Here is a 72089-nt window from a genome sequence, read left to right on the forward strand (position 1 = left end):
AGACACTCAGAAGTGAAAAGAGAGAAACCATTGAGAAAAACACAGGAGCAAAGTGGAACAATAGAGGCTTGACCATAGACACCATATCTGATCTCCTTCTAGATTTTGCTGTAAGGATCATATCACATAAGTTTTATCAATCCAGCAGGTTGAATAGTGTACCCTGCATAGCAGTGGATGTGGCATATAAGCTTGTAAAGAAAGACCACACCTATGACCTTGCAGAGTTCATGTTGCAGCAGATAAATGAAATCTTGGAGCAATAAGAAAGTCCAAGGGAGTACAATGCAAATTTGGGTCAGTGTTGGTATGCATGTTCTTTTATGTGATGAAGGAATTCCCTTCATTTGGCAAAATCAATTGGGATCAGAATAAAACAATTGTTGATCAAATTGATGATTACATTACACAGATGGGAGACAGTTTTGATGACCAAATGACTATATATTTTGATGATTTTAAAAGCTCAATGAAAAGGAGAATGAGGATACTAGTTTCACTGGTAGAAAAACATGAGAATGACATATGCTTTCTAGTTGATATTGATTATACTTACATCCAAGCAGTCCTTCCAAGAGTAAGTGATGCAGGAGCATCCAGAGGTATAAGGGCAATCCTGTGTCAACCAAAAAAATGTACTTAGACTTAGTTCCTATTTCATGTGTTTTCATTTTTGGATACCCATTTGGGTCAAATAAAGGTTCCAACTCTCACAGTTCCACTATTAGTGTTCTAGGATAGAGTATTTGAACACCTTGGGATATGTGTAAATACCGAAAAAATAGGAGTATATAATTGAGCCATCATTTTGATGAACTAGAAGGTGTAAATTGGTCAGAAAATTGTAATTGTAATTTAGAGCATTCCAGAAAAAGAATCAGGTCGAAAGGCCCCACAATTTGAAAGTTATTGCAATTTTTCGATTTTTGGAGACCTCTTAAGAATGCTTCAAAGTCAAGTTAGGGGCATTAAATGACCTCGAACAGGGCCAAAAAATGGGGGATGATCAAAGTTGGTCCATAGAGCTATAGAGTGCTTCGAGAGCTTTTCGAAAATGTAAACGGTTCGTCAATCGGAGCTACGGTTCAAAAGTTATGCCTCCCGAAATTTCGGTTACCGTTTCTAGATTCTTCTAATTTTGTGTCGACTTTTAATGCGACTTCTAGAGCCTTCTATTTGGTCGGTGGATGCCAACTAGCACTTTCTAGAATGTATTCCTAATCCTTAACCCTTCGAGGTCTATTTAAAAACATTTATGGCATTGTAAAGGGCAGTTCATAGTGGAGTTTGGGAGGAGGTACTAAAAGGAGAAATTATCTCCAGACTTATACTGTTGTAAGCCCTTAGGGCATGTTTTGAAGTCTATTTTCTCTATACTGAATGTAATAGCATATTTACACAGTTAATACAATTTTTCCTTTCCTGTTGTGTCCATTCTGTGCTTGGGTCGTGTCCCCATCAGTAAGATGGCTTAGACCATTGGGATATGAGCTTGATGTAGATAAAGCTTCAACAGCAATTACAGCACTACTTGCAGAAGATATTGATAAAACTGCAAAGGCATTTGGAACCTATGATGTTGTCAAATCAAGGGTGGTAATAGACCTTAAGACAGCCACAGCAGTGAAGAAGATAAAGAAGAAATTTGGTGTTGAAGAAACAAGTGCAGCAGGAGAAGCAAAGGAGATTAGTGATGATGAAGAGGAAGGTAATAATGAGAAAGATGAAGATGAGCTAGAACAAGGGCCACTTGAATTGACTCAAGGCCAAGGTGAAGACAAAGATGAGAGTGTCAAGGAAGTAGAAGCCAAGGAAGCACTCATCAAAGGCAAGGTCATCAAAAGGAAGGCAAAGACGCCTCCTGCTCATCCTAAATCAAAGAAAGTTGTCATGCCAACACCCAAGAAGCCAACAACCAAGGCTACAACAAGGGCCTCCACACAAAAAGCCAAAGAGGAAGTTGTCACAAAGAAGAAAGCAACCATGAAGGCACAAGAAGAGCCAAAGAAAAGAAAAAGATATGTGGCTCAACCTAATACTGATGAGGAAGATCAATCTGAAAAGGTAAGTCATTCTCCTAAGTCTTTAGTTGATACATTATGAGAAAAGATTAGGAATGGAGACTTAAGTGACATGAAAAAGGTTGATTTCAATAAATTCACTAAAGAGGAACAAAATATGATAGAAGAATCAGTCTATGCAATGATAGCATAGTTCAAATATACACCTCTTGAACTAGATCGACAATTGCCAAAAGAATTGTCTAAAATTGTAGAAGACAGATGGCATTTTTGTTTGAAAATGGAGAAGGAGATGAGAGAATCAACCCTAGCAAGCATGCTGCCTAATTTAACAAGGGAACAGATAACTAAAGCAGTCAAAAGGCATAACACTAGGTTTACACCTAAGTATAGGGCATTCTCCATTCTCCAAAACAAAATTGAAGAAGTTGTACAAAGAACCACAAGATCATGGAAGAATTTATATAAAAAAATTGAAGATGTCCTTGAAGAGGAATACAAAGAAGAAGCTATTGTTAAGCCAGAAGAGAGAAGAAAGAGGAGAGAAGAGAAGACAGAAGTAGAGAAAAAGGTTGAAGAGGAGGAAGGAAAAGATGAAGACAGGGGTACTAATGGGTAGCAAGACCAAAGTGTGCAAGACACACAACTACCACCTCCTAGCCCTCCTCACTCTTCCATCACACCTGCAGAAATCATAAAGATTAAGGATGTTACTAACACCACAAGTCAAAACATCAATCCACTAATTGCAGACGATCTCACTAAGATCCTTGACCAAACAACTCTTCAAGCACAATTGTGTGCAAATTCTATCTTGGTCAGTGTAGATGAGCTCCAAAAGTCAGTAGATAAAATCAAGGAAGGTGAGGTGCCACCACAAGAACCACCTCAGAACATTCAAATTACTGGACTTTCATTTCTACCACCTCCATCACCACCAAGAATAGCCATGCAAGCTCATCAGGAACCGAGTAAAACAACAGGGGAAGTCACAGGTACATCAGTACAGATAACAAGTACACCCCCAACAACAGTGGCACAAGAAGAGGATAGGGAAGAAACACAAGATAAGGAGTTTGCAATACAAACTTTGGTTGAATTGCCAAAAACAGGAACTCCTACCAAACCCGTTCAGAAGCCAAGTACTGACATGTTGACCTTACAAGTTAGGACACCAGGCTCAAGTTCTACTAGGTAGCCAAGACCATTCATTATGGTATTCCTGAGCTTGATGAAGAAATTCAAATACCCTATTATGATTCAAGCACTCTAACTGAAGAAAAGATGAATGAAATACAGAGTGCATTGGACAAGAGGAGGCAAGAGGCATTAAGGAAAGAGTTCAAATACAAGCAGGCAATGAATGAGATCAAAGATATATTCATGGATGCCTTTAGCCTACAACCTCCAGATGCAAGCAAGCCAATCCTTGAGCAACTATCTGATATAGTTGACCGAGTTAATAATGAAGACCATGATACAACTGCAAAGCTAATGGAATGGTCAGAAAAGAAGTTTCTAGGCAAGGTCAACCAAAAGATAACCAATAACATAATTTTAGGATAGGTTGACCTAGCCAAGAAATTGGATAAGGTAAAGATTGTACTAGGGAACATCTTTTCCCTTTACAGCAAATTGTGTGATTTTTCTAGGTTCACACAAGAAATAAATCCTAAAATTCTAAACCTTGAGAGCAAACTAAAGCTCTCCAGTATGCAACTACCCTCAAATCTTGCACACAGTGAGAAGCATTTTACTCAAACACTTCACACTCAGAGGGAATTAGCTGCATTATCAGTAGGAGAGGCCACTATTAAAGAAAAACTACTGCAAATTCAAGCCTCAATTACTCCTCATTTGGAAGTCTTACACAAGGAGCAAATGTATGCTAAAACAGTCTTCAAGAAGGATCCAAATATTTCTACACATGAAGGACTTGTTGATCTAGCAGCAGAGCTTGCACTCCAACACAAGTCATTGGATATTGCATTGAATAACTAGGATGCAGCTCTCAAAATACTCCTTGAGGTAAACAAGACATTTTTGGCCACGCATGGCATTACTATTTAGAACCCTTTGACATCAGTGTCAAAAAGGGGGAGATAATGAAGGAGACAATATTCTAAGGGGGAGATATATTAAAGGAGGAGAAATGCATATAGCAAGAAGATAAGGAGATAACAGGTTTAGAAGTTAAGAATAGGTCAAAAACAAGTCAAAGAACAAAGTATATCAGGCACATTGGCACAATTTCCATGACATGACAAGGCATAAACAACCTAGGAGGAGTCATAAGGTATATTGATTGTTTACAATATTTTTTTTTTAATTCTGTATGTAAGTTAAGCAAGTGAAGAATGTACACATAAGGATTAGATCATGAATGATCAATTAAGTGTTTTTGACACTCATGTCAAAGGGGGAGATTGTTGATCAAATAAGTAAGTTTGACAAATGAGTGTCAACACACTTAACCAAATTTTCACCATATGTGTCGAGTCACAGATAGTGCCGAATAACACAGGAAGTTAATAGGTGCCGAGTAACACAGGAATTCTATAGGTGCCGAGTGACACAGTAAACACAGTGGATGCCGAGCAATCCAAAATAGATGGTGTCGAGCATCAGTTTTACTTCGCGTGCCAAGCAATGCAAGATCAGCATGAAAGTTTGTGCAATCGCAAACCATGATGTGAAACAGTTATGCATGACTCATGTCAGGATAAAAGGATAAGATCAAATCCTCCCAACCACCTATGCAATCCTCATGCAGCCAATCAGAAAATTAAAGATTGCATGCAACCAATGGGTGAATTTCAAGAGTTTGAGCGGAAACACTTGAATCAAGGATGCATAACGAACCACTAATCCTTATAAGGGAGTCTTGACGCCATTGAACAAAAAAAAAAAGTGAGAAAAGAAGAAGAAAAAGCAGAGCCTATTATTGAAGTCGTTGCAGAACATTTGGTGTCAAAGATTTATGGAAAGCACGGCATTTACACATCTAGTTGATTAAAACAGAACAAGGAACACAATTAGCAAATCAGATCTAGCAGAGATCAGTTATAGAAGAGCAGATCAAAAACCTGAGATCAGCATTAGAGATCGCATTAAATCAGGTGTATTATTCTAATACTCTCTCACAATTGTATTAGGAATTTGGAAATCCTATTGAATAAGGTGGGTTTAACAACCTTATGTAAATCCTTCAACAGGGTGACACTTCATGTAAAGTGTTTGAAAATCCTTTCAACAGGTCACATATGACAGTGTGTAAAGCCATTAACAGGGCAGACCTTTAACAAGGCAAACCATCAGAAGTGGTTGAAATCAATTGCTGCAATAATTTTGTGGGCATCATTCCCACTCCAGTTTTACCTTCTTATTCCTAGAGAGTTTCTAGGTCACCAAAATCTCAAGTGTTATGTGGTGATGCATGTTTGCTTCTCATGATTGTTTAATGTTTATATGCATGCATGTTAATTTCAATTATATGTTATTAAAGATTTAAAACAAGTGAAAAGGTCAGTACTTCTGATTCGCCCCCCCCCCCCCCCCCGGCACCTCTCAGAAGCACTCTTCCCATTAAGACATTCCAACAAGAACTTCGAAGTTTATCTACAACAAGTTTAAGAAGGTGTAATTTAAGTTTGATTCAGTTAAAGAATTTGCAGAAACTTCACAAATATTATCACAATGTCTCTTTCAACTGAAGACAACCATTATAATCATAACAAACATATTTCTGTTTCATAAAATTAGAAATGAAGATTTCTATTGCATCTACAATCTTCAACAACCAGCACCTCCAGAATACTTGGCTACAATCTTCAACAACCAGCACCTCCAGAATACTTGGCTGGAATAAACGTTTATTGCCTGCTGCAACCTGAACCATTTATATTTGGTTCATGATAGACCATTGTTAATCTCCTCTCTGACTCATTCTAAATGAGCCCCATTTTGTATAGTGCCAGATGTATTTTTCCTGTTTGAACCGGTTTTCGTGTTTGGTACCAGATGTTTATGTGTAACCCAGTTTAGTTTTGTTTTGCAGCAGATATGTTTTTATATCATTTTTGGAATGATAAAGCAAGCAAATGTATTAAAGTGAAATAAAATAGAAAACCAGCAAGGAACAGGATCCAACTAACCCATTGGAGATGAAGATCTCGTGCCCTGCTATTGACCTGGTGAAGTGTTGATATGGGTCCCACGATACTCTTTTCCAGTGTTTGAAGACATTAAACCCTTTAAATGTTTGCTTGGGGAATGTCATAGCTGTCACCAATGTATTTCTACAACCCTAATTCGCCATGGCCACTGCTGTCAAGTGTTTAATTAAGTATGTTCTTATAAAAACACATTTCCTTGAATCACTGTGACACAGAAGGGATTGCCCTAATTTACAGGGGGAATTCCTAACTACAACCTACAGTACCCACCAATAGTTCTTTCTAAAATCAGAAAGAAAAGTATAGATTGAGAAGTTGGCAGCAAGATGCAAAAAAATTTCAAACAATTATTTTTATGAAATTTGAAAATATAGCGATCAAATATTCACATTTATAATATCATGTGTGTTTTGATGTGTCCCTCGGCTAAAAAAGTTCAGTTTTCAATGGATAACACTGAAAAGTATAGTCCATTCATTGACATTTAATGCCAATTTATCATGCCAGCTGAAAAGAACAGTACCCTAAGATATATTCAAAATGCACTGATAATAACAATCAATTACTCACATCTACAATCTGGTACTAATGCCAATCTTTTCCTCAATTTTCAATTTCAATATTTTAGTCACTGTTGTTCAAGGTTCAATGTTTGATGTCAAATATTACAGGCTCTGACTTTTTTAGACTGCTTAATATTGTTTAACTATAAAAATGAAAAGTTTGTTAAAAAAATTTCAAGACTTTTGGCAACTTAAATCATCTATGATTTACCGTCTCAACACCATTTTGAAATGCAGGTGAAAATTTGATGACCCAGAAAATGTAGCAAGTGCCTCTACAACATACTAAATCCTTTTTATCAAAATAATTGTAAATTTGTTAAATACAATAAATAATGATTTCAAATTTTACATAACTATTTTGGTAAAAAGTTCTTCCAGATTGTGGATAGACATTGCCAGAAATGCGTACCCACATCCCAAAGAACCAGAAACATAGCAAGTCAATCTCGGAAATAAAGAAGGCCCTGCAAGGCTGGATCTATATGCAAGAATCTCATTACAATGCATGAGATTTGTGTAAGACATTTTCTTAAAAAATCTACGTGATAGTCAGGCTTCCAGATAGCAATCATGTTAAAGACAATAAAGCAGGCAATATTGTGACTATCCCTACATTTCTCTACCCGAGAATCTGGAAAAAATCTCATTTTGAGCAAAAACTAGCAGCCCATTGATTTCAATGTCAATGTAGCAGGTTGAATCGCTTATTTGACAATACACCAGTAAGAAACCATAACAAATTACAAACCAGTTGAAAAATCCTTTTTTGAAACAATGCAGAAAATCATGAATCTGAGATTGACTGCAATAATACACTTCACAAGGAAAATGATTCTTAATTTTCAAGATTCAAGGAAGGCACAATCCACTCTGATTTACACGCTCAAAAATCAAAGCGATGATTTTGGAAGGTCAATATGTATAAACACCCAAATGTCAACACATAACAACAGATCTAAATAAGTCAACATGAAGAGCAATTAGCATTAGTCATAGGAACCATACTGCAAGATTGAAAGATGGCACATTCTACACTGATTTGAATGCTCAAAAACCAAACTAGTGAGTTTGGAAGGTCAACATGTATACAAACCCACATACCAACACATACTTATAGAACTAACTCTACATTAAGAGAAATCTGCATTTATCATACAAACCGCAATAAAGCATTTTTGAATCTTAAGATATTCGATCCTGCAATTCAATTTTACTTACTTTGAAACAGAGTTAATGGATCTCAAAGAGAGATTCTTATCTATTATATTTGTCAATGCTTGCATGTTGAGTGCACACAAATACCTACACAACTTTCAAGGCACACTGTAGAAAATCCAGTACAAGAACAAGGTTATAAAATTGGATGTGAAGACTAGAACCCATTTCAAACAACATTTTAAGAATATCTAGCGCTGCACTAAGCATAGCCACATAGCCAAGTAGCACCTATATTTGCACTGGCATGACTTACATCAATATTAATAAATGGAGAAGTCAATTACATTTTCTAGTCATTGGGAAAATTCTGGATATTGCTATTCAAACAACTTTGCTCCATTTAAAGCTTACAGATAGTGTCAATGGCATGTATTTTATTGCAAAGTAAGGCTAAGCCTTGTTTTGAGTTTAGTTGCTGTCAGTGCTCATCGCAAGAGAAGCAGCTGCCTAAGTGCCACTCCTCCGATTGTTATACCAATATGTAACAAAATGTAAAATCCATCTTTTGACATTGGCATGTCCACTAAACATTGAATAAGCCATAAGAGAAAACATCATGCAACTCATTGGCCTCTGAGACAGGGAGACTGGCTAGCCTAAAACTTCAATTACTTTTTCCTTTTTCCTTCAAGGACAGCTTCTCTATTTTTAAGGCTCTCCTGTTAAGCCCACACTCTTTTATTGAGAATGTTAGTTTCTATGATCATATTTTTCCGTATGGAACATTTAACGTGATCACAATAGTGTGATAACAGTCAAAATTTCAGAGTTCCGGCACAAATCATCGAACAAGTGCTGGGGATAGAAATGCCTTCCGTGAAAAATAAATCATCCGTCCAGCCACAAGACAGGATACCAAAGAATCATGAATTGCAAACTTTAGAATACATTAGAAACCTTCGAAAATCTCAAAGAATCTATTCAATATCTTTATTTTGAGGGGACCTGAACAGCATATATGGACAGCGACATTACCTTACAAATGGCAACTGTACAGTTTATTTTCTGAAGCATGTGCCACATATCACTTTATACCTTAGGTTTGACATCTTGTTACCTTTGGACCAAACAATCTTCCACTCCTTTACCCAAAAAGTTTGACAAGATCAGCACCACAGGCATTTCAAGATGTCTTTCATGAGAAAGGCAATTTCCATTCAAGTCAAATCCTTTGTAAGAAAATACGATGTACAGATTTGAACATCTTTTTACAGATCCACTTGCAAGTCTAAAGATGGACATTTTGCAGCCCAGAGAGATTCGATTTTTTCCACCTTGTGATGGGAAAGTTGATATGAGCAAAACCACGCTGAATTTCTGATAGTCAATGTGAGCACATTGGTGATGTTCAGTCCCAGGTATGGCCTGCATAAAATCATTAAAAGATAAGAAATTTTCAACTGTAAGCCTTCATTTTAGAGCTGATCATCATTGCATAAAAGGCCATTATATGTTAAGGAAAATCCTGCAAGTACTTATATATTAAGGTTGAAATTATTGGAGTTTGACCTTGAATCGATAAATTTATCCAGCAAAAATTCAAAAATATTTTAGCTATATTTATCCTATCCATTCACAATGCTTCCAAGTCCAGTTAGTTAATAATACTGTTATGATAGGGAATCTACTGCAACAATATATTAAATATCTTGAAATTCTAAATCTGGCATTCAATGGTTCCGAAGCAACCACATAACATGATCACCTAACAGTAGAATGCATCTGGGCAGGAGAAGATAGGGATTGAAATTGAGTTGTGGTACTTGAAAACAGAAAAATATATATATGCATATAGGCTGATACTACCCAGGGGCCAGTACACCCATTCTGGAGATGTACTCATACTAAACCAGACTGACTAAAGGTTCAAGATCAGGTTGCTCCTGGGTACACCGAGAGTATCGAGGACTGTGGGTTTGATCTGCATATATTTGACTTCTGGAAGCATACTGACTGAACCAGTCCAGGTACAGTTCCCGCTCGGGTCTATAATGGGTATTGACAAGGATTCATCCTTGGTACATCTCTTGCATAAAACCTACATTCCCCGGGGTCGTTCCCCGGGGTCGCATACCCGGCCTAAAAACAGGAGTTTCAGAAACAAGGATGTCCTGGGGACGGGGGGACAGGTATGGGACATCCCCCAGCCGTCCCCAAAAAAGGCAATTTATCAGGGAGCATCCCCAAAACTTGGGGACGGCTCGGAAAAAAAGGGGGATGGCGGAACTAGGGTTTCCGGGATGGCAAATTTTTTTGGCGATTTGGGGGACAGGGGGTGGCAAACGGGGACGGCTATATATATATATATAGGGTAATTTTATAGCTAAACCCTGGGAAAATCCTTCAAAGAAACTTATAAAAACAAATACACATGCATACAGACACAAATATATATATATATATATCAGAATGTTGGAGCTGTGCAATACTATGTTACACAGCACACCAATTTCTGGAGATGTACTCAAACTGAACCGGTATGGGGACATGACTCAGGTCAGGTCACTCCTGGGTACACCCAGGGTACCCAAGACATTGGATTTATTCCAATGTTTTTACTTCTGAAAGCTGAGTTACCGAACTCTCACCCCCCCACCCCAGATGCAGATGGTGATGTGCCTGGAAGCGGAAACCACCTGGAGGCACCCATGAAGCGCATCCACAGCCCTATGATGGGCTCCTTGGGCGCCTCTAGAGGCATCCCCAAGCATCCAAGCACATTTGGGGGGCCAGAAAAAAGCAAAACGCCAAATCTGACATTCAACCCTGAAAAAAAAAATAGCATGTACTACTTACCTTTTTTAAATACTTTTTTCCCGCGAAACCCTAAAATGGCCCTAATAGAGGCCATTCATTATTTTTTCATCTCATTGTGTTTGTGCTTTGCTCTCCTCATTTGGTCTTCATTTTGGCATTTTGAAGTGCATGATTATTTTCGATAAGGATTGTCCGGTGCCATATAACCTAAGCAAAAGAGATTTATGTGTCTAAGGTAAATAATTGATCCCATTCTTAAGCCCTTAAATGAATTCTTTTTGAGATTTTGATGAATTTGTTCAAGTATGGGAATAAATTTTTCAAGTTTTCTTCATTTTCTTAGAAATAAAGAAACAAGTTTAGCTATCTATTTTAATATTTTGGTATCTTGTTTTTGCACTTGTATGCTTGACGTTTATAGTTTTTTTTCTCATTTAAATTTATTTAATTTCTCATAATAGAAAGAAATCAGATTATATTGTGGAAGAATGATCGCCCCTAGTAGTGAAAGCTCAATGGGAGGGCAAAGAGCCAATAAATTCAAATTTGAGATAGGATCTCCTTTATGGAAACATACCACAAGAATATCATATAGGTTGCAAGAGGTTGGTAATATATTTGAAAGTGTAATGTATGTGATACTAAACCATTCAATAGCTCATATTCTTGAGTTAAATTTCATTTTATGGGCCCTTCTGGTAAAGTAAGGGGAATGTGCAAAGGCCAAGATAAGACTGGGATATCTAATGCAAAAATAGAAGCATGTGCACAAAAACAAAGTAAATCGGTTAGAAGATCAAAACAAACTTCTTATGGTGGTATATCCGCAAAGAAAAAAAACACAATTAACCACTAAGCCAGTTGTGTCCTCCAAACTCCATTCTTTCAAGTAAATGTACCAAAATTGGAAGAGGAAGAAGTAGAAATTACCACCTGCAAAAGAGGTACATCAAACACGGCATTTAAAATGGACACAAGAGAGCTTGTTGGTGAAGTCATTACACATTACCTCTATGTCAATGGTCTTCCTTTCAATTTGGTGGGATCACCATATTGGAAGAAGATGGTGGCGATCATCAATAAAGCACCAGCTGATTACACTAGTCCTAGGTATGAAAAGGTACATACCACCCTATTGCAAATAGAGAGGACTTCTATAGAGAGCTCTTCAACCAATTAGAAATTGTTGGAAATATTTAGGTGTTTCTATTGTTTCCAATGGATGGAAAGATACAAGAACCTGTTCATTGATTAATGTGATTCTAGTGTCCCCTAAAGGGACAATATTTTTTGGGCAATTAATTGTAAAGGGGAAGTGAAAGATGCACAGTTCATCTCCAGAGTTCTCATTGAGGCCATAGAGATAGCCGGCAGTCAGAACGAGGTACAGGCAATCATGAGCAATGAAAGAAATTGTAGGGGTGCAAGTGCTTTGGTTGAGGGCTGATATCACCATTTTTTTGGACACTGTGTACTGTACACTCCCTAAACTTGGCTATACAACATGTTAGTACTCAAATAGATTGGGTGAAACAAATATACCAAGAGGGGTAGAGATCCGGATGTTTGTGATGAACCACCAAATGTTACAATCAATATTCAGATCTTTCTTCAAATTGGAGGAGTTGATAAAATAAGATAAGATAAGATAATGATATTAATGTCCAATAAGAGACCAACAAAGGGTCCAACGGGCTCGAAGATTACAAGAAGGATGAAAAATAACCTAGCAGGAGCACCAAAGAATGTTCAGGAAAGAGCAAACAAGAAAGCAAAGAAAGAAAACAACAACCGACGAGAGGACTAGATATCCTTTCTTGGTAAAAAAATCCAGCACCGAAGGGTACGGCCCAGGATGACCAAGGGTCTAGGCCTGTCACTGAGTAACACTGGAGATAGGGTGTCACTATCTAGTGAATCCACCACGAGGTCTAACTAATCTAGTGTGCCCAAAGATAGGTGTAGCAAGTGGCCGCTTCATGCCCCTAGAAGGGGACATGGGCAGGAAAAACACAGTGATGAGCTGATCCAAGGCCTAGCTCTGAGAAACATGACTTGTAAGGTGGGATCATGGAGTTGCAAAGTCTCCCAAAGGTAAAGCACTAAACATTGTTGGTCGGAATAACTAAAAAAGGCCGAAAGGGATTTGCAATCTCTAAAGAAACAGTGGAACCTACCTTTGATCTCATAGTATATGGGCCATCTAAAGATGTAGTGGATCTTAGTCATTGTCTTGGATAAAGAGAAAAGGCGGAAAATCCGGTCATCTCTGGCCAAATGGTGATCCATCTAGCACCAAAGCTAGTGGGAACCAACTCTGAAAGACCCCAAAGAGATGTGGAGGGCGTGACTCCAGTGCCAGCTCAAGCAAAAGGGATGCATAATAAAAATGTCACGGGTCTCCAGAAAGTGCTCAGAGTAGAAGGCCATCCATGGGAGCAAGCCCCCAAGAGTGTTACTCCAAGTCGTAGTCATGTATTGTCTATATATGTTAAGTCTAACGTGTCCATTCAGCTCCTACTACAAGGGAAGCAGATGGTGAATTTGATTAGTGAATCTTGAATCTTGATTAATGAGCATTGACTCATGAACTATATTTTGATTTTGTAGTTATAATGATTTCTTGATTTGCATCAAATCGTGAACATAGACGTATATGACATGGCATATTAGTTATTTCAACTTGAATATTCATAAAATATCAATTGGCATTTAATATATATCTTGAACAATGATGAAGTATTATACTATCAAATGATTTCATTTTGTATAATCCTTGCATTTCTTTGCATATATCTTTGTTTGTGTCAACACATCCAAACCCCCACAAAAAATATTCATGCATCCGTACACCCGATTCTCACACTTGCATCTACATCTACACCTAGACCGGCACCCTAGTCTTGAAGCATATTGACTGAACCAATCCAAGTACAGTTACAATTACCCCATCAAGTCCTTTATGGGCATTGCCCAAGATTCGTCATGGGTACATCTTTGTTGTAAAAACCATAGTACCACAGGGACTCGCCCCCTCTCTTTTTGCCCCACATCCGGAGACTTGGACGCAACAGGGACTTGGGGACTCTGTTCCCCCATCCCCAGCAATGCCACCAAATTCTGCCACCTCCACCGAGGATGGGGGGCATCTCAATTTTGACTATTTGCTGATTTGACTATTTATGTTCGATGATCCAATTCAATGCAATGTTCAAGTATTTACTCTTTTACATCTTTATATCTTATATTGCAATACATCTTTTCATAACTAGCATTTTCAATACCATATGTATAGTATGCACAACCCCCTCCCAGTCCCCCGCCATCATTCCCTCGTCGTCCCCCAATCATCCCCAAATTAAGGCCCCTCTGTCCCCCGTCCCCAAAACTTGTCCACCTGTCCCACTGTACCCCCATCCCCTAGGGCAATGTAATTATGGTAAAAACCCAAAAGCCCCAAGGAGAACCCTAGGCATACTCAAGGAAAATCCTTCAAAACAAATGTTATTAAAAACATAAATCCAACCAAAAAGAAAAGTTATTTATAATTGTAGTTAAACTCTGGCAATTATCTTTTCATAGATGATTTTTTTTTGTTCTTAGTTGCAATTAAGCTCTGTAAGTTTTTCTTCTCATAGATGTCCACAAGAGTTTTTTGTCTATGCACAAACTTGTTTTGAACATATGAATTGTGACCAATATCTATGTCACATCATACACTGAATTTGTAGCTTAGGCAAGCTGTTTAAATCAATCTTTCCCAGTTTACACATTTGCCTCCAATAACTACTACTAATTCAATCGCCGTGACACTTTGTATAATCTATTAGAGCACATAGGATTTGACATAATACTCAAATGGCAACCATACTTAGGCCTCTACGCAAAAGCATAATGAAGGGTGCTCCCCTTAATACCACAAACAGACAACAAAAACATAGAAACAACAACAATTTGCGAGAACGAAATATGGACTTCTTATTATCTCCACAAGTGTGGAATTATAGAGTTCATAAATACACTATGCAAACCCAAACAGAAGCCTTCCTTTTAGTAATCTGCAAGACATAGTTGCAAGCTACCACCCTAGAATTGCCCTAAACAACCTACGGGCCTTCCTTATATAGGCATTTTCCACCGCCCGCGAGGGTTCTAGACACTTAGCCCTAACTCTTGAGGCCGACCAACCTCAAATTATATTATTTTATCAAACTTTATTTAATAGAATCGGCTCAAAAAAATTTACAAATTACATTTACGGATGGCTCAACTTCTGGAGACAACTTACAAATAGTTGACCTAATTGATTATAATAACCTTTTTCAGAAATGGCAGCTCCTGTTCTACAACGGTTGATCGCGCACGTGTCCATTAGCCGAGGTTTGACCTCGTTTCAAAGCCATTTAGGTCTTCATCACTGCGCTTGAAGTTTTTGTACCAAAAATTCATATCGAAAATCTGCAATAACTTCACTAATACATATGATATGGAAATGAAACTCATCAGGCAGGCTGATAAATAGATGAAACTCCACATACAAAATTAGAACATTCTAAGCTCACATGACCAACTTACTAAAAATGGCAAGCTTCCACAAACAACTTTGCAATGTAATAGCCTTTATTGAAAACACAAAAATAGAAATAGAAATATTTTTGGCTGATGCAAAATTGCCCTTAGACCTAGGATGCTTCTGCATCAAAATACAAGAGAAAACGGAACAAATATGACTCTCATATGGTTCCTATGTGATTATATATTTTTTCCCTGATACATTTTTATTGGCAGTCAACATATCTATTTGTAACTCTTGCATCCTTTGTAATCTCTAAATAGAGCTGTCTTTGTTCCTCAAAAGTTCATATTTTGACACTGATGGCTTATTGTAAACTCTGATGGCTGTATTTCTCTAACAGTAATTCCCTTCATATATTATTTTATGTTTATATCACTATACTTTGTTTCTTATTTTATAAAATATATACTAAATTTATTGTTAGTTTATTTATATTTATATTATTTTTATGTATTTTATATATTGTACGGCCCAACACAGCCATACTAAACCTAAATCCAAACCAGAAATATATGTGTTACATATAGCCCAGTACAAGCTATTGCCATGTTGTAACCCTCTCCCTCATTTCAATCAATTGATATAACTTCAATGCCAAGACATAATAAGCCCCTCATTTTATCTCCTTTTCTGGTACCATTTTAACAATCAATTTGAATTTTTCCTGCACCAAAAATTTTCATGCACAAAATAGATAATACATACCTATTACTCTTTTTCTCTTCGTCTTCAGCTTTTAGTGCTTGTTAACAAGTTATTAGCATTTGAGGAAAATTTCAATTAAACATGCATGCCATATGCAAGAAAAATCTGTGAGAAGATTCCTGTTTATTTAAGAACACTTCCGAGAGACAGAGACACAGCTAAGTGTCATCATCTGAAGTAGGTATGAAGAGTTAGTATATGTCTCTGCAGATGATGATACATATCCAATTAAAGAGATGTATAAGGGGGTTAATCAATGAGTTTCTGTATTTCATAGGACCGCCCGCCTATAAAACTTTCCATGTAAAACAATCTAATTTTGCAATCTTGCAAATGCGTCACACTTCAGCTACTACATAGCGATACATTAAACTTGCTCAAAAATAGAAGTAGCAAAATGGATAGCTTTCGATTATTTAAGGTGATTTACCAATTTGGCTGAGTCTGGATCTGAACCACTCTGCAAGTCCTTCACTGAATAGATCCATCATTTACCAGTTTCACCAATGTCCAGGCTATAACAAAAGACGGATCTAGATGAACATAATTGCTTTGCTTTGTAATAAACTGTTCTTGATGTGATTTCAAACTTGATTTTAAGGTGTGTGGAAAAATTCCTCTTCAGGATCTTGGTAATTGTATTTGTTGACCTCCAGATGTGCGGTTAAAAAAACTACAAGTCTACTGAAGCGCCAGTTAGATTTTTCAGCCGGGATATGTTCCTTTTTAGAAAGCTCGGATGTCTCTTTTCTTGCTCGATATGTTCATTGTTCACAAATCTCAAGCTACCAGCTAGAGTTTAGTGAACACCTTTTTGAGATGGGTACTGATGGGAATAAAACTGCGAGTATAGGTAAGCAAGTGTTTAACTTTTCAATCTGCTGAACACTCACATATTTTAAGAACATAGAGGAAAGATAAGTAACTGGTAACTGCTATTCTCCATCTCCATTTAAAAAAACAAGCATGTTCTTATGGAGTCATGCTGTCACTCCCATGTGTCCAATTTAAATTTGTATCATTGAGAAATATTTTCCACCATTAGGTTTTAGCCTTAGGGAAAAGGTGTAATGGCCTTCTCAGAATATTTTGTAAACAAGTATTGTACTCCTTATGTTTTGGGAAGTGATCAGAACTAAGGGCATAAATGTTGTCAATGGTGGGAACCAAGATTGTTGCTATGATCGACTAACATCAGATTCAGCTTTGATCAAGTTTCGAGTATAAAGCATGTCTATGTATATTACAGGAAACAGCGAAGAGGTACATTGTTTTCATCAATGAGCTTAACAGAGTAAATATTATGGGCCACAATTTTGGATATAGATAATATAAGATCTGAATATGACATAAATGTGTTCGCCTAAGTTAAGATATTGGTGGCACATGTTTTGGATGAAGCATACACTAACTGGTTAATATCACAAAATACAGAGCACCTGGCAATAATCAGGTAAATTGGCCTAAGGAATTAAATTGCCTTGTCAATTCAATTACTTGGCAATGTAGGGACAACATCCTAGATGTTAACCCTCAATTAGAAAATTTTAATATTCAGCTTTGATTAATGTGCCACACATTTTGTGGAAAACAGTTTTGAAGGCCAACTAGGAATATAAGTTGGAAAGGTATATAAAAAGGGATTAGCTTTTGTATGTGAGGTATGGATATGATATGTGAACTTTATGTACACTGCTATAATGATGTTATGATGTTGTATTGATGATCGGATCCAAGTTTTTGAAGTATGATCAAAATCAGATGCAAGCTATTCAAAGGACTAATCAGAGATTCTGATACTAGCACAGCCATTTTAGTATTTTATATATTACCTATCATATTGATTGTAAATCATTACTGAGCAGTGAGTTCCTATTGTAACACAACTTCTAACAGGGTTGAGACCTCTAAAAAGGACAAATTTACTAAATGTATGTAATGACTACTAATAGGGTCAAAACACCTAAGAGAGAATTTTCAAATTAGTACACAGTTATGGGTACCATCCCCCTAGGGTTTTCCCTTGGCCAAGGTTTCCTCGAAAACCAATCATGGTGTTATGAGTATTGTTATCTGTAAATGCATGCGGTTAAGTTTTAAAATATATGGTTTGTTAAAGATATAAATTTTTCGAACATTGCAACCTAACACATTTATGACAGAAGCGATAGTAAAGAATTTAATATACAAATTCAATTTATTCCTCACCATTTGAGCAACTAGAGTATACATAGTTCTTGGAGAAGGAGATAGAGTAGTTAAGAAATGATTTCAAGGTGATTTTGACAAACCCTACATCATTGTCGAAAGGTATTGACGCAAACTACGAGCTCTAATTTGAAGAAATTGCCAATTGATTTTGAGCTTAGGAAACATGGCGAAACCACATACCTATGAAGTGAAAGAAAGACCTGGGGATCAATTTCAGAAACACCCATTTAAGTCCATGGAAGATGATCCTGAGGGTGCATTCTCGCAAACCCCTGACAGAGTATTGTATGTGGAAGACATTAGGACATACATTCATTGTAAGTTTGAATCATAGCAACAGAGAAATTGCAGAAGAAACAGAGAAATCCATAATAAAAGTCTTAAATGAAATTGATTACAAAGAAACAGCTATATCTAGACCAGTTGGACTGACAGTCAGAAAGCAAACAATGAATCCTTCTGATGAATCAGAGGATGTAAACCAATTCTCTAGTACACTTCAACAACCAGATTTCTTTATATCTGGAGTACCTATAACTCTTTCAGTTTCGCAGGAAGGGAAGAAACAAGAAAAGAAAAACTTTATGGATACTTTTGTATCTAACGATGAAATTAGAGACATCATGTTGGAATCTATTAATGAGGCACCAGTAATTGGCATTGAAGAAGAGCAAGAACAGGAAAAGGAGAGGAAAGAGAAGGAAGATGTAATAACTGAAGCAGAGGTAAGGCACATGATAAATGAAGGTAAACCTTCATTCATCTTAATTGATAATGTTGATCAAGATTACATTCCATTTGTCACAACACCATCAAACCAGAATACAGTTTATCCTAGTATCAAGGATATTATCGTGGCTAGTGGAGAAATGGATAACATCATAGATAAGTTTAACTGAGACCTCAACTTCATCAAGTATGCAGACATTGTTGGCAAGTGAATTGAGCGGAGCAATTTCCAGTATAGACAAGGATAATAATCTGAGTCATATGATGAAGATGCCTTAAGATGATTTCATTAACAGCTTTTGCTAAAGTCAAGAAGCAGAGAAAAAGTCAGAAAAACATGCAAGGATTCTAGACAGAGCATTGAACAGACTGCAGACAGCATTACCCATGCAGAAAACATTCCAAGGTAATTATGTACGAAATTTGGACAAAGTACTTAATGATTTTGATACTCACTTTACTTCACTATATGAATTTTCTCAGGCAAAAGCAGATCAGGAATACATAGCAGAGAAATTTCTTAAGGTATGTGCTAATATAGCAAATGATGTGAAGTTAATTGATGAGTGCATCAAAGATGTTAAAGAATGTGTTGAGGAACAAAAGAAATTGCATGTTACTTGTGTAAAGTCAATTAAATTTGTAATAGATGTAGATAAAGCAAGGGAATAAGAAGCCAAGCTGGAGAAGACCGCAGAGAATTTTGAGAAGTCAAATCAGAATGTTACAGAATTGGATAGGACTGTGAGCAAGTAATTTGATGTAATCAGTATACTGCAAAGGGAGCGAGACACAATGATACAACAATTTTCATTACTGTGAAGTTTGCTTGCAACTAAACTCAAGGTTATGCAGAAGGAATTGGAGCTATTGGAAGCGTCCAAGAAATCTTATGAGACATTCAGACCCACTAACCTTCATGCATTAGAAGATTGTGCTATTTGTGGACAGATACAGGTCGCAGAAAATTTAAAGCAGGTAGTGGACACAGATTTTGCAGCCTTTAAGGGTAATTTTGCAGATATATTTAGATTTGTATAAGATTTTGGTCACACAATTTTACTATGTACATAATCTTTCTGTGCATTTCGCCTTTGCCATTGATGTCAAAGTGGGAGTATTATGGTAGGCAGTGAAAAATGGAAGTATGGTATTGAGTAAACAGTAAGAACAGTCATGAACGCATATAGCATGTATAGATCAAGCTTCTGTGATAAGGTTTTTGTTTTAGCATTTGACTTTTGGTAATTTTTCACTAGGTGTTGCCATTAATGAAAAAGGGGGAGATTGTTGGCAAGTGATCACAACTAAGGGCATAAATGTTGTCATTGATGGCAACCAAGATAGGTGGTATAATCGCCTGACATCATATTTACTTTGACAAAGTTTTGAGTATAAAACATGCCAAGTATATTACAAGAAGTAGAGAACAAGTACATTGTTCTTATCAGCGGGCTTAGAAAGGTGAATAATACTGGCCACAATTTTGGATATAAATAATATAAGGTCTGAATATGACGTAAGTGGGAAATTGTTGGCAAGTGATCACAACTAAGGGCATAAATGTTGTCATTGATGGCAACCAAGATAGGTGGTATGATCACCTGACATCATATTTACTTTGACAATGTTTTGAGCATAAAACATGCCAAGAATATTACAAGCAGTAGAGAACAAGTACATTGTTTTTATCAGCAAGCTTAGAAAGGTAAATAATACTGGCTATAATTCTGGATATAAATAATATAAGGTCTGGATATGACGTAAGTGTGTTCGCCTAAGTTTAGATATTGGTTGGCACATGTTTTGGTTGAAGAATACACTGACTGGCTAATATCACAAAATACAAAGCAAGTGGTAGTAATCGGGCAAATTGACCTTAGGAATTGAATTGCCTTGTCAGTTCAATTACTTGGCAATGCAGGGACGACATCTTAGATGTTAACCCTCAATTAGCAAATTCTAATATTCAATTTTGGTTGATGTGCCACAAGTTTTGTGGAGAACAGCTTTGAAGGCAGAGTGGGAATATAAGTTGGAAAGGTAGATTTTGTCTGCGAAGTATAGATATGATATGCAAACTTTATGTAGACTGTGTTGGGAATTAACAGGTGGGAAATATTGCATGCATAAACATATGAAAATAACATGTAAAGTAAATGCATCCACATAAAAACCAGTGTAACAAGGGGACGTGTCCCCCCCCTCCCCCAAAAACTAGGCCGTTTCGGAGACGGGGACGTCCTGGGGACAGGGGGACAGCGTCTCGACGTTTCGGGTGGCGCCACTTAGAGCGCCACCGCTGCTGGAGACGGCGAGACGTCTCTGAGACGGCTAGAGGTCTCCAAGACGGGGGAGACGTCTCTGAGACGGCTAGAGGTCTCCGAGTGTGGGGGTGCAGGGGGACGCCAAGGAGTCTCCTTCATTGAGGGGGGACACTAAGAAGTCTCCATTGTGGGGGGACACCAAGGAGTCTCCATTGATTTGACATTTTGATTTGGACTCTTGGAGACTTGTAGTTTTTTTTTGCATTATATACTTATTTTGATATGATTCATGGCACATGATACTTATTGTAATCATCTTTATGTCATGACTCATATGATCATTGATTACTATTAGATAGTAGAATCTAGATACTCATACTATTGATTTGAAGGCTGATATATAGAGTTTAGACTAATATTTATTATTTGTTGATGTTCAATGTTTAATGTTCATTGTTTGTTTGTCATTTGATCATGAATCATGATATTCCAGTTGATATGGTATATGCTATACCATATGTATAGTATATACACCCCTACTCCTTCCGCCACCCCCCCATCCCCCGCCACGTCCCCCTGCTATCCCCAAATCAAGGCCCCTCTATCCCCTCGTCTCGAAAACTTGTCCCCCCGTCCCCCCGTCCCCCGTCTCCTAGGGCAGTGTAACTATGATAAAAACTTGACACCAGATATGGTTACCCAGAAACCCTCCAATGAGAAGGCAAAACTGCGGTGGGGATGACACCCACAACTCTTTACTACTGCAGCAATAAAGTTCACCTGTTAAGGTTACATATTTTTGACCATTCTCATGATCTGCCCTGTGAAAGGCTTGCCCTATTAAAAGCTTACAAGGATTGTTAGATCCCACCCTATTAAAGGATTTTAACACTCTATCAGAAGTGTACCTAGAAGGATTTACATAACATTCACTTGGAATGTCACCCTATTAAAGGCTTTATACAATGGCTGTTAAACCAACCTATCTCCATAGGATTTCATTCTGCTAATACAATTGTTAGAAAGTATAATAGAATGTTTGACCTGATCACTTGCAATCTGCTAATGCTGATTTCAGATCCTTGTTCTGTCTAGTCTGATCCTCACTGATCTAGTATGAAACTACTATGACCTTGCTCTGTTCTGCTAACTAATTCTACAATGCTGTCCTTCTTCTAAGTCAATTCACCCCTTTCACTTCCTTCAAATTTCGCTAGCATTATCTCCTTGCATGCATTCTCTTTTCACACATTCTATCTCATACATACTGAATTGTGGGGCTTCGACCTCCTTACAAAGGATTTCGTGACTTAGGGTTAGGTATGAATCTACGATTGAGATTCATCCATCTTCCCTGCTCAAATCTTTCCAATTTTCTAACTGGTTGCATGTTGATTACATAGGGAATCAAAATAGATTCGTTCTTATCTTTTAATCCTTCGAGATTTATCCATATGTCGGCTCAAAAACGGTTTACATCTTAGTTTGTGAAGGCACAAACTCTTATGTTGATTCTGTATTACTTGGCACTTACTAATTGTTGATGCTCGGCACATACTAGATTTTGTCTTGCTCAGCACTTGAACTTTGCTCAGCATCTATTAGTCACTCGGCATCTGAAACTTGCTCGGCACTGTCTATTTGCTCGACATTTGAATGACTCAGCACTTGTTGAATTTTTGGCTTGGCACATATTGTAACTCGGCATCTATATTATACTCGGCATCAACTTAGAAAATTTCTTAAGTGTGTTGACACTCAATTGCAAAACCAATCTAAGATCAACAAACTGCTAATATGTAATTGTATTGATAATCAAATGCAAGCTATTCAGAGGACTAATTGCTAGGATTAACCACGGACAAATTTACCAATTACATGCAAACATAACCAATATCATAAAATAATATATCACGCGGAACAGAACACAAGACACAGATTTAACATGGTTCACCCAATCCCAGGGCTACGTCCACCAAATAGTGAGTCCAATATTCTTATTATCCAATGATTGCAACCTAATTGCAATCGGCAATCCCTTAAAGCTCAATACTGCCACAAAAAGCTGCAATCTCATCATACGTTATGAAATCCCTAACCCTAAGCCATTTTATACAAAAAAAATTGTCGCTAACAAATTAGGGCTAGAATAAGTCGTCCAATAGAAAAAATAGACCCCCATAGTGAAATCTAAGGGGAAACCACGCCAAATAAAGTGGGAAAAATTAACCTCCTAGTTTGATTAGGCTCCACATCACAACACTAATTAAATATTGTGATATCAATACAGTCATTTTAGTAATGTATCTATTACATATTGCATTGATTGTAAATCATTATTGAGCAATGAGCTCCCACCATAAAACAACTCCTCATAGGGTTGAGACCTCTAACAAGGACTAATGTACTAGATGTATCTAATGACTCCTACTAGAGTCAAAACTCTAATACAGAGTTTTCAGATTATTACAAAGTTGTGGGTACTATCCCCACCGGGGTTTCTCCTTGGCCAGTGCTTCCTCAAAAACCAATCATGTTATGAGTTTCTCATGGTTATGTGCTTCAATTTTCAATATTGTTATTTGTGGATGCATATGGTTAAGTTTTGAAATATATAGCTGAGGTAAAAGTTTTGTAATAATTATTCACCACCACCCCCCCCCCCCCCCCCTCAATATTGCCTATTTCTAACAGTGTGACAAGTGAAACATAGGAATACGTTGTCTATTGATCTATTGAATCAATGGCAAAGGTTGCCCTGAGATGAATCTCAACCAATCTAGTGGTGCCCTTCTCTGATCCCCTTTGTAATCACAAAAACTTCGTTGATGAGGATCTCAGTTAATGAAGAGATAATGACAACGCCAACTAGAAATACTCGATCATCAACTTGAGATCTCTAACATCAGACATACAATAGTGTGTGTACTTTAGGATCTCTTGTCTTGGTGTTTCAAAACTACCAGGTTGCAAAATAACCAATACCAGGATACAAGAGGCAAAACTCAGCTTGAGGATTAGCTAATTCCCATATTCAACTAAATTCAGCTCAGATCTGGACCAACTTCAACAAAGCACAAGGACTCTCTACACTTAAGAATCTGCAAGGCCAAGGCAGGTGCACCTTAGGGATTGAAATCACTAATTATTTGATATTCTTTCTTTAAAATTCATTCACTCACACTCTTCTTTTTAGATCTATCCCCTATAGTAAAAAAGGTCAACAATCTTCTAGATTTGTAATAAACTCCTTGATTACAATAGCCAACTATAACTCAAAGGAAAACTATTACAAATAAGTACTGGCCTGCAATTTGATTCTTCATTACATTAAGTAAATATTGATTTTGATTTAAATGTGCTTTCTGTAACCAAATTATTGCAACAATTTGCATCACAACTTATGACCAATGCCTTATCCATTGCTATGCAGAGTCACACTAGTAAATAATTGATCTATTTAATTGACTTGGAATTAAATTCATCAGTTGTTAACCCTACACTCCATTCTTATGATATCCCTCTCATATGCCTAGAAACCCTATCAATTTATCCAAGCATTTACTTAATTCCTTGAATTAAAAGTAACAATAAATTGACATACAACCTATCCCAGTTGCATTAAATTGTATGAACTTTGCTCATTCAATCGCAAAATAACAAGCATATGAAAATGGAGCCAGAATTTAGAGACACGGATATTCAAAACTTCCTTTTTGTATTAATATTCTTTGAAAATAATACATCATTGATGTAAACTCAAAAATAACTCAAGATATGATAAAAACTGTCATTCAAGATTCATTTGGATTCAGTATGCAAATTTGAAGCAACATATCATTAACACAAGAATTGGACCGACTGCAAATAGCATAAACACTAAAAATTATACAGACTTCGGACCCTTACTCCACATCTTGGAAATCCTTTTATAGGAAGGATTGCAAAAAGCTTCAAATGGGAGGACAGATGTCAAAATTCTATTGGAAAGAAAATACAAAGATATTTCTATACTGTTACATTACAAACATTCTTTGTACTTTGATCAAAATTAGGATCCAGTTGCAAAATTGGCAGGTGGCACTTTCTGTAGGCATCTTCAACGTATTTATGTTTGTCTTTAGCTATCTATTGCTTTCCTTGCCTTTTATTTGCTTTGTCTCTTCTGCCACCTCGTTTGTAGCACTTCAACTACTTCTTGCTAGGAGAGCCTTGATTTCTCCAACTGCTTCCCAAACGTATATCTCCCTTTTGTGGGTCATTCAGTCCCTTTAACTTCATCTAAGTCCTTTGTTGTCTTATTCCACCTGGCATCTATTATAGCCCTTGATTCTAATGAAACTTTATTCAAGTCTATTTCACCTTGAATAATCAATCAATCAAACTATTAAAAGGGACGTCACTATCATCTTCAAAAACTGATGTTGTGCCAGCTTGAATTAATATTGTACTGAAAGAATCTAACCATTCCTACCAGTCTTTCAGTTTATTGTCAGTATCCAAAATTGTTGGAATGCAGGGCTCAATCCCTTGTGATAAGATTTTCATTTTACCTTGTATAATCTGCAACTTGCCAATAAAGAAACCTATTAGTTATTTCACGATCTTCAGGCCTTCCTTTATCGTGATGATCTTATCAGGCAGGTCTAGCTCCTTTGCCATCAACATGATTAGCCTCTCCAAAAATTGAGTATATGGCCCCCATAAGCTAAAAGTGGGTGATAGCCATGCAAGTGCTTCATTGTAAACATGCTCGGCATCTTATAAAGAAATAAAAAGAGCATGAGCCTGTTGAGAAATGGTTTTCAGAGTTTCTACTCTCTAGCCTATCATGCTTTCCTTTTGGGCTCTACTTCTTGCTCCAGCTCTACAATCTGAGTGGAAATTTCCATTGTGACCATGCCTAGTTGTTCCTGGATGCCATATACCTTGTTTTGCTCTGCATTAGCTAGTTACTCTTTCAAAGATGCAACTCCTACCTCTAACCCTTGAGCTTTGGCTTCCATTTCCTCTATCCTCTCTTTATAGACATGGCTCTTCCTAAGCTCTTCTTCATAGAGTTTCCTGACATCTATATACTCGTGGAATGATCTACCCAGTCTTGTCTCTATTTCTTCCACTTTAGCCTCTTTAATGAATGAGAAGTGTTTCACTACCTTGGAAATTTTTGTACCTGAGGTACCCTGTATAGTCCAAACTATCATATTTCCTTGATGAATACTATGTACATCCATTAATTTAGGCTTATTTGTTGCAGGAGTCATGCTCCATACTACTAGAGACTTGGAATCAATATTAAATCTTGATCCCCTCTGAAGTCCATCAGCTCCAAATGCTTCATAGGATATAGCATTTTCTTGTCTTCTTATCTAGTCAAGCATGAAAGCTTGTTCCAAATCCCAACCAAGCACTAGAAGCATACCACTTCTTTGTACTAGGTCTTTAGCCTCTGCAAGAGTCATCACCTCACTCTCTGGGTCACCTAGCTATCTGTCAACCAATTCTTGCTTCTCTTCATCAAATTCTCCTGGCTTCATTTTCAAGACCATTTCACTCTATTTTATTTTGTAGAGGAAGCTTTTAAACTTAGTGGATTTGATGAATTCATCATCCTCTATAAATTGTTGAGCTTGGATGATCCTGTCATCCAATCTTGCTACTGCCAGTTCCAGGTCAGTCAGAGAGTTTTCTGCTGCATTGACCCTATCCTACATATAGCTCTACCTCAAATCAGAAAAAATATTGGTTTCTTCCAAGCATGATCTGCAATGTCCTTTGTTTTACCTTTTCAGGTATATGGACTACCTTTTGCCTTTTGTTACCCTTGGTAACCCATGATGCTTCAACAGGCTCATCCTCTTCAATTTCCAGAGTTACATCTGGCTCCAAGCTATTTGGATTTACCCTTTCTTCCTCTCTAATTGGCTTTGTAGGCATTTGTGCCATGATCTCAGCATGATCATTCACCATCTTCCTTATTCTTTGTGGATAAGGAATATCCATATAAAAACCCTTGAAATTTGGGTCTGCTTTCTTCATCCCCTTTTCTACCCTTAAAACATCATCAAATTTTGCTAACTTGTCAACAACTTCCCCCTCAGCTACAATGTTGGGAATTAGGTCCTTGTGTGGTAATTCTTTTGTAATTGGCAACACATAATTCCTAATTTCTTTCAAGGTGTTCCTCATGTAGCCATCTGGGTCATACATCCTATAGGGAGCATTTGACAAATTATAGTGGTGGAGGAAAGAATTGATTTGGTCCAAGAATTCTTTTCCAATTAAAAAGTCTCCTACTTTAAAACACCTACAGAGAAATGTGTCTTTATGCACCTTAGGGCCTAAATATTCCTTATTTACCAAAAACAATTGCCACATGAATTTAATGATGGCCAATCTGGGAGGGATATATTTGGGCAATATGTGGGGTGGCTGAGGACAACCATATACTCTCATGAGTGAAAAAGTTGGGAACAAGATGTCTCCCCAATTACGATCTAGCCTTTTACTTTCAGGCAGAAGGGTTGGTCTCAATAAACTTTTCAATATCTCAAGAGCCCTAAAGAAACTAGGGTCTAGCATTCTCATAATTACAAAACTAAAGTTATTGAAAAAGGAAACACAATCGGAGTAATGATAGAATCTATCCCATACCCCTGTTGCACAATTGAACTAGTAGCTCTCCATTGACATCTGATGTTTGATCGATGAAATTTGGGCTGATATATCCCACATTCTTATACAGAATCAGATGCATAAGTAATGAGTAATGGTTGAATCTAAAATTCCTCATCTCTCCTTTCCGTGCCAACTCAACATTACCTTTGATTTTCTCCAAAATAAAATCACCTAATCATATTCTGCACTATGATATGCATCCTATACATCTCTGGCCACATATTGATCCATATACCATATCAAAACCATCTTTGCCTACTACTTTGTGGACACCATACACAGTCTTCACAAAGTAATTTTTGAATTTATCCAAGGGCATCATCTTTTCTACCTTCTTTGGATAATCCCCAACCTTCTTGAGGTCCATTAAGATGTGTTGCATCATAGATTTTCTAGTGTAGGATTTTGTATTTCTCTCAAACTTCTCATGAAGTTCTTCTAAATCCAGCGGTTCACCCATTGCACCATCTAACCCAAAAGCTTCAATGAAAGAAGCGTGATCCAGTGTACACAAGATGGTCCCATCATGCCTATGAAAAGATTTAGTGGCTAGTTTGTAAGCTCAGATTAGGGCTTTTACAAGATCAACATCTTCAAATACCTTCGAAAAAATAAGCTTAGCCAGATTCTTCTTCCATGGATTGCACACAGGAATCTTATCAGATCTGTTGTTGTAGAAGTATCTAAACAATTCATACCATCAACATCAGGGCAAGTAGCATCCCTGCAAAATGCATAAATATCTCTGAAATTATGGTCATTTGCAGAGATAGCATTTGATGAGTCCAAGAACAACTTTATCCATTCATCTACAAATCTATTTGGTTTCCTCTACCTAGTTTTTCCTCCTTTAGAAGTAGAAGTCTCAATATCTTCCATATATGCAGCTTGAATCTCTTCTACTTCCTTATCAGACATCTTGACTATGAATTAAAACTCTAGAAACTCTACAATTAGCACTGAAAACTATGAATCCTTCGCACTTAAAATTCTGCAATTTCTGGAGATCTTTTCTTTCTGTAAATGGTAACCTATTACCGGCCTAGAGAATGTCTTTATGCTATGCATACTTCACGAACCTTCTCTATGCATTGATTTCTTGCATGCACGAGCTTTAAATTCAGTATTTCTGTCACTTCAATGGAACGTCGACATAATTATCCAGCTCAGAATTCCTTGTACTTTACTCCAACTTCATTAGTCAAAAACCTATGTTGCTTTTCCAACTCAGAAAAAGGGCAAAAAGTGCTTTCATGTTGTTATTTTAGGGCTTGCAGTCTTACAATCCATTTTAAAAATTAAATCCTTTGTATCATCTTAGGCAAGGAATTTGGCCTTTATGATCTTACGATCACTTCCTTATCACATGATCAAAGGTTCCTTTCAAATCTTCTACGATATTACGATCAACAGTTTGTCGTAAGATCGGAACATCAACTGCAATGTCTTCTCCTCAGCTACGATCTTACACTCAGCAATTTATAAACCCTTTCATAGCATCGTTTCAATATACATAGACCTTTGCAATCTCACGAGCATAGTTTTGCGTAGCATCGGGCTTCATCTTTTCTTGTCTTACGATCTCTTGATCGTTTTATAGAAACGACTTTGTAACTTCGGAAGCTTTATTTTACAACTGACATTACCTCCCAATCATATGCTAACTGTGGCTTTTCTTCACCGTAGCTTCAGAAACCCTAACATTTACCTTTCTTTGAGCCTTACGACCATACGACCACAACTTCGTGAAGCATCGAGCTTTGTCTTTTCTTGCCTTACGATCTCTCAATTGCAATCAACTAACTCTTGTCGAGGCTTCAGAAGTTTTCCTTTAATTGTTATCTCTGACTCCCAATCATACACTCATCTGTAATTTCTGGCATCGAAAACCTTCATTGTTTGCTCCTACAATCTTACAATCTGCTGCTCTTTGTATCTTCAAAAGATTCAATTGCCACGTGTCTCAAATTCTTTATGTTCACGCGCTTAGCCCCACTTTGCATCACTATATCACTTAACATTTCCTTGCTTATGATCTTACAATCTCGTCACTTTCGTAGCTTCGAAATTTTCTCTAGGAACATTTATGCTTACACGATCTCCCATTAATCATAAGATTGTAACCCTTCATAACCTCAGCATCTTATGTTCTTATGATCTCACGATCCTTCTGCTTTCGTATGGTCAAGAGTTCCCTTTTGAGCCTTTACGCTCATACGCTTTTCAGCTTATTGCAACATCATATCACTTGCCTTTTACCATAATACACTTACGATGACACAATATGGGATGATCGTAAGATCACAAACTTCAGAACAAACACCTACGATGCTACGATTATATGGGATATTGTAAGATTGGGAGATCCAGCACTTTACCTTTACGATCCTCCACTAGCCTTTACTTCGTAACATCGAAAGAGGGAAAATTTAGGCTTGCGACTAGACACTTAAAACCCCGATCATAAGATCATAATGAAAGATGGAAAATATGAAAATGACATGCGATCTCCCGCTTAAACACAAAACCTAGGGTAAAGGTCAGAATTGATCGCGGATTTAAAAAATTTCTCCTTGACAAGGTAAAGACATAATCCTTAGGATATCAAACTATCCTACTAGGGCAAGATTTCAGGCTGGGCTAGGGCAAAAATTATCAGGTTAGGGTTGTTTTCTAGTAAACTGATAACAAATAACAAACCCTAACAATACAACTCATTTCAAGGTATTTTCACAATAAATCTCAAAAAAAATGGCACAATGAAAATAAGGGCTATCAATTACGCCAAGCAGCAACCATTGAAAGAGGCTGGAATAGTGAAAAAAATTATTTAAACCAACATGACTAATGGAATTGAAGAGAAAAAATGAAAACCATTAACCACAAATCAGAAATAGAAACTCTAAAATGGGCATACATTCATTGGGATCACAATGAGTTGTGCCTTCTACAACCAAGAGACTTTGTACCATGGGATGCCAACATGATTTAAAGAAAATCTCTAAACTATCTCAGCTTGTGCCAAGTTGTTTGCGCTGCCTCCATCAATTATCAATTTGCAACACTTCGACCTAGCTTGCACTTGATGTGGAAGATGCTCTTCCTTAAACATGATTTTTTTCTTACTTTATGCATCCTCAAGTTCATGTTGTGCACTTCATTCTTCACTCCTCACTTTCAATTGTGCATCATGCACTCTTCTTTGAAGGACCTTGCTCTCATTTGGCTTCTGACATTCAAATGCCCTATGACCTATTTATCCACATATGAAGCAAGTCCTTTGAAGCCATCACCTCTTTCCCCTCTTCTTCTTTTAGCGGCTTTGTATATCCTAGATAATTCCAAATATAGAGGATGACCCTGCAGACACCTTATGTAAAAAAGGTGAAAGAAATTATTCTTCACTGCTAAAATAAGATGACTACACCTTTGCATATCCTAGTTTATGACCTCTCTCCCAAGTATTATAGCCTAGAGGTACTTTCTATTCTAGGTAAAGTGGCACCTTATAGAGATGTTGGGGATGCTATAGGGTGTAAGAAAGCATTCAGTAGGATCTTCAGCGATCCAAGGGTGGGGGCAAATGTTAGGACGGACGATGTATTATCATCTTGGAAAAAGATGCAGATCCTATTTTTGTGAATGATCATAGCACAGTAGATGATATTACATGGACAAGATTATGTGTACCTCAAACCTCTTGCCATAAAGTTCCTAAACCTCTTGCCATAAAGTTCCTACCACAAGTAAGTTTTTTATTTTAAATTTACAAGTGTTTTTAAATTTTTTTGACAACTGGCAATGTATATTTTAACACTTAACTTTGTTTCTTTTCTCTCTAGGTTGCTACATCTTTCGTTCGCGAGTAGAATTGGAGTATAGAGTCCTTTATTCAATAATGAGGCGTAACAATTTGGGCTCCAAAAAATGTAGAAGACTTAGTGTTTGTTCACAACAACTTGTGCCTCTAATCACATTAAGGATCCAAAATTCAAGAAGGGGGTAGAGAAGGATGTGGCACCTGAGTCTGCTGACTTAGATATGATGATTCACAATCTTGCTAGAGCCATACCACTTGATGTAGATGATGAAGAGGATGACACAACACCCTCTACTGCAAGTGCAACCGGTTTTCATTTGAATGATAATGAGGATCTATTACTTCCAACCACTAAAAACACCAATGATCCACATTTTTAGATAATCGATTTGATAATTGAGAACACTTTCATGATTATTAAATCATGTTTCAAATATTATTGAACTATAAGACTTATGCCTAAGTATTTTTATGAACTCGACGTGATGATTTTCTTTTGTATCATAATGTTTATCTATGACATTTGGCATTGATGAATGGTCAGCCATCATAGGTTCATGGTATGAAATGATTTAGTTTTAGAATTATGCATATTTCTCTTTTTTATATATATAATCTCATGAATCCTTACGAATCATAATGGGAAAAAAAATTCTTGAATCCACAAATCCAATTCTCGAACCCGAATCCATCCCCGAACTCAAATTGGCCACTTAGCATTAGAATGGTTCTTCTAGCAATCGTGGAAGAGTGAGACAAGGAACTTGCACATGTGGTTTAACCTAATTTAAGTTGGCTTGAGTCAGACCAGCTAGACATCATATCTGACTTATATCATTTGACATGGAAAAGAAAGGCTAGCTACGTCGAGTATCATAGAGACATCTTTGTCCTAGAAGAAGGGGGGAGGGCTGACTGTAATGTCCCCATTTCTGCCACCTTCAAAGTTTGAGGGATTAGCCTATTAATGTGATCCTCGTAGGCTAATTATTGTGGAAAGAGGGTCTTCTGAGCAAAGGCTTGTGTAATGTCCCCGTTTTTTGGAGTTAAATTATTTATAAAGTTATCAATAAAAATATATTACAAGATAACTTTATATTTAATTAACTAAATAAAGTGATATTTTATAAAATCATTAAATAAATCAATCTTCTAGAGGTTGCTCGAAGAAGCGATGAATAAATAAAAAGGAGGCCAACCTATCGAGAAAAAAATAAATAAATAGGCATTGAGGGCTCATTGCCTATCATCGAGATTTATTATTGATTTTTGCTTGTGCGTTGTGGAGCCTAGGGTTTATGCAAGTAGTCACAATTGGTCATTGAGAACGAAAACTCTCAATTGGTACACAATTTTGAGGGTGTGAGAGATCACCTAAATTATTGCAGCTGTGGGAAGGATATTTCAGTCCTTTCACTTGTGCTTAATTGCTGATTTGGAGTTTCAAGTGGAGCTGCACTTTCACCATATCATCTTCAGTAGTCAGTCTCCAGTATCTGATCAATCCAAGTTCTTATTTCAGTTTGTAGTTGTAATAAATTCTCAATTGTATACAGCTAGTTAGGGTTATCTGTAATGTGCCAGGTCATAATGTTTCAGTGCTGAAAATTGACATATCATTTGTAAAAATATTTGGTTTTCATTGCATGAATACATTGGCACTATTATTTCCTTATTTCGGCAATATACTTTAGCCGTGTATTAAATTTAGGGTTTTGTTTAGTGGCCTATTGGTACGGGTCATTACAGTGGTATCAGAGCGGTTTCCTGCCAGCCTGATAGGGCTACCCAGCCACCATTTAATTTAGTTTACAAAAGAACCAACATAACTAAGAATATGGCTGAGAGACATTCTCAAAGCCCATCCAAAAGTGTGCAAGATGATGAGACTTTACAGCAACAGGAGAGGCTTCTACAGTCAATAGAGGCAAGTACACAGGCAATGATGGTTATGATGCAACATTTGATTGGGGAAAATAGGAGGAATAATCATAATAATGACCAGGATGACAGGAGCATAGCAGGATCACAACATAGGACACGGTCTGAAACAGTTGACAGACCCACACGTCCTACATTCAGAATAGAAACTCCAGCACGCACACCTGATGCTATGGTAATAGATATTGTAGATGAACTCCGACAAGCGAGGAATGAGTGGGATTCATTACCAGAATATGTACAGGATGGATGGACATTTGACAGGTACCTAAACTATAGAGCTGCCAAGCAAAAGCAAGTAGATAAACATAGTGAGTTGCAACAGGTCACCAACAAGTTGGTATTACCCACATTTGATGGCAGTGGAAAAATGATTGCTCGTGCTTGGATTCATAAGGTGGATACTTTCCTATCTTTGAAGACGATGACAGAATTTGAAGCACTCAAGTATGCCACTTTACACTTAGATGGGGCAGCACATGATTGGTGGACACATGGCATGATCACATTGCAACACAATCAAGTAACCACTTATCAGGAGTTTGTGGATAGATTGATAAAAAGGTTTAATAAAAAAAATCCTGAAGTTTATTTCTGGGAGTTAGCCCAGTTGAGACAGTTAGGAGGCTTAGAACAATTTATCAATGACTTCCAGAAGCTTGCAGTGATGGTGCCTAACATTTCAAAAAGGAGGCTAGTCATTTTATTCACAGAGGGATTAACTGAACCACTCAAGAGGTGGGTAAAGGCCTTTGATCCTCCTACATTACAGGAAGCCATGAAGAAAGCCCGCAGTATGAAATTTGCAGCTCCAGCAAACCGGTTTAGTTCAAAGAGTTCTTCATCATTTAGAGATAACAAAGGGGAATTCAGCAAGGGTAAAAAAAAGGTTAGAGACTCAAAAGACAAGCTAGCTGCACCTTGGGATAAGGAAACACTTAATGACCTGCATAGGAAGAAGCTATGCTTCTTTTGCAAAGGTCCCTATGAGTTTGGTCATGATTGTCCCATGAAGCCTAAGGGGAAGGCTAACCGGGTGATGTGGGCTTATTACGAAGGTTCAGATTCAGACATCTCAGAGCACCATGATGAGGATCCTGATGAGGCAGAGGCTGACCAAGAGGTAGATAGTGTTGAGAAAAAAAAGGCTCCAGAGATGCATTTACAGGAGGCACGTCTGTCTAGTATTCAAAGAGAGGGACCTTTCAAATTTCGGGGAGTCTTGGCAAGACAAAAGATTATTACTCTGTTGGATACAGGTGCCACGCATAATTTCATTGATGCACAATTTGTGGAGAGGCGTGGACTAATTACTGAGGAGTTCGAGGGACTGAGAGTTAAGGTAGCTGATGGATATACTCTTCGTTGTGATAGGATGGTGCAAGATCTACCTTTGCGCCTGAACAACTATGAGTTTAAGGCAGACTATCATGTGGTCAACATGGGTGACATGGACATAGTACTTGGGATGCAATGGTTACATTCTTTGAAGGAGGTTACCCTGAGATTGGAGGATATGGAGATATGATTCGTGGTGGATAGCAGGACTCATGTGCTGAAGGCTATCCGTAATGGTGATGTCAAGACTATCTCATTTAGGCGGTTGGAGAGATTAGCCAAACATAATAATATAGAGTGGGCGGCAATATGCGCTTTGATGCCTACCCAAGAGGGGCAACACAAGACTGAATATCATCCAGATATTCAGAAATTGAGAATCAAGTATGGGAAGGCATTCAATGAGATTCCACCCGGCAGGCCACAAGACAGAGGTATTGAGCACATTATCGAGTTGGAGGAAGGTGCTAAGCCTGTCATGATCACACCATACCGGCACCCAAAACGACTCAAAGATGAGATCGAGAGGACCATCAACGAGTTGCTAGCAATGGGACACATCAGACCAAGTAAGTCACCCTTTGCATCTTCTGTTGTTTTGGTAAAAAAGAAGGATGGTACTCTACGAATGTGTATTGATTACAGAGTGTTGAATAAAAGAACTATAAAGAACAAGTATCCCATCCCACGCATTGATAAGTTGATAGACGAATTGCATGGGGCTTGTTATTTCACAAAAATTGATTTGAGATCAAGCTATCACCATATCAGAGTTCGAGAGCAAGATATTGAAAAAACTGCTATTAGATGTCATTACGGGCATTTCGAGTTTGTAGTCATGCCTTTTGGTTTGACTAATGCACCTGCCACTTTTCAGTCCACTATGAACAAGGTCTTCCACCATCAGTTGAGAAAATTTGTGCTAGTGTTCTTTGATGATATTTTGATCTATAGCAGGACATAGTAGGAACATTTAGAGCACTTGGAGACAGTATTAAGCATTTTACAGAGCGAGTCCTTATATGCCAAGGAGTCCAAATGTGATTTGGGGATGACAGAATTGTTGTATCTTGGACACATCATTAATGTGGAAGGAGTGTGAATGGATCCTGAAAAGATCCGTGCTATTGTTGATTGGCCACCACCAAAGAACCTTACACAGTTAAGAGGGTTCCTTGGTCTATGTGGATTCTATCGCAGGTTTGTTAGTGGCTACTCACGACATGCAGCACCCATGACAGATTTGCTGAAGAAAGGGGCATTTGTGTGGACTCGAAAGGCACAGAAGTGTTTTATGCGGTTCAAAGAAATAATGACTACATGCCCAATATTAGCATTGCCTGATTTCACGAAGCCATTTGAGCTTCAATGTGATGCTTCTGGAGAGAGTTGGTGTTGTACTCATGCAGGACAAGCATCCTATAGCTTATGAGAGTAGGAAACTCAGAGGGGCTAAGAGATCATTCAGCATATATGATAAGGAGATGCTGGCCATCATGCATGCCTTGGCCAAATTCAGACAGTATCTTGTGGGCAGCAAATTTTGTATTAAAACTAATCATAATAGTTTGAGGCACTTTTTGGGACAGCGGGACCTGAATGATCGTCAGCAGAAGTGGGTGAGTAAGTTACAAGCATATGATTTTGATATCACATATGTTAAGGGGACACAAAATATTGTTGCAGATGCTTTATCCCGTAGGCCACACCTCACTTCTATGATTCAGATATCAGAAGATTGGCGACATTTGATTGTGGCAGAATATGCCAAAGACACGTGGGCCTCTAGTATAGTGGAGGGAACAACAATTGACACCAGATACACTCTCATAGATAATTTGATCATTTACAAGAATAGGATTTACTTAGTACCAGGATCGAAAGTGAAGCAGTTAATTTTGAGAGCATTCTATAATTCACCTACAGCAGGCCATCCTGGGTATTTCAAGACTTACAGGTTCGTACGGGAACGGTTCACTTGGAAGGGACTAAAGGCTGATGTTTTGCAGTATGAGCGAGTGTCATGTTTGCCAGCAGAATAAACAAGAGCACACTTATCCAACGGGGCTCCTATAGCCACTTCCTATTCCTGACAAGAAGTGGGAGTGCATCTCTATGGATTTTATTACGGGCTTGCCCAGGGCCCAGGGGCGCGATTGCATCTATGTGGTGGTGGATAAGCTAACAAAATATGCTCACTTCTTCCCTATCGCTACTACATACTCAGCAACTCAGGTGGCAGAGGTTTTCTTCAAGGTGATTTTTAGATTACACGGTTTTCCTCGGAGCATTGTGAGTGACAGGGACAGCCGCTTTATGAGTCACATTTGGCAGGAGATATTTCGGTTGTGTGGCACTAAGCTTACACCTAGTACCAGTTATCACCCACAGACTGATGGTCAAATAGAGATTGTAAACAAATGGGTGGAAGGGTATTTGAGGAATTATGTGGCAGATCAACAGCGAGCTTGGGTCAAATGGATATATCTCTGTGAGTATTGTTACAATAATACATATCATATGACTATACAAATGACACCCTTCATGGCACTTTACGGTTATGAGGCACCTAGTTTCTTAGATTTGTTGTTGGGAGACAATCGAGTACCCCGTGCAGGTGAACTATTACAGGAAAGTAAGGATATAGTTGCTACTCTCAGAGACAACATTGCTAGAGCTCAGAACCAACAAAAGCAATATGCAAACAAGAAGAGGATTGAGCGTAGTTTTGAGGTAAATGATATGGTTTACCTCATGTTGCAACCATATAAGCAATCCACTCTCAAGAAGAGTGGTGTAGAGAAACTCAAGCCACACTATTATGGACCATTTAGGATCATCAAACGAGTTGGTGAGGTGGCTTATGAGTTGGAGCTTCCCTCAAACAGTACAGTGCACAATGTGTTTCATGTATCACGCCTCAAAAAGGCGTTGGGTCAGAATGTGATGCCTTCTGTTGTATTACCTCCCTTGGATGATGAAGGGAAACTGATCTTAGTGACAGAATCCATTCTGGATAGTAGAGAGAAGCAGCTTCGCAGGAGAGTAATCAGAGTATCTAATTAAGTGGAAAGATTTACCTGCTGAAGATGCTACTTGGGAGGGAGAAGTGATTTTGCAGCATCCAGCATTAAGATTGCTTGAGGCCAAGCAATTTTAGAGGGGCGGACCTGTAATGTCCCCGTTTTCTGGAGGAGTTAAATTATTTATAAAGTTATCAATAAAAATATATTACAAGATAACTTTATATTTAATTAACTCAATAAAGTGATATTTTATAAAATCATTAAATAAATCAATCTTCTAGAGGTTGCTAGAAGAAGCGATGAATAAATAAAAAGGAGGCCAACCTATCGAGAAAAAAATAAATAAATAGGCATTGAGGGCTCATTGCCTATCATCGAGATTTATTATTGATTTTTGCTTATGTGTGTTGTGGAGCCTAGGGTTTCTGCAAGTAGTCACAATTGGCCATTGAGAACGAAAACTCTCAATTAGTACGCAATTTTGAGGGTGTGTGAGAGATCACCTGAATTATTGCAGCTGTGGGAAGGATATTTCAGTCCTTTCACTTGTGCTTAATTGTTGATTTGGAATTTCAAGTGGAGCTGCACTTTCACCATATCATCTTCAGCAGTCAATCTCCAATATCTGATCAATCCAGGTTCTCATTTCAGTTTGTAGTTGTAATAAATTCTCAATTGTATACAGCCAATTAGGGTTATCTGTAATGTGCCAGGTCATAATGTTTCAGTGCTGAAAATTGACATATCATTTGTAAAAATATTTGGTTTTCACTGCATGAATACATTGGCACTATTATTTCCTTATTTCAGCAATATACTTTAGCCGTGTATTAAATTTAGGGTTTTGTTTAGTGGCCTATTGGTACAGGTCATTACAGCTTGTGTATGGAAGGGTCTTGTCTTCTTCACAATTAAGTATGTTCTAGTTTGGTCTTCATTTGACTCAAATTGGAATTTGTTTGGGCTTAGTTTCATGCACCTGCTATTTATGGCAAGTGGGGTGATGATTGAGAGGGATCTTTTCTATTTTTGGAAAGCGCATTTGCTCACATGGGGAAATTATAGGGGTGACTGCTGTTTTAGACAGCATATTTAAAGGATAAGAGTTTTGGGAAATTATAATTTTAGTGGCCAAATTATTATTAAATCGTTAAATGGCTTATTATAAAGTTATATTTTAACTTTATAATATCACTTATGTTGAGGATTGAGTAATCATTGGAAAGGGTCATTTATTAATTAAATTATAACTCTCACTCTAGTATGAAATATAAAAGTGCAAGGAGTTGTTATATTTAAAAATTGAAGCCTCTTAAGTGAAAAGTGTCTTCGTCAAGCCATGTGCTAGAAAAGTTATTTAATAAAAGAATTTAATGGAAGCTTCTAATTAATGGTGGGTTGGTGAAGCCAAGTGCATTATAAAAGCTGGCTTCATGAAGCAAATAGATCATCCAATTGTTTATTTTATTTTTATTGACTGTTGTGAGGGTTTCTGAATTAGTGAATTTTGATCCATTGCTGAAGTACAATGGATCTGGACTAAGTATTGTTGCTCTCTCTTTCTATGGCGATAGTGGCTTGAGAAGCAAGTGATTCCTGAAGAATTATGACACCTTCCATTGTTGTGTTCAATGTAGCTTGGAAGGGTTTGATGTTTAGAAGTTTATGGTAATTTGAATCTGCAATTTGGTATTTTATCATATCTGATTTTGGCGTCCAAATAAGAGGGTTTCTTATGTACAATACATTGTTGAAGCTGAAGATTATTTGATGGCATTTATTCTACACTGCTGTACGTCCCTTTCCCATTGATTTGTGACCAATATTAGCGCTGTGGGAGGGCAGATTGAGATGTAGAGTCTCCTAGCAGCTTAATACTGAATTATCTGCACTTCATATGAGGGTCTTCTCCTACTAAGTTGGCATGGGAATTATTGTGATTTGCTTCAAAATATAAATCAGACGTCAAATACACTATAGGTTCTGTTAATTAGTTGCTTATCTATTTATCATTGTAATAATTGATATCATTCGTTTAGCTCGCATGCCAAGTGTTTGTAGAAATGTCTATTGGCTGTAGATGCACATTTTACATGTGTAAATCATATATATGCATTTGAATGGTCAAAAAAGTTTGCATTTGTACTTCAGTATCATGGGAAATGGTATCAATAGTTGATTGAGCACCCATTTATATTTCCTACTAGGCATTATTTTCTACCTGCACTTTGAGAGCAGCATTTTCCATATCTGCAGTTGCATTTGTTTGTTGAACAATTAGTTTGATGCTAGTCTTCATTTCAAAGGTATTCAAGGCATGTCTTACCTGTAAGTTCATGGATTGTAGCTTCTAATTTTTTTGGGGGTATTGTTGATATAGATAATGGGGGATATTTAATCAACTGGGTTATTGGTATTTTGTGAAAATACTCAATATCTAAGTTGATATTAAAATCTAGAATTTTCAACTGTATATTCCCTATGTAATATCCAAATATTTGAGTTGAAATTATTATTACAATACCTTCTATTTTGCTGCTATATCATTGTATCAAAAATTGCAAAAACCTCAAAAACAAAAAAAAATCAATTCTTCAACACAAATTGTTTGAGAACCAGTAGGGCTCTTTATTGGTATCAGAGCGATTTCTTGTCATCCTATGGGGTGGAAAAATATTCATTAATTCAGATTTGTTTTTGTATTTGTTTTTGTAGTTTTGAAAACCGGTGGAGCAATGAGAAAATTAGAAAGAAAATAAAGGTTTTGCAGGAGAGTATGGAGAAGCTTAAGCTTCATCACCAAAGGTTGGTAAAGGGCTCATCGGACCCAAAGATGGTTGATAGGGCAGCGAGGTATATGATTTCCACTTTTAGGAGATGAGCACCGAGGATGCAGGGAAGAAGGCTTGACTTCTCTCTGGTTGGCATTTAGGAGGTAGATGCACTTGTGTTCAATACGACACCCACTAGTCCTATCTGTCATTCTCATGATGGACTTTCCACATAGAGACATGTGGATGTGCTAGTGCCATCAGTGGATAGCAAAACTGAGTTTCAGCAGGTTGAGGATTCCGGAGTTGTTGCTGCGGATAGTGCAGGTGTTATTGGGGCAGCAGTTATTGCAGATTTTTCTGATTCTCTTGAGGAGGGGATTGTTATTGGAGATTTGTACGTCAGTTGTCTTAGTGTTGCTCCTTTGCAGGAGGCAATTTCTCCCTCAGGCCAGACTAATGCATGTGTGGAGTCACCCAGCTGTGATGTTGGTGATTTAGGTGTTTTAGCAGAATCAGCAGATGTTGGTTTATGCTTCAGAGTTATTGATTCACAACCTGGCATAAAGTTAATCATGTGTGCAAATTTAGGTGACAAAAATTGAGGCTCTGTCAGGTGATGGGGATACAAATAGTATGGACACCTCTGATGATCCGTTTGAGGATGCTATGAGCTGCACTCCGTATGATATTCCCTGTCAGATATTGGGTGATGACTCCGAGGAGGTTTTGGACAAGTCCCAGGATCAAGATATATAGGGACTTTATGTTAAGGAGGAAGTAGTCATGTGGAGAATGTGATATTGTGTGGGTTTCCGATCGACGGAGGAGGTGTCAATGGAGGTATCGAGTATTTGTATCTCAGTTACAATTGTGTGAGAGGAGGATAGTGCACATGCAGTGAGCAATCTAGTGGTGAACAGCTCTAATTCAGTTTTCTATCTCAGTGCAGTTAGCGAGACATAGAGCTTGCATAGGAGTCAGGAATTACAAAAGCATCATGTGACCAGTAAGTTGAAGGTGAGTGATAGTGACATTTCTTCAGCTCTTGAGCATTATGATGTTATCCGTCAAATGTTAGCTACATCTACTTGGAGGGCTCCTATGTCAGATGAGCATGGTGATAGTAGTCTTTCCCTAGCAGAGATTCATGTACTTCGAGAGGTTGTTAGGGTCTTGAAGCATAATTACTCACAGTTAGTTGTTGACAAGAATTACCTTATGGAGTGAGGTAGCACCTATTATGAGGCATTGTTAGGGAAGGAGGAGGAGGTGGCTGAGCTCACCCAGGAGCTTGAGGTGACTGTGGACTCTCTTCAGTGTATTCAATTGGCTCTTCAAGAGACACTCATAATTGAATGAGGTGACGATGGAGTTGAAGCATGTGCGATCTACACCAACCCCAGATCCAGTTCAGCTACACATTGTGGTGGTTGGTGGTGAGTTTATACGATTGGGGATGAGGGATGTGATGATGTGGCAGTCTCATCTATCCAAGATATGGGTGCAGTAGGTATAGAGGTGAGAGCATCAGTGGATAAGAGCTCTCATGGTGACTTGCTTCCTCCTGCCGGAAGCAAATCTATTTTTTCATTTCATACAGCTAGTAGCATTCGACAAGTGCCATATTTTTAGAGGGATCAGTTGTGGATCACGAGGGAGCAGGTTGACACATCCACGCATAATTTCTATTGTGTTAGAGCTATTTATGGAGTTTTTACTCGAGAGTTCGGATTTGCGGGAGGATACTTATAGAGTAACTGAGGGTACTCTCATTCGAGGCTCTCATGCTATACGACGATTGGTGGGGAAGATTGTAGAGACCTTGGCTACAATGCTTCCCAACAAGGATTTTGTGATTGGGTCTTCTAAGAGGGTTGCCCAGGATCCTACCCAACCAATAGTTGTGCGGAGTCAGAGATTGGATTCTCCTGATAACCGGTTAAGCATTAATGATCTATTGACAGAGATTGGGGCTTTCTACTAGCATTATACAATTGGGTGTGCTCATGATTTTGCTTTTGACCCACAAGTAGAGGATTTGGTTTCTCGTCGATATGGGTTGGCTCCAATTGCATACCATCCATTATGGGATGGGTTAGCACCACCTTTTGAATAAGAGATCGATAGTTGTAAGTTAGACCACTTGCAGTATCTACACACCTAGAATAGCTTATTAGAAGTTGAAATTGGTGATAGTGATTCAAGTACTTATGGGTGTTATCATCTCCATAGTGTAATTGGGTGTGAGTGTCAATTTGATAGGGACTTAGATGTTGACAGAGTTGATATTTTAGTTGGATTGAGTTGCGATGAGTTGTTACCGTCTTCAGTGCCTACAATTAGTTTCTAGATGACTTTGTCATTGATAACAGCTATTTAGGTGTTGGTGCTACAGGAGTTACTTGTATACACCAGGGATAGTACGCAGTTCTACACTTGGGATCCAAGTGGACTATGATGTTCATTTTGCTTAGGGACAAGCAATCTTAGGAAGGGAGGACTGTAATGTCCCCATTTTGAGTAGGTTTTGCAGTTCGCTTGGTCAGTTCACCATCACAACCCTTGTGAGATGATAGTCGGATTTAAGGGTCTTAGTTCTAGGGTTATAGGCTTTCCAGCAACCTATGGTGTGTTTTGTCTCCATTTGAGAGACTTAGTATTTATAGTAAGTCAGCTGATGGTTCCAACAAGCTCAGCTGAGTTAGAAGAGTTGAGTGATACCCTCTATTTTTATTTTGAGCTTCTAGTTTGGGCTCCAAGAATCTTAGAGGAAGCATCTATTTATAATAAGTCACTCCGTCATGTTCATTCATCCTCTTTCTTCATCAGGATCACTCTAGTGTTGTCAGATTTTGATTCCGATGCTTCTATAGCTATTTCGGTAAGACAAGTGAATAATTATTATTATTCATCATATGTTGAGGTTGCTATTTTTGTTGGTGTTCTATAGTAGTCACCTCAGTATCATAGCTCATTGGAACCAAGTCGAAAAGTTTTAAATCATGGGCATAAGAAACAATGGTCTTTGTGTATCAAAATATTATGTTATGGTGGAAAAGGTCATTTTTGGGAGCCAAAAGCAATTAATAAAACATATTATAATGGCAATTTATTACATTTTAATGATATGGAATTTGCTTGGGAAACTTGTGTCATTTGAAGATTATAAATATGAGCCCATTTGATGGGAAAAGCATCGAATTGAATATTATTTTTCTTTGTTGTCTTTGTGACACTTTTGAAGTTTTGAATTTTTGTGCCCTTGCTAAAGAATAAGGGTTTGGGTTCTACAACTGAAGTATTATAGATTCAATTCTAAAAATTATTTCAAGATTGCTTAGCAAATTGTGGTGGGGTATACAATTTGTCATTTCTCCTACTGTATTAACTATTGTTAAAGAGAAGTTTAATTTTCCTTATTGTTGGAGGTTGTTCTAGAATTTGTGAAGGGATTCACTAGAATTTTTGTGTGTGCTGGTTAATTTGGAGTTGGTTGAGCTCCCATTTATATTTGCTGACAGCCGTTATTTTCTACCTGCACTTTGGGAGCAGCATTTTCCATATCTACAGTTGCATTTGTTTGTTCAAGAATTAATTTGCTGCTGCTAGTATTCATTTCAGAGGGTTTCAAGGCATATCTTACCTGTAAGTTCACGAATTGCAACTTCTAATTTTTTCTGGGTATTATTGATTTAGATAATAAGGAATATTTTATCAACTGAGTTGTTAGCATTTTGTGAAAATACTAAGTATCTAAGTTGATATTAATATCTGGAATTTAAAGGTTGTATATTCCATATGTAATATCCAAATATTTGAGTTGAAATCATTATTGCAATATCTTCTATTCTACTGCCTTGTTTTATCAAAAATTACAAAATCCTCAAAAACAAATAAAAAATCAATTCTTCAACACAGATTTGTTTGAGAGCCAACAGGGCTCTTTACAAAATCTCATTCAAGCAATATTTAGGAATGAGATTTTTCTCACAGCTATTCTTCAAAACACTCCGTTACTTACCGAATGCCTACTAGATAAATGAACAAAAAAACTCCTTTATTGTTGTAAACCTGGCTTTGATACCATTTTGGATTTTGAGCCCAAAAATCAATGATAAACAGCAATAAGGGAACATAACACTAAAACAAACACCAGAAGATACCTTGGGAAAACCTTTCAAGAATGGAAGGAAAAACCCAGCGACACAACAAAAGATCATTTTATTGATATTAAAATTCAAGGGTACAATGTCTTTCACTTTAAGCAATATATATAACATAAGAAAGACTCTTCACATTCCAACCAAAGGTTTCTTCAATAACCTTTATTTTAAATACAACTCTTCGTATTTCCATGCCTCAACGCATGTTGAATTACAAGTCTTTATATTTAATATTACAATTTAAACAAAAGTGTGCTTTTCAGCTGAAGGTAAACATAACGGTAATAACATCTAGATATAAAGATCTCTATTGCAGCTACAAACTCCAACCAAGCAGAGCATGTCAGAAAAGGCACCTCATATAGCAACCTTATGTATATGGGGTATACTGATAGGCAGGCAAACATGTCTCACTTAAGTATAACATGGTAATTTCTGATATTGTCCACGCTTTTGGACTTCTCTTCTGCAGCAACTTACAAAACTTGGTATAGTATTCACGAATCCGACGGAGAAAATGGTAACATTGAAGCAGATGATAGGTTTCATGGTTCACCAAAAGGGGCCTGTTACTCACAGAGATGGTGGAAACAATTAGTGACAATGATGACCAAAACTCTCAAGAAAGTCATTTCAATCAGGCATCGCAAATATTGCAGCAGCCTTAACCCAACCAGCCCAAATTTTTTTAATATCATAGTTTTCTTCAATGTTGTTTGCTTTAGAGGCTAGGGCACTTATTTTGCTGGCCTATGAAGAACAGCTTTTTAAGTCTGGGGACAACTGGGCCACTTCAGTGTCATCAGAATATTGTTCTCCATTATTTTCGACGGCATGACCCACAGTTTATACAAAGCTTTTAATTGCCCTTTGGAAAAAATAACATATGCCAGCATTTTCATCAGCAATCAGAGCTGTCATGGACCTTTCCAGGACACCTCATTGAAGTAGAAAATAATGCATAAAAGTTATCAAATACTTGTCACTCATCTGATATAGCCGAGGCACACGAGGGAGAGAATCTAGATGAACCCTCAATCACAGAACATAATCTTACTCAGGTACTTGTCAATCATCTCAATGTAGCCTGTGTTTGTGTGGGGTGGGTGTACGAACAGCATGCGCACACATGTGAAGAGCGTGCATGTGTGTGTATGGGTGTGTATGCTTGTATGTGTGTGAGGTGTGTGCCTATGTGGGTATGTGTGTGTGCATGTGGGTACCTGTGTGTGCATGTGGGGGTGTGCATGTGTCTGTGTGTCCCCGTGTGTGTGTGAGAGAGAGAGAGATGTAACAAATGTTACAGAGACACGAACATCCATTCCAGCAAAATTTTGTTACAGATATTCTGGGATTTTTGAGACAAACACACAAAAGATTAACCAGAACACATGTCACCAAGTAAACACTACAAAAATATTACAAGAGAACTTTTGGTGTCCAACCTTGATATAGCTGATTAAGGATTGGGAAAATTGTAAAACCATGGCAAAGAATTAGCAAACCCGTCCTCAATATTCAAAACTCGAAGGGACAAACTAATGAAAGGCTATCAGGATTCATATTATAATCTATGATTGTTGGACCCAAAAAACTATTAAAAACAGTTTTTTAAGGTTTTGGGGCTTATAGCTTTACCGTCTTCCCCCAGAGATAGCATCTGTGCAAGAAATTTCAAAACGTGTTTATGAATTCATATCCATAATTATGCTTAAAATACCCCTAGAAATCACCTGAGGCCACCACAATCATGCAACAAAGCTCCAATACAACAATATAATCACTGAATGTTGCCTGTTACCGGTTACATTCAGGTAATACTGAAAATTTTTAAGTGGTTAGTAAGGGTAGGCAACTGCTGTAAGGTAGCTTCTAGTTTGTTAATTTATATTGTAAAAACATCCTGGTACTGGGAATCGGAGTGGACAGACATTGCTGCAAAATCTAGTAGTATTTCCCAAAGAGTTCCAAAGCTTAAGCACATCTGAACAACGCAGAGAAGCCCTCTGAAGAGCAGACAAATAAAATACATTTTCAACTGCCATTTTCACTGATATTTACTTTGTGATATTGGAAAACCTTGTCTTATTTAGTAACCATCCACTATATTAGTTAATTAAGCCACCAGCTTGTTAAATTTCAGATAAAGACAAGAAAATGAAGATAATAATAGCACACTAAAACATGTGTTAATATTGGAAAAAAAATCCTATAATATAGATTTCAAAATACAATTCAGAAATACCTTCTGTCATCCCATCTTTTATGTGCCTCATTCCTGTTGTCAATTTCTAATTAGAGGCTGACGTGGGCAGCCCTCTACTTGCTACTATATCAGATCAAGTTTCAACTATCTTTTTGCTACAAAGTCATCTTCCTATCATTCACTTTCACCAATCTTAAAAATAACGATAGGGATGAGATTCTTCTAGCAAGGATACAAATTACAATAAGAAGTATAATTATTATTCAACTACATTAATGCAGATTTATGTTACCGGTTCAAGTTCAGGTTCGAAGAACCGGTTCACTGGTTTGACAAAATTTTGAAATGGGACTTGGGTTCGTTTGGGTTCATTAATACAAATACATGTCTATGCATACATATACATATGTATGCAGCCAAGAAAAATGAATTAAGATTAGAATGTCACATGGTATCATAAAAACAACAAAAACGCTATAAACTTGTAATCATAACATCATATCTATTATCAACACTAAATATCATAGTATCATTATTTTGACTTTCAACAATTAGAACTTTATACTAAGTTTTAATCATCTAATGGATTATCTAAATCATCATCTTCTTCTTCTCATCATCAAAGGCAGTTGTTGATTCACAAACAGTGTCAATGTCAATGGGATCAATTGCACTAATGAAATTCCTACTTTTTGTCAATGGGCCCTTGGTCTACTGGTGAAGTTGAATGGCTCACAAAGAGCCCACCAGGGATCAAGTCTTGCTGAGTGCAAGTCTCCAACATCATGAGGGATGAGGCCGGGATTGTGCCCCAAGTGATTTTTGACGGCGTGGATGCCCCTCAGTCCTTGGCTCTAAGCCAAAGAGGTTTCAGGCATAAGTGGGCCCGTCTCAGGTACCTAAAAAATCTATGTGGTGGCCTTCGCTGCTTGGTAGCTCGCAGGCTTTGTGCCTCGCTGGGTTGCCTCACAGGCCTCAACCCTCCAGAATAAAAAAAAGAATTCAGGAATTCTAAGTTGTCAAAATGTTTATTACTTTTTCATTGTAGAAAGTGCTTGTTAGTTTCAACTAACATCTTACTTGAAAAATGTTATATAAGTAGTTTGCAACTCTCTTCGCCTATTAAAGATGTTTAATGTTTAAAATATGATTTATCGTGATACAGAGCTTACAATTAATCGGACAGCGGTCATTATCAGCAATTGGATATAAAAATTTCGCTAGAAGATATCTTGAGTGCTAATATTGATGTAACAAATATCTCAACTTCAGCAAGCTTTGTTTGTAATGTTAAATATCTTTATTCAAATTCTGTAATAATCATTTTTTGTACTAAATTATAGAATGTTTCTCAATGGAACTGCACCTGGTTCACACTTGGTTTGCCTTAGTCTTCCCTAGTTTGACCATGGTTCGACCTAGGTTCGGCCTGGAGAAACCAGCCTGCCTGGGTTCAAACCCAAGTGGAACCCAAAAGGGAACCGGAACCAGAACCAAGGACCAGTTCAAAATTCTACTGGTTCGAAGGGCTGGGGGGAGAACTAGGTAACTAAGATGCAGATAAAAGAATAATAACTAATTAGTATGCTAGTTCTGGATTTGATTCTGTAAAAAAAATTGCACCCAAAAGCAGCATACTAATTATCTTAAGGATTGTGGAAATCTACTTGCTCTAAATAATAACCAATTAACCATGATGGGTGTTTCATTTGTGTATTTTATGTTTCTAGTTCCTCCAGTATATATTCACAAACCTGAAGCCCAATGCATTCACAGCAGTATAGACTATGTTTAAATGGAGGTTGAAGCTTATCTAAAACAGACCCAGAAGTACAAACTTATGCAAACCGAAGGTATAAAACGAATTTAGTCACCAAGAAACTCCAACATACTCATGTCCTTTGATGACTATGCTTATATATATTATACTTGTTCCCTCATTTACTTACATACCCGATTAGGCTCCACCATCCCCACACCAAGACTCCCACATCCAATTCTGGAAAAAGAAACTTTTGCAAGGTGATATTGGAAGCATGCAATAAAAACTAAATCACAACATGGCCCTAAAACATCTATTTTAAGTAATAATAAAATTAAATTTAGATAGGATATGAAGTTGATTCCTAAAAAAATGCTTAATTCAGGAATAATAGGCATCAAATTACAACTCTGTACAAATGCATGGGAATTTAGATGATATTGCGAGATAATTTTAGGCTAAAAGAACACGGATTTCTTCTGTCACCTTGTGATAAATGTAGATGTAAGATAAGGAGGGGAATCAGGAATCCTTGCTTGATATCGAATCTCAACAAGTTTTTTAATTAAATATACCATTTCATGTCATTGTCAATATGCCCAGTAGTAAAATGAAGCATTCTAAATAAAGGCATAACATACTAACCTTCACCAATTTTTAGTTGTTGATGTAGCATCATTTGAAAAAAAACAGGGGGCTTCAACTTGTCATGAAAAATAGACAAAGCATTGTTTGCGGAGTCCCCAGTTGTATCAGAATCACCATAGCAAAATAACTCCAGATTATTACTTTTGGCCTGGAGTGAAGCATAATCAGATGACCAAGTGCTAGAATTAAAAGGTCACCTCAAAGCAGTGATTCTGCTCTAACTGCTTGTTGATATTTCCTTTACAATATCCTCATTGTCTGTATCATTTGCAAGAGTTTCATTAGGCAACCCACTTCTTTTCTGGTACTTGATAAGTCTACGCACTCCTTTCACCAATGCCCTGTGAGTATTAAAATCTGGTTGGATACCTTTTTCATTCATTTCCCTGTATAGCATTTTGGCAATTCGCAAATTACCTTTCCTACAATTTGCAATAATAAGCGAAGTGTATGTGTATTTATTTGGAGTTACTCCCTTCTGCTGCATCTCATTAAAAAGACTATATGCCTGTTTAATCTCTCCCTCCTCGCAGAGACCATGTATTAAAGCATTATAAGTAACAACATTTGGTGTCAATCCTTTTTCAATCATTTCAAAGAAAAGCTCAAACGCCACTTTAATTTTACCTGCTTTACCCTGGCCATGAATAAGAGTGCTGTAAGTGACACAAGATGGTTCCAAACCTCTCTCTTTCATTTCAGTAAAGAGCTCCCTGGCTCTTCCAAGACTGCCCATTTTACGGTGTGCATCAATGAGTTCAGTAAAAGTCACTTTATCAGGAACCAGGCCCCTGCTCTCCATCTCACTAAAGAGCATATACGCCCCCTTAATATCCCCTCTTTTGCAAAGTCCATTAATTAGAACATTATAAGTAACCACATTTGGCGCAAGGCCTCTCACTACCATTTCATCACGGAGCTTAAAAGCTTCCTTGATATTGCCTGTCTTACACTTTCCATCAATAAAAGCAGTGTAAGTGAAACAATCTGGAATCAAACCTCTGTCAACCATTTCTTTAAAAATCTGTTCTGCAACTATAACACTGTGTCTCCTACAATATCCACTTATCAAACTGGTATATGTAAACTGATCAGGACACAGGCCAATGTCAATCATTTCAACCTTTAGCTTCTCAGCTTCTTCCATATCTCCCATACCACAAAACCCATCAATCAGCGTGTTGTATGTTATAGCTGTTGGCGCCAGCCTCCAACTACCCATATCATCACGCAACTTCAACGCCTCTGTCATATTCCCTTCCTTGCAATATCCATAAATTATCACATTGTATGAAACAGCATCCGGAACCAGATATCTCTTCAATTTTTCAAACAATATTCTAGCTTCCACAGTATTGCCCATCCTACACAACCCATAAATTAATATATTGTAAGTTGTCACAGTGGGGTAAACGCCCCTCCCTTGCATGTCATTCAGTACAGACAGAGCTTCACTTAAATACCCACCTTTACAAAAAGCATCCAGCATAGTATTACAGGTCCTAACACTTGGCTCAATACCAGACTTGAGCATCTTGTCGTAAATTTCCCATGCCCGCTCTACCTGCTTGGAATCACGCAGTGCATTAAGAACTATATGGCAGTTCCTCTCACTAGGCATAATCCCAGCACCAATCATTCTATTAATAACCCTAACACTCTCTTCAATCAAACCTTGCTTCGTAAAGATACAAATCACCAAACCAAGCAGTTTAGAACTAGAATCCTCATTAATCAGGGAGTCCAAAACATCATGGCAGCTCTGGGTCCTATCTGTAATAATCCCTTCTGTATCACAACGCATAGAACGATCAAGCTCTATTTTATACAAGATTTTTAACAGGTTTAAATAAACTGAGGTCTCCAATTCGGACCCGGACTTTTGCAGTTTCCACCACAATAAGCGCGATGCAAGCGTGCAATCTTCTGAGATTCTAACCAATACTCTTAACGCTAAGGAGGGGTTCAACGAAACAAGATGGATCAAAATGGTTTCTTGGGCAGCACCAGGAGGTTTTTCTTTTAGGGTTTTCCATATGTCGTCTACAACCTGTTGTTCTTCATTGCTCTCTTCGTCCCCAGTATGTGAGGTTTTTTCGTCAACCACGGCGTTCTTTCTGATTTGAAACTGCGAAGAGAGGGTCTTAAATGTACATACCATGCAGTATTTGTGGTTGAATGTTTTGCTGAATTTGATGGCGGCTGCTGAAAAAAGCAAACGATTCAGCATTACAGATTTGCAAAAAGCTAATCTCCGCTTACGTTTCTTCACCATTGTCGAATAGCTGAGTTCATCCCTCTTGGAGTTCAATCCTAGTAACTCTGTTTTTGTAGATTACAGATCTTCGTTTCGAAGATGATAGAAGACCCAATTAAAAGCATTCACTTCATTGCATTACAGATCGTCTTGCCTAAATTTTTAATATGATTAAGTCACTGGGATCCCGCATTCAACTATAAGATGAATCGCCTCCAAACAAGTGGACCGAGAATGGCCAATTGTCCAAGCAAATAAACACAACCACCACATAAATGCGTAGGGCTAATTAGACTAGCTTATATATATTTATTCAAATAATATCTATATTAAATACGCCAATCGATATCTTTTTGAGGCACCTATAGTAGTCTAAGGATTAAAATGGAGAATTGGAGTTGTCAACCACAAGTATTTAATTTCGAACTATAGTTGTCCGCCTAAGTAATATATGTCTAACTATAGTTGTCAGCAAGTATTTATTTCCGAAGAAAGATCATTCGAAACTATCAAACAGTAGTTGGTATTTATCGGAGAACAAGATCAATGGAAAAGTAAAACTGTAGTTGGTATTTATCGCCGAAGAAAGATCATTAGAAACTTTAAAACTGTAGTTGGTATTTATCACAAGATCAATGCAAAAGTCAAACTGTAGTTGTCATCAGTAAATATTTATCATCGAATAACCATTGTATTTATCGCAAAAAAATAAATTGAAAAGTCAAACTGCAATTGTCACCAGCAAGTATTTATGACTAAATAAACATGGATGCGGATTTTTTATGATCCTTCTTCCACTGTAGGGGACTCCTATCAGTGTAACTACCATTTTGATGGAGGAGGAATAAGGACTGCGTGGATAGCTAAATATCTATAAGTTGTTATGTTAGATGTATATTTTTTATTATGTGCATAAATGTGACTATTGTGAGGATTGTTTTTAATTAAAGGATAATGGTAACTCTATAAGAATGTTATTTATTAGTCCCTGCCGAAGGCAAAAGACTTAAGTTTTCGATGTGCATTTACCTATTAGTTCAAGTGTCGGGAGATGTGCAAAAACAATTTAATCTAAGCTTCTTTTATAATTTCCTATTAAAATGAATTTAAGATTTTTTGTTACTTTTTTTTCATTGGTTGAAGTCTTTTTTGGTCATAGTCTTTTCTTTTATTATTGTAAAATTAAGAAAAAATCACAGCACATGACATATGGCTAGTAAGGGTGGAACAGGTTGCATGTCCACATGTCTAACTATTGTACATGATTTAGTAAGGTTAGAACATGTAGCACTTGCATGTCTACGTGCCTAACTATTGTGCACCATTTGTCTTTATTGAGCTCTATTATAGTTTGGTAGCATGTATTTATGAGTTCATTCCGTGAAAACTACAAAAGTTAAAAGAGGAGAGAATAAGCAATGAAAGCTACTGAAAGAGTTTTGCAAAATTGTCTATTAACCATAGTAGATATAACGGTCTAGCTTCACTCAATAGTTTTTGTTTAACATTTATAATTGTTTAGCTTCGCTCAAGAATTTTGTTACCATTTATGACTCATATGTTTGCAGGAATGACCAAGCAGAACAAGTTATTTCTTCAAATGAAACTATTACAATTTTTAATTCATATTATGTTCCTGATTTTTTTAAAACTAATTTATGCTATATTATCTTCCAATGATGAAAGAAGATATTCTTCCAAGTAGAAGACCTCATAGACATTTGATGAGCAAGTAGCCAGATAAGAGGTGCATGCTTCTACTATTTTCTGCACTTCGTTATCCTCCTTTTCTCTTCTAATTAGTGAGGTTAAAATTACTTCATAGTAGGCAAAGAAAATTAAGAATTAAAAAAAGCACAATTTTCATCTGGGAAGGAAGTAGATTGACTAAGTTTAATATTCATCTCATCTCACATGATCGGATACAATTGGTTTATATTTTTTTCCTTACTTTTTTCTCTGTTAGAAGCTTTCAAATCTCAAAATTTATAATTTCTCTATAAGCATGTTAAATATTTGGCTTAGAGAATTCTATAGATTTTCAACCTCAAAAATAAAATTGAAATTGGCAACATAGGTTTAAATCTAATTTGAAATATAAAATAAATAGTAATGACTTAAATTTTGTTTGTCTTGATGAAAATGGAAATTCATTCAACTAATGTAAAAAAATTGAATGTTGTCTATTGAAATTACATAATCTTATTATAGTTGGAATAGAATAAGTAACAATTTTCAAAAACAAATATCTAGCATTCTATGATTAAAATGTGATTTATTTTAAAATATATTTATGTTCATTGATTTCTTAATTTTTTGTTGGTTGCTATCATTTTTTTTGGGTTTAGAATTATTTTGCAGATTCAAAAATAGAAAATATTATTCTCAAAGTTTCTATTGAATCTTAGTAGTTCCATGGCCTCCAATTCATTAACTGCTAACATAACATTAATCTTAATTACTGTCATGGAAAACCCCAACTTCATCAACAACATATCCATATTCTGTGGTGAAGGAACTATAAATGGAGGTTGAGATTGTTGGGAGAAAGGCAAGGTCCAATAAATAGGTGGCACAGGGCAAAGTCCAACTTAGATCTATAATCATTGGGATTGCATACAAGGGGAAATTTGGTCCATTATTATCCCACCACCATCCCTTCTTGCTCCTTCTTACCAATAGCTCCCACCTTGCTTTATGAGCTAATAAAAAATGGCCAATAGCAAAATGACCAGTTAGGTAAATGCCTCAAGAAAAAGCATTTTGTCCTTTGTCCTTGCTCTAATTTCTTCAGCTACCTATCAGCAGAAGATTGGGATTAGATTTCAATAAAAGTGCTATAGAAATTAATTTAATAGACCACTTAAGAAATTAGGCATTAAATTGCTTTGTCATAAACTGCATAAAATTTATTCATCTGGGTTTAATTCATGCAAGAGTGTCATAGACATTTATGTGATCACTAGCGGCATCCATCAACCCCACCATCTGTAGAATTGAGTAAAGATTGTAGGAAATTTCCATCTCCATCACTTTATAGAGGATGATTAGTTCCACAAAGAGTGATTGCTATTCAAAAAGTAATAGCACCGATACTTTTACAATTTGGGTTTTGGACTAAGAAATTCTTCGTCGACAAGTAGAGTTACAATGAGATCAATGGCAAAGGTAAAAATAAAAATATGATTTTCTATGAATTGATGGCAGTACACATGTTACCGAATTAAATGCTCTTAAACAATGCCAATGAAATTTTGAATCTTATAATGATTAATGTGCAAGAGTGTTACTTGTGCTTAGTAAAATAATCGTCAATTTTTAAAGAAACCATTGTTATTTTAACTATTGCATATATATTCAATTTGGTCCAGCGAGGAATTCAATGGTCTTGCAGTCGCCTGATGTAACCAGATCATTATTTATGTATGTTTTCCACTAATATATGATAATTTTTTCTAAATTAGAAATTGTGGACATGTTTTGACAGTGACAATGGTCATTGCAACTGCACTCTTCCTAGTCAAATATGGTTGTTTGATCAAAATATTAATGCATAGCCATCTCTATATATGTGGTGTTTTTAAGTTCTTTTAATATATGTTAACTTCCTATCAAGTGGAAACCATACTTAATCTTCTTAACTATGACCTCCATGTGGCATCGGTTCCTCTCACCAGATTCTAACTTTTTATCTTTAAGATTTTCCTTTATAACTTGGATTAATTTTAATTTAATAGAGATATTTTTTTATTATTTTAACATTCAATAATTCTTTTTAATCAAAATCTATTATAATTCATTTATTTTTACTTTTTGACAATATTATAAATAAATAAATTTTTACAATATTATAATATTTTTTATTCTAAGAATGTATATGACATTCATATTGAGAATGATAATTTTGAAGATTAGTTCAAGATAAATTGCTTTTAATTTTCTTCATGGAGAAGTATAAATTATTGAAGGCATCTAATCTTACAAGTCAAGTCATTATAAAATTATTGATGTATTGATGTATGTTGTATAAAAATATTTTGGTTTTTTTAATACTTTTGATTGTTTATCAAACACTTAAAAAGTCATCTAAAAATAGTCCATTTGCCTTGGCTCCACTTGTCTCTCAAATTCTCTAAAAGAAAAACAATCATCGTAAATTAGCCATTCTGTGTCACACTTACTAATTCGAATACAAGCCTAAACTATAATGTCAAAAAAATAAAATTTAACACAGTTTGAAAAAAATAAGAATAAGTTACAAAATTAGCACTCTACTTTCACAAATTACTTTTGAAATATAATACTTCTTAAAAAAAAACAATCGTCATGAATTAGTCATTATCTATTCCACATCTTAATTAGAATACAAAACTAAACTATAATCTAAAAAATATTAGTCATTTTTTGTCCCACTTATTAATTAGAATACAAAACTAAACTATAATGTAAAAAAAGCTTAACACAGTTTGAAAAAAATAAGTTACAATGATAATACTTTCACAAATTACTTCAAAAAAATAATACAATGATTATCAAACCAAATGAATTAAATAAATCAAGTAATATTCTAATATAATTTAAAAAACTTTCCTTCAAAAATAACATTTTTATAAGAAACAAATATCTAAATTCAAGTTTTATATAATATTTTTTCCTAATATCTAATAATTGTATTACTAAATTTACTAGTTATAAACAAAATTAATCTTCGTCAATTAATAGAATTATACCTAACAATAATTAGATTATCTTAATCATTATTTTGAATTATGAATTCAACTATTAAATAATGATGAACGCTTTCGTGTGTGTGTGTGTGTGTGTGTGTGTGTGTGTGTGTGTTCGTGTGTGTGTGTGTGTGTGTGTGTGTTAATCTTCGTCAATTAATAGAATTATACCTAACAATAATTAGATTATCTTAATCATTATTTTGAATTATGAATTCAACTATTAAATAATGATGAATGATTTCGTGTGTGTGTGTGTGTATATATATATATTGAAATTTAAGAATGTTATATTTACAGTTTAAATTGCTTTTATCACTTTAAAAAAATACTGAAGTTCTTTCGCCCTAATGCTTGCATGCATTTAAAATTACTACAATAATTTAGGTTGTCCTTCAACATTACTAACATTATTAAGGACTAAAATATAAAATCAATATTTGATGTTTAGTTATTGTCCCTTATTAGCTATTTAAAAATTATGATTTAACCATTGAACCAAATCTATCTTTCAGGCAGGGACTCGAGCTCTATCAGAGCTCTTGTTGATTTATTTTTGATATAGTCATGAAAGTTAACTTTTGTCTTTTTATTTTACCTATGTCGATTGTTGTTTTGTGGATGATGATCAATCATACAATGGATAGTAGTCTTTGTCTATGATTTTTTAGGGATATGGGTATTATATGTATACTTTTTGGGTCATCTGGATTTTAAAGTGGATTGTTATAATCATTAATGTTTGGCTTTGTGTGTTTTAATTGTCATATAAAGTGCAATTGAAGATTTGGTATTTTTAGCATTGCACTTTCAATTTCTAGATTTGATTGTGTAGGGTTTTTTTATTATCAACGTTTAGATCATACTACATAGAGAAAAAAAGAATATAAGATGATAGATCATGTAGTATAATTCAAAATGTTGATGATTAAAAAACTCTACACAATCAAATCCAGAAATTGAAAGTGCATTAGCACGGATTACGAAAATCTAGTAGATCTTGTTTTCAACATTTTTTTTGTTGTGTAGCCTCACTAAGTCATTTCTATAGGTGCATTGACCAATCAAATTTATTTTGATCATCAATACATAATGATTGGCTTGTGTGATTCATTAGTAATTTCCAATCTTGTTTAATTACCTCTACATTATGAATGTTATGTAATATTCAACGAAAGTCAATTTGATGTCACTTATATTAATTTCAAAGGTTTCCCTCTAGAGAAAATATTCAGATTTGATCATGAAACAACAATACATCCATAAAGGCAGTGAAATAAAACTTTCTTCATCCTTCAAACCTGCTCTATATAGTTGAACATCTAGCAAGGAAGAACATCTACCTAGCCCTTTCTGCTAAGAGGAAGACCACTCTCTCACCAATTTTATCCCGTATCACTTGGACAATACCTGCTATATCAGTGTGGTTGAACCCGCAAGAAACCTACAAAGTCAGTTTAACTTTTCGTTGTGCTGTCTTATGTTATATGCTTTAAGCATCTTTAACCAAATCATCTTTAGAGTGCTTCCCTTGCGCCCAATAATCTTTGTGCATGGAATTTAACCCTCTTCGGCTTCTTACCAGCGTTAAACTCTTATCCTTCGATGTGTGATTACAGATTTTATTCAACAAATCGATGTACAAATACTGGCTTGCCATAAGTCGACATTGCATCGAGGCAACCAATATAACAGCTCACATGCCTTGCGTATGATTCCACATTTTGTATGCATGCGTGAATTTCCAAGGCACATCCAGGTAGAACATCTGTGAATTCAACAAAAAAATCCAACTGTGGAGAGAGAACATCTATGAATATCTATGAATATTTACAAAAGAATTAAAATAAAGTAAGCTACAAGTTAGAAAATATTGCAAAAATTGTAGACAAACAAATTGGCAATAATCATAGCGAGCTTCCAGCCATTACACAATTTGGGTGGTCGTTGATGAATGAGAAGTAAGGAAATTGGGATGGGATGTTACTAAAGTCGACATTTTGAATAAGGCGGGGTTTGCTATTGTAGCATGGGCATCCTTTATTTGGCATCAGACTAAATTGAGAAGAGTTACTGAAAATAAATCACCCTCAATTCAGAAAAGGAAAATGGTGCAATAACCTGAAAGTGTGAATTTTGATTCAAAATCATTTGGATACTTTACTAAAACAAAATATGCTAAATCACTCAACTTCTCAAACAAATTTGAAGTTCTCCAAATATTTGATGGCATTGACCAGAACATTAAAACAAGTAGACTTTTTCAGCCCTCCATCTGTAAAACTGCCCTAGCCCAAAAGGAAGCGGAAGACAATGCAATAAAGAAGCAAATCGATTTCTTCACCAAAATTAAATATTCAAAGCAATCCCAGGGCAAGAATCCTGTTGGCTTGGTTTTTCACCACCTTTGTTTTGTTGTATTCAGCGGTGAAAAACTCTAAATGTGCACTCCAAGTAATTTGAAATTTGGTCAAAAAAACCCTAGGCAAAAAATTCACCAAATAACCTTGTGCCTTGCCTTGTTTGGCCCTAGCCTTTGAGAACTTTAGAAAGTATTGTTTCAAATAAATTTTGGCAGGACATTTTTATCCTAAAGATTTATCCGTGCAAAGATGCCTTTATTAATCTTTTGATAAACTTTATAAAGTTTGCCTAAATTGCATTATTTTATTTGAAAAAAGGTCCAAGTTGCAATATCTTTCAAGCATCGTAAATCCTTTTAAGATCGAGGGTTGAGGCTTTCCCGCAATATGGAGTTGCAAGGTCTTTAAATATTGCGGGCAAGCACCTTTTCGACACGTAGCCCCTGCTGACATTTCAGCCTCAGTGCACCGAAAAAGGTTCGTGGTTGTCAGAGCTAGTCGAAACTTTTGTAGGTTCATTAGTACTTTTCGTGCACGTTCTAGATTTCCTGCGATATCATTGGTTGAGTTACTAACAGAGATATGCCCTTATCACCAAGAAGCATCAACCATTGATTTCATTTGAATGAAGGGCTAGCGCTTTCCCACAAGAAGGAGATGCTCATGAATTAAATAATGCGGGGAAGTGAAAATGGGACAAGTGGCACAGTCTGACAAGATGGGCTCGATGTTCTCAAAGATGATGATGAGATGTCTTCCGTGGCACATGTCAGATGAGTCAGAATGGATGGAGATATTTTATTCATCACTGCAGCCAACATGGTATTTAAAATGCCTGATTCTATAACCGTTGATCTGTCAAAGATCAAAGGCCAATGCATGCCCACATTTTGAAGTTGCAAGAAAGATAAATAATGCAGACAAGTGGTTCTTGGACATGTGGCAAGGTGGGGTCGAGAAATTTTAACTGTGTGTTGCAGTGTGACACACTGTAAGGTGATCACTAACATGTACTACTAGATGTGCCACTAAAGAAGTTTGTTTGTCAGATGGAAGTGAAGCCTCATCTGTCGTAGATCTTTCAAAGATCGAGGTTTAGTGCAATCTTGCATTATGAAGCTGCTAGTCAAATAAGGAATGTGGGTTTGCACCTTTGTGACGCATGTCACAGTGGGGCCAAATTATGAAAGAACGTTGAGTTATGCCATGTGGTCTGCCACTTGTGCTTAGTTGGAAGTACTTATGCTATGGGCACGAAAACCTCAGAAGTTAATGTAGTAGTCAGGTGGGTCAGAGCACGGGGGTTGAGCAAGGTCATTTCATTGGTCCAAGTGGATGATTGACCATAAAGTGCAGAAATTTTTCACACCATTGATCCTGTCTTGGTCAACGAAGGACGCTTTCCTGCATTAAGAACTTGAGGGAAGTTTAAACAAAGCGAGAATGCGCCATGCAGACACGTGTCCATGGTAACGTCACTTTTCTCATCTTGTAAGGTTTACAGATTTCCAGCATTACCACTGTTGATCTTTCAAAGATCGACAACTGGTGCAAGCCCACAATTTGAGGATGCTCATCAGATAAGAAAAGCGAGAATGCGCCTGCTTGACACGTGGAAAGAGTGACGTCAAGCACTTGCTTACTCAGAAGAAGATATGGAACCCGCTAGCATGGAAGTTGTCAGAAGGCACTAACTCATATAAAGGCTTCCTATTGGTTAGAATAGCTGACTGGATTTTGTTCAAATGTGAATTGATCTGATCATTGATCTTGTCTTGATCAACGAGCGACACTTCTCCGCAATTCTAAGGTGCAAGAAATTTAAGAAATGTGTGCAAGCGATATTGTGACACATAGCCTTGTGTTTAAAGCCATGAAGTTTGTTGCCTTTTGAATCAAAGCTGTCCGATCTGGTGAAAATCTACGGATAGGATTCAAATTTGGTTTCAATTTGGAGGTAATGGTTACTGAGAGTAAATATGATTCAAATTTCATTCGCGCGATTTCAATGTATGAAAAGAACTCATGATCTCACCATTAATGAATCACCAAAGTACAAAAAGAGCATCAGGACATACAAAATTTTCAGAGCCAGGGCACAGAAATTTTTGGCTAGTGATCCAATAAAATTGAAGAAGAAATCACACAGTGTAGAAGTGCGAATTCTAGCGGGTAAGTACTCTGTGACTCTTTAAGAAATTCAAGTATCTGATGTTATAAAATTTCTAGGGTTTTATTCAAAATGCCTCCCTGAAAAGAATTCACTGGACAAACGGATTATTTGAAGTGTTTTGTGCACGATGATTTTCTTGAACAATTCCCCTTATCGGTACATGAAATAACTAAGGGGAGGGAACTCATTCAAAAACACCTGAGAGTAGTCGTAGTAGAAGGTTTTTATGACAGAGCAAATTGGGTAAGAGATGCCCAGGTTTCCATGGGGGGTCTAGAGTTGTTTAAGAAATGGTTTTCAGAGCAAAAACTGGACACTTCTATGAGCAATGTATGGGAGTTTGACATTGGTAAATTAACAGTCCCCACAGTTTTCTTTGATAGTGATTTATTGATGGATTTGGCAAATAAATATGATCCGATTACAGGGTGGGTAAAGAACCATGCTGGAGTGAATCTCTTTAGGGTTTGCCCTGAATTAATTAGTGAGGTTTTCAACCTCAATCCTAACCACGTTGTGCATAAAACTATTGATATGGATGACCTTCAAGCAAGGTATGATGCACAAAGGGTTTACCTAAGAACAGGGCCATTGCAAGAGCATGTTGTTAAAATTGGCACCTTGCATGTGATTACAGCCAGTACCCCAGAGCCATTGCTGAGAAGGCATTTCAACCTTAGAGCTCAAGCATTATATTTTTCTCTTTGCAAGATTTTTGGGATCGATGAAGTTGATCAAAGCCCAGGCTCTATTGTCCTTATCATGGCTCAAACTCTTCAATTTGGGATGAGTACTATCCTAGATTTTGCTACTTTCATTACGAAAGAGATTCATTATGGCCTGGTGGGGATAGCACGGGGAAAAGTGGACAAACCATTATGTTGGTATTCATTGCTCATGCACGTATGTTTGTACAAGGGATTTACCTTCTTCTCCAAGGGTATGGAGCTGGAAACGACTAGGGATGGAGAGAGGAATCTAGTGCAACTGTGGAGTGTAGATATGACTGCAAAAGCTACAGATGCCAGTTATGTGAGATTTGATAGATACTTTGCATCAAAGCTTAGGCTGCTTTTGAAAGGGGACAGCTTCATAATTCCACAAGTATTGTTAGAATTGGTCAGACCCAAGGACCATGCACAAGGACTATTGGTTAGTCATAACTGGGGGGATATAATCCCTTACAATGTCTCAATAGTAATAAGTGTATATGGCTTTTTGGGAAAGCCTCATGTTCTACCTTTCCATGTGCCCTTGAAAATAGGGATAGCTGAGCTCCTATGGCAGATAGGCACTATAGATGAGAGGGAATTGTCTAAGAAGGGTACCTTCTTTCCAATTGTTACTGTAGTGCATGATTTTATTTTTGTCAGGAAAGGGTGGAAGCACCTTAATTTGTTTTTAGATAGATATAACATGATAGAATCTCATGCCAGATTTATTGATCCTGAAGGATTCTATGACCTCTTAAGAGAGAGGGTGAAAGCTTCTCGCATGGTACAACAAGTTTATTATCCAGAGGATATAATCAGAAATGTTTTCACTTTGCAAGAACAGGAATTGAGGAAAGAAAAATGGATAGTATTTAGTAAGACTTTAGAATTCATTAATGCTTTTGAGCCCCAGTATGACCCATTGAAAGATAAGAAATATTGGGGAGCTAAAATGCAAGCATTAATGAATAATTTTGCTATAATAATCCAAACCATGAATGAGAAAAAAGCCATATATGTTGAGACATATCCAAACAAGGCTGCAAAGGTACAAAGAAGGATAAGCGGCAGAAATGTGGTAGCTCTTGGCCAGTATACTTTGCAGAGAAGGGCAATTGCTCTCCAAAAAGGCAAAAATTAGAACATGGACCTTCTTCTTCTTAGGTAGAACAATACTCCCCAAGCCAGTCCCCAATCCAGATCGATGATGAAGCATCTTTAAGGGAGCAACTTAGACAAATGGGTGGAGAAGGGGATGTAATTGTTACTTCTACAGACTTGGAGATTGGAGAGCCACAAGAACCTCCTACACCTTCCTTGGACTTAACCATTGCTGATTACCAAGGTAAGGAAATTGATTTGATAGTTGCCCAAGCTCTGAAAGGTTTATTAATGATGAGAATTTTGTAAAGTCTAGGGCTTTTGCTCAATTTTTGTGGAGATTAAACATGGGAAATTTTGAGAAAACATGTGAGAGGATAAAAGTAGAATAGCCAGACAAACTTGATTTAGATATTAAGGAAGAGGTGAAATCTAAATTTTTGAATGATTTTGCTCAATTTACTCCTGAAGCCGGGAGGCAAATAGTTAGACAGTCAAGAGTCCTCCTTCTGCCAGAGTGGGATATAGCAAATGCCATTGTTTTTTATTCAATAAGGAAATAGAGGGATGTTCAACTGAGGACTACTGAAGAAATACTACAGGCTCATAGAGGAGTCAAATTTAGTGATGACCACCAAGCTCTTGTTATATGGTCTATGGAAAAAAGGGACAATACCAGAATGCATGAGATTCCCACTGCAGAGCATACTGGTACATTGACAATGTTCAGGGCTGGTGAGATAGGTAGTAAACAAATAATTGGGATGGCATTAGAGATGCTAACATTTGGTAGCGTGGTGTCTGGCCAAGAGGAAGATAAATTTTCCCAACTCAATGCTAGGTTTGAAGAAGTTTTGAAAGCATATGAGGAGAGGGGTATGCAAATACAACCATTAGAAAATAAAGTAACTCAAATGGAGAAGATTCTTGGGAAAAGAAAAATAAGAGAGACTAGTAAACCCAAGATTGCATACCCCCCACAACCACCTATTCAGCCTTTTAAATCAACACCAATTATTGAGATACCTGATACTCCAGAAAGGCTTCAGTTCTATATTGTAGAGGATTTTGAAGAGGAGAAAAATAAGTTATATGCAATGCATGTAGAACTTAATAATCAATATGAAGAAAAATTGAGGCAAGGTATCATGTATTTAATAGACAGGATAGAATGGCCAACATTTTTTGATCAATTAGCGAGGATTTCAACTATTTGGGATGAATTGAAGCAAAATGAAGCTATATTCAGACCCATTGTACAGAGAGAAATTTAGATATCACTGCTATGTGTATATCTGTTATTCAGCTAACATATCATCAGATAGAAGGAATTTTTGATTTACTAAATAAGTTGCAAGGTTTTGATGATAAGCAAGATTCTTTCTACAAAAGATTAACTATTTGTTTTTCCAAGTATTTTGCAAAAAAAATTGATTTATTCCCTTGTGCTCTAAAAACAATTGATAAAATAAAGGAAAAGGAAGAATGGAAGAGGGAGCTAGATGAAGTCTTCTATGAAAGAATGAATAAGGTTATAAATGAAATGGGCCATTTGTTATGGGCAATGACAAATGAGGAGTTGGTAAAAGTACAGATATTCTATAACTCCATCAGAAAAGATTTTGTTGATATAGAGGCAAATGCAAATTCTTTACTAGATGTACAAAGAGAAGTTCTAAATTTTGACTGGCCGGAGGACACTACCTATAATAAGTGGAAAGAAGAGTTTATTTCTACATAACGGACAGAAGGAGATGATGAGGTGGAGAATGATGATAAAGAAGAGAGCACAAAAGTAGAAGCCACCTCTACCACTGATGATAAAGACAAAGAGGATCCTCAAGTGGCAGGAGGTGACTCATCACTATCACATTTGATGGCCACCTATCCCAAGGAACCAGAACATTAAAGGAATCTGATCATAGTGTTTTTGTCTCCCCAAAGGGAATAATAGAAATGGAGCCACAAAAGGATTTTCAGTGTACCAGTCTTTCTATTATTCACATTTTGTCATTTTGTGATAGGTGTATGTAAATATTTCTTGTAAAGGACACCTATCAATTTCTCTTAGCCTAAAGCTTGTTGCACCTCACACTATATAAGTGAGATTCTAGGGCTAGAGAAGGGTCCAATTTCTATTGTTTCTAAGTGATGTACTTAGTCTATTTTTCAGTCCAATGTTTGGAGCAAGTTTATGATGTATTTTCTCTGTTAGTTCCTGAGAATACATGAATATAGAATGGTCTCTGTGTTTCTTCCTAAGGCCATCCTGAGTTTATTGTAAATGTATACAATTTTCAAAGAAAATGAATATAAATTATGAGCTGTCCCCATATCAGTTCTTTCTAAATTTTGTCTCCTTTTGATTACTTGGTTATCTTGATGTTGTATGAGTAAAGGCTTGTGCAATTGAATGCAATCTAGTTAGGTTGTATATATGTTCATCACTGCTATTAGTTTAATAGATTAAGTAAAAGCTTTGATGAATTTGATAAGGTTGCTATAGTATTAAGAAAAATTTTTGAATGATGAATTCTAATAAGAATTGCTGATAATATTTGTTGTAAGACAACAAATTAGATCTAAGGATTTGTAGTAGATTCTGAGCCCTAATGGATTAGGCATTGGTCAAATTGATTCAACTGGAAGAGAAATATGTCATAAATGGTTTTCAAATGTAGAATTATAATCAATTTTACTTTTATTTCCTATAGATCTTCAAAGTTGGCTAGTACTTGTTTGCATGGAATGGTTTAGCTTTTGTTAGCCACTATTACTGAGAACACGTGTAGATCTATAGAAGAATTTTGGCCAGATTTGTTATATGGGACGTGTTTATCAAATTGTCAAGAATTATGCATGTATTTGAGGATTTGAGATGAGAATCAGAATGAAACTAAAATAATTCTCATATAGTGTTTCCCAGTCTTGAATCATCCCTGGGTATACCCACCCTAGTTTTGCAAAGCCTAAAGAGTAGAAAACCACCTTTGGTTTTGTTGAAGTTGGGTCCAAATGGTTTGCACACATAATTGTTAATAAGAATTGGCTAATCCTTAGATTGTGTGAGTGATATCATTTTGGTATTGAGCATTTTGTTGCTTAGTAGTTATAAAACTCCAACAAAATGGTGACTCTACTAGGGAGTTGTCCAACACATCTGTAAAATGTACTGTAGGGTCTTTGGTCCTGCTGTGTATGTGTGTGTCAGGTCCTCTAAGTTTTTCTCGTGGTTATAAAAGGATATTTTAGTGACAAACCTTGAGAATTTAAAGAAAGAATATCTCAAATACCACAATGACATACTGACGTATCCAGTTTCTCCATGGGTCTTATCTAACAGGAAAAGAGTTGCAGTCTTATGATCTCAGTGATTGGTCTATCTGTGTTAGATATTTCTTTTTCTATTTGTTTGTTATTTCCTTGGAGTCAGGAATAATTGTCATTGTGTATTTTCCCAAGAATAGGGTGGTGACTCACTCAAGGTTTTGAAGCTAGTGCTTATTTTAACAAAAGGTGAATATGGCTGACAAGAGAAAGAACACAAGAGCTTACATGAGAGCCAATCTTGATGTACCAATGTATACTGATTTACCCCAAGGTGGTATGAAGAACCAAAATAAGAAAAGGACAGATCCAAATCCCACCTGGAAACCTAGAGGTAGTGTGTCCATCAATTCCCAGTATCAACCAGTATTAGGGAGAGAGTCTTCTTCACTCAGTTCTGAATCCAAAACTACAAGACTCTTAGGAGGCATTTTCAGTACCCCATTACCAAATGAGAGATTTTTTCAGGACAAAGATGTGTCCACAGTAGGAATTGCTTCACCAAGGCCAGATCTCATAGCAGATATGAACCGTAGGCTAGGATTTAGCAGTTCATTTGATGATCCTTTTAATCCCAAAGCAGCCCCATACATGGAACCCAATCTTATAGATTTAGATGATCCTGTTGATTCGGAGGCTACTTCTACAGACCCTAAAGAAGTGCAATCTAAGATAGGAGTTCTGAAGAAATGGGTTGTTGCGGAAGAAGCTAAACGCATTCGTCTTGAAAAATAGAAGGAGCAAGCCACCTTAGACGCCATAATAGAAAGGGATGCTCTACTGAGAAGGATGGCTCCCTTGAAGGAGCAGAATAAAAATTTAGAAGAAAAAACTATGACTCTCAATACTGATTTTTTGGAGATGTAGATACTTTGAGATCTAAGGTTCAAGAACAAGAAAAGCTCTTAAGCCAAAGACAAGAGCCTGTTATTACCCAAGTCCAAACCTATAAACCTATTCAAGTAGACCCTGTAGAACCCACTACAAAAGCTACGGATAAAGGGAAAGGCAAAGCCATAGGAATCCAAATAAATGAACCTCAAGCTCTACCAAGCAAATCTATAAACCCTCCCATGTCAAAATTATATCTAGACCTGGAAAAAGCTAGAAAGGAGAAGGAAGATCTTGCAAAAGAACTTGAGAAGGTTGAGAATGAAGCTCAAGCCGCGGAAACTAGGAGAAAAATCCAATTCATAAAATCTAATTCTACATTGGCTTCATGGCCAAATTTGTCTATCCCATCTATAACTTTGGCATTGGCTAGTGATCCAATAATCTCAACTTAGGGAATATCCCAATCTGCCCCTGCCTCATCATCCACCATTAGCACCCAAGTCCCCTTTGTCCAACATCAACAAACTCAAAATGTAGTTCCTCTAAACCAAGCTAACATAGCAAGTACCTCAAATGTTCCTGGTTTCCAGAAGAAACCTGTATACTTGGAAAAGTATAGACAAATATCATTTGCTGGTATCCCTGGTGCTCCACATCCCATATTGTTTGATTTAAGAGACAAATTGGTTAAGTTTTATGGGAATAATGTTGTTACTGGTGAAGAACATTTGAGAATTTTCATTGATATGTTAAATGATTATGAAGTTGAACATGAAGATATGGTAATGAAATTGTTTGTACATTCACTAATTAAGGATGTGAGGGATTGGTTCAGAAGGCTACTTGATGATAGTATCACCTCATGGAGTGACTTGGAGAAATTATTTAAAGAGCAGTATGGAGATAATACCAATGCTGGGTTCATGTTGAATGAATTCAATAACATCAAGAAAAACCCAAATGAGTCCACATTTGACTTCAATGTAAGATTCCAGAAAGGTATGTATAGACTGTTTCAAGTTATGAGGTTGAATGAGGATGTTTGTCTCACAACATATTTCAATTCTTTTGATAGCAAAATGACTTATCAATTGAGGGATAAGGATCCCAAAACTTTAAGGGACGCCTATAAAGTTGCAGTAAATATAGAGAATAATAGGAAGGCATCTGGCAAACTAGGTAGGAGGGATGATCCAAAGATTTTTAATCCCAAGAACAATAACAAAAGGGAGGGTTATAAAATTCCTATAGGAAAGAAGCCAAAAGAACCTACTATAGGCCAGGTTTTGGAATTACTAAAGAGGATGAATCACACTAGTTTCAATAAGCCAAATGTTGTTGAGAAAACCCCTGTGAATAACAACAGTTTCAATAGGCAACCTAGAATGCAAAATTACCCTTACACCACCCAGTGGAAAGATGGTAAGCCAATCCCCAACCAGACACAAAATGTGAAGGATAAGGGTACCCTAGATCCCCTACAAAGGAACACTGTAAATATGAATGATGATGTACCATGGTGCATTGTATGTCAATCACCTCATTCTTCTGATTATTGTGTTGTTGCTCAATCATTTGCCTCTGATCAAGGTGTGCAACTTGAAGAAGAAAATGAAGAGAAAAGCCATGATGATATAAGTTGCAATATGGTAAGCATGTGTGATGATTTTATAGATTTTGACTCTAAAGAACCTGAAAATGATATTACCAGTCAGAGAATTGCTTATCATTACATTATCAGCAAGTGCTTTCAGATTATGAAGGTTATGATGAAAATAAGGTATGTGTTACATCTTCTGATGTAGGTCACACAAGCTTAAGAATGCTCTCCAAAGAGGAGATTGATAGAATTACAACAGAAATGATTTCCCAAGTCCATAGTAACTACAATTTGAGAAATAGAATAGTAAATAATGATGCAGGAAAGCCATCCAGTGTATTCATCAAAGATATCACCCATAAGATGAATGATGAAAATAAGAAAGTCAATATAGATGTGCCTAAGATCAAAGACAACAAGGTTAAGAAGTGAGAACCAAAAAATAAGGTTTAGTTTCAAACAAATGAAACAACAAAAGTAGTTGTGCAACCAAAGAAATCAGGACCTAATACTATCAAGCAAACAATGGTGCCTGCTATTCTAAAGACTTCAACTCTAGGTATTCTTGTAAAACCCACTATTGTTGAACTTGTTGATATGATATCCATGTTGTCCCAAATAATTGTAAAAGTACCTTTGTCTGAACTTCTTAGAATTGAAGAGCATAAAAGCAAGGCTTTATCATGGTTGGGAGGGATAGGAACCAATAATACCATTGTAGAACAAACTGTTATCCAACAAACCCCATTAGTAGTAGAGGATAGTGGTATCATATCCTAGATTCCCCAAATGTTTTTAGATGATTCCTTAGTGGTATTTATAGAAGATATTGACCCATTTTTCCTTAGCCTGATCATAAAAGGGAAGACCCTAAAAAATTGCATGATAGACTCAGGAGCTTCTAACACCATAATGTCTTTCAAAGCAATGGAAGTCCTAGGGTTGAAAGTGGACACCAAGCAGGGCAGATGCAGAGGAATGCATGCTAGGGAAGTCCCAGTCATAGGTACCATAAATGTTTTAGCATTCAAATTAGTTGCATATCCTAAAGTAGAGTTAACCATGTCAATCCTTGTAGTGGATATACCTCCACACTATGGAATGTTGCTTTCTCGAAATGGAGTACTACTATGGGGGGCAGTCTGCAATGTGACTTAACCTATGCTACTTTTCACATCGGGGATAAAGTTGTCAAGGTAAACAGAGAGCCAAGAGTCAGTCACATTTTAGGGGAAGAAATTGACAAAGATGCCACTTGTTTCTTAGATACCGGTGTAAATGCATTCAGAGCCGAACTGATTATTCAAGAAGTTGAAAATTTGCCTACTGTAAGTGAACATGAAGTTGAATGTTGTACAAACTCACCAATATTATGGACAATGTTCTTTGATGGGGCTAGTTCTAAAGAGGGTACAGGGGTAGGAGTAGTTTTTGTTTCTCTTGAGAAAATTACTTTCAGATACTCATTCACTTTAAAGTTTTCTTGCACAAATAACATAGCAGAGTATGAGACCTTGTTGCTAGGATTGAAAGTTGCTACACATCATGGAATTAAGAAATTGCATGTCATAGGGGATTCTAAATTAGTTATCTCCCAGATAAAAGAAACCTATGCATCCAAGAACAGGAGATTAAAGCAGCACATAAATGCTATTTGGGACCAGATAGAATCTTTTGATGCATTTGGTATCTCATGGAGAGAGAGGAACCAGAATAAGATGGCAGATTTATTAGCAAATGCAGCAATCAAGCCTAAGGAGATATCATTTGCAGGAATTTCTCAAATTGAGGTACAAAGTAGACTTTCAATGCCTGATAATGTTGAAAATTGGCAAGTCTTTGAAGATGATAAAGACATTATATTTTTTTTGTTAAATGAAGACAAATACCAGGGTCAAGAAATGAATTACAGTGATTTAATTGAAACAATAGATGGTAAGGAAACCATTTTTGGCCAGGAGATTATGCAGTTGAAAACCAACAAGGTGCCAAAGGGGTTAGTGGTCTTGGAAAGTATTTTTGATAACCATAATAGAGTCAAACCAGGAGTTGAGGACCCTAAGCCTTGGGAATTAGAAGAGATAAACCTTGGTACTGATGAAGCTCCAAAAAAGGCTTATATTGGCCAAAATCTGCCTGCTGAAATCAGAAAACCATTAATTGACTTGCTTAGGAAGTATAGACATGTTTTTGCATGGTCATATGATGACCTTAAGACTTATAGGGAAGATTTTTTCCAACATGTCATACCACTAAAGGATAATGTAAAACCTTTTAGACAGAAACAAAGACCAGTAAACCCTACCCTAGCTCCCAAAATGCAAGAAGAATTGATGAAATTAAGGGATGGGGGGATGATCAAACCAATTAGACATTCCACCTGGGTTTCAAATTTGGTACCTGTCAAAAAGAAAAATGGAAACATAAGATTATGTGTGGATTTTAGGAATTTGAACATTGCATCCTTGAAGGATAATTATGGATTATCAAAAATGGAAGCCATGTTGTAGCAAGTAACTAGTTTTGAATTAATGTCCATGATGGATGGTTTCTTAGGGTACAATCAAGTTTTGGTAGAGGAAAATGAACAATTTAAGACAACCTTCACAACCCCATGGCGAACCTATGTATATGTAAGATGCCATTTGGCTTGATTAATGCATGAGCTACTTTCCAAAGAGCTATGGATGTGGCATTTCATGATTATATCAACAAATTTATGGTTGTATACTAGGATGATCTTACAGCCTATTCCAAGAAGGTTGAGGATCACTGCAGGCATTTGGAGAATTTCTTTATCAAAGCTCTGGAATATGGAGTATTCTTGAACCTAAATAAATGTACATTTGGGGTGACAGAAGGTAGATTACTAGGACATATAGTGTCTAAAGATGGGGTGAAAATAGATCCTGAGAGAGTAGTAGCTATTGATAAAGTCCCCAAGCCAAAGAATGTAAAAGGAATTCAATCCTTCTTTGGCCAAGTTAATTTTCTTAGAAAGTTTGTTACCAATTTTGTTGAAATCAGTAGATCTATCTCAAAGATGCTCAAGAAGGGAGCTACTATAGATTGGAATGGTGAGCCTTCACAAGCATTCTAGGATATTAAAACTGCAATAAAAAATGCCCCAGTCCTCAAAAACCCAGATTATACAAAGCCTATGCATATTTTTTCTTTTGCATCCTTTCACACTGTAGCTGCAGTCTTGTTGCAAAAAAATGAAGAAGGATATGAACAACCCATTGCTTTTTTTAGTAAGTCACTGTAGCCTGCTAAATTGAAATATGAGATAAATGAAAAATAGGCATATGCTTTAGTAAAGGTTGTAAAGGCTTTCAGATGCTACTTAGTAGCTGCTACTGTCATTGCATTTGTGCCTAGTGCTATTGTTAAAGACATATTTTCTCAACAAG

At 36.7% G+C, this 72089-nt stretch overlaps 1 protein-coding gene across 2 annotated transcripts; it reads right to left on the bottom strand.

Moving 5' to 3' along the window:
• Positions 1–8213: 8213 nt before the first annotated feature.
• Positions 8214–52090, bottom strand: LOC149531982 (uncharacterized). 2 transcript variants are annotated; one of them, XM_089809756.1, is made up of 2 exons: positions 49579–52090; positions 8214–9345 (listed from the first exon to the last, which is right to left on the bottom strand). In XM_089809756.1, exon 1 carries the CDS (start codon positions 51854–51856, stop codon positions 49799–49801), a length of 2058 nt encoding a protein of 685 aa, XP_089665882.1. In that variant the 5' UTR covers positions 51857–52090; the 3' UTR covers positions 8214–9345; positions 49579–49798. The 2 variants fall into 2 exon arrangements, with proteins under 2 accessions (XP_089665882.1, XP_089665883.1); XM_089809757.1 differs by lacking the exon at positions 8214–9345 and adding an exon at positions 45003–45531.
• Between the last annotated feature and the right edge of the window lie 19999 nt (positions 52091–72089).

Source organism: Cupressus sempervirens, chromosome 11, assembly GCF_028749045.1.
Source record: "Cupressus sempervirens isolate cs-2001-9-10 chromosome 11, ASM2874904v1, whole genome shotgun sequence".
Lineage (NCBI taxonomy): Eukaryota > Viridiplantae > Streptophyta > Pinopsida > Cupressales > Cupressaceae > Cupressus > Cupressus sempervirens.

Coding starts and splice junctions, on each gene's coding strand:
- LOC149531982 (XM_089809756.1), bottom strand. CDS start 51,856: ATGGTGAAGAAACGTAAGCGGAGATTAGCTTTTTGCAAATCTGTAATG.